This window comes from Phragmites australis, chromosome 14 (genome assembly GCF_958298935.1).
Source record: "Phragmites australis chromosome 14, lpPhrAust1.1, whole genome shotgun sequence".
NCBI lineage: Eukaryota > Viridiplantae > Streptophyta > Magnoliopsida > Poales > Poaceae > Phragmites > Phragmites australis.
The window spans coordinates 27388843-27457500 of NC_084934.1; the positions used below are offsets into that span (position 1 = coordinate 27388843).

Sequence of the window (68658 nt, forward strand, 5' to 3'; positions counted from 1 at the left end):
AGGAGAGCGAGCGATAGATTACGTATAGCTAGGTGCATTATACTCGTTTGCTACGAGTCCCTGACCGATCTCAAAGCAACCGGAGTTGGGGCGGCAGAGATGGATACCCACCGGCCGGAAGAGCTGATGCTGCTGTGCCTTCGCTGCCGGAGATCGTGCTGTTACATGTTTGTCGATACGGCACATGCCTAGTGCTTCTGTGCTATTTGAACGAGCTATGGCATTAAAAGTGGCTGCTAACTTAACAATTGTCGTGCACTTCACAGAGGTTTGGTCTTTTGGAACAATAAGATTGGAAGTGTTTCCCTGTAAGGAAGGAAGAGAGAATTTGGTACTGTAAGCACATGCAAGTTTGGCATGTGATTAACATAACACACACACATATGTACCGGCATATATATACTGACTTCCAGCTACAGCTTCCATCCAATTTGTAGGCATGCAAGGTGCAACGATATAAAGATTGAGCAACCTATATCTGATTGTGACCTGGAGACTGGAGTGCGGCCGCGGTGAGCTAGCTGAAGGAATTCAAAGTGCGTGCACGCTTCTATGGCATAATACTAGTAATTATACAAACCTGCTACGAGCCAGGCGTCGGTGCCATGTCCATCTGGCATTGGCAAGGCCGAGTCCTACGTAACGCAACGACACGGGCAAAGCCACGCGCCACGCGCCGAAAGCCGGAGCAGTGCCACGGCTGGGATCGGCGGCGAGGCAAACCGAAAGGATTTGCTGGCACATTGCAACGCGAGGGCGAGTGGGCACTGGACAGACGACGGTCACGGCGACGCTCGCTCCCGTGCCGTTGCGCGGAGGGCGGAGAAGGGGCAGGAAAGGAGCGCGCGCAGGCACCGCTGTCCGCTGGTTTGGACTCTGGAGGATGCTGCGAGGGGCCGTGGCACTGGCACAGCTGCACAGGAGGCCGGAGACGCACGGCATGCGGGCTGGGCGGGATAATTGCTCAGTTAACACTCTAAAGAAATGATAATTACTGCTGAAGATAATATACGAGACACTCTAAATCTATACATGTAGAATAAAGTGGTAAATGAGCGATTGTTATTTACTCGGAGTGGCAAAAGAAAATGCCTGCGGTTTCATCGGGCCAACGAGCCGTCTGCCTATGCAAGTAGCCCAGGCCTGCCTTTGAGATTACCAGGCTGAGCCCAACAAGGCCAAGCAAGCCGAGCGACGATCTTCCGGAAACTGTTCTTTCGGAAATGGCGCCGGTAAAGGATAAAGGATGTGCACGATCTGATGGACGCATCCATGCTCCGCGGCCACCGAATTTGATTAGGATGTGCAGGTTTGGTTAGTTCGACTGACATCAGTATGGTTCAGTAGAGATTAGCTCAGTGGCCGGTAAATAAGAAAGTATGCTTTGCACAGAGCACAGTAGTCGCACCATTTCGTCTTGATTAGATCTGTGAGGCAGAATAGAGCTTTCAGGCTTCGACATATCCTAAGTTGGACCCAGCACTGTGGCTTGTTCCTCTTCAGTGATAACTAAATCTATCTTGAACTGGACTAAAATAACCACACAAGGACGCACTTCGACATGACATTGTAAGCTAGAGAAAAGGGAAGCGGTTGCAGCGGCACCGACATGTGAAGGTAGGAGATTTCCCATAAGATGCAGCTGCTGAACTTCCGTACTTTTCATATCGATATGAGCAGGTGCAGATCACTGCGCTCGAAACAGACGCCATGGATTATGAGACCTCTGGCCAGCTCTGCTTCTGCTCGCCTACGGGCGCACGCAGGGGGCGCATCGGCGTCCAGGCCCCGCGCTCCGCCGGAGGCCGAGCTGGGGAGTGGCATTTCCACAAACACATGTCCGGTCGCACCGCCGTCGCTGGCACTCTTCGCCGACCAGCGAGCCATCCTCCACTTATTCCGTCTCGGTGAAACACCATCTGAGGCTGACGAGGAAGACGATGCGCCTAACTTGGGTCGCACAGGCCCGATCGGAGAGCTGGCAGGTATTTGAAATCTTGCCGCCATGCTCAGGTCATCCCCTGCGTCCCAAAAGGAGATCTCTGGTGTAAAATCACGGCGACGTGCTCGCTGATATGTAAGCTATTTTTTAGTGAGCCTTACGTGTTAGCGACGACTTCGGAAAGCAAGGCTTTGTCTCCGGCCTTCCTGCTCCCTCTGTGTCCATGCAGAGCACCATGAAGCTCAGAGCACAAGCGATAGTGCTAGTGGCGGTAGCCCATGTTCTGCTGGCGCTGCCGATGGCGCAATACTACTGGCTCAACCCGGAGATCTACGACTCCGGCGGGCTGAGCCGGGGCACGTTCCCGGAGGGTTTCGTGTTCGGGACGGCCGCGTCGGCGTACCGTGCAAGGCATTCTGAAGTTCTGAATCATCGTGGCCATGAAATCACAGTTTAGAAGGACATGCAGTGGAACAATAATCAGAAGAAGAGGTGGTGATTAAGGATGTGGAATAGGCCTACTTGATCGAGCTACTTTCACGCATTTGCAGGTGTGATCGGATTCTTTTATCCCTAGCAGCCCAACAGTTCCAGCTCGCTCAATGCATATTCCTTCATCCATGGCTCAATATTGCAGCGGCCGCGCGCGATGGAAGGCTCCGTGGTGTGCCGGACGCCGTGGCCAGCGGAAGCCGGACGCCTGGCATATCGGCCAAGGGCCATGCATCTGTAGTTTTGTACCTGTTGAAGATGCAAGAACGATGGCTGACGTCGCAGGCACCAATGACGTACAAACCAAGTCGCAAAAGGTGGGTTGCCACACAAAATTTTAGTTTCAATAATTTGCTACTAGAAACGGTGTCATCTTTGATTATTTTCCATTTTACCAAAAATAACTGATTTTGATTTCCATTTATCTATTCAGACAGTATCAAATGACTCTTGTACCCTTATTTCACATTTGTCCGCCGATTCACCGGAGATTGACCGAGACTCACGACGCTCATCTCCTAGACTGAGACTCACCATGAAGGGGCGAGGGAGGACAGGAGTGCAAGGGAGCTCGAGGGAGGACAGGGGCGCGGCAGAGGACATGGACTTTGGGCTAGCAGGAGCGTGAGGGAGCCGCAACGTCGAGGACCGGGTTTCCCCGTGAGTTGGCGCTCGCCGAGGGGAGCCAACAGTGGAAGCGGGCGATTCCGGGGGCTGTCTCAATCGGAGGCTGATGATGAGCGCTAGCCACCCCCGCCACCGTTGATGCTGAACGCCGGCCACCCCTGCCACCATCTTTGGCAACCTGCACCCTCGCCGTCGCTTTAGAGCTCGGTGTACAACTCGGATGTGGTCAAATTGAAGATAAAGAAGGAGATTTTAGTGACTTGTGTTTCGTGTGTAGATGGTTTTGATAGGATGCAGCAGTCATCTTTTGTTGATGAGCCTTCTTCGGTTTCCACTAATGTACAATGTTCCCTTTTCTTAAAGAATTCAGTTTGCAGCGTCGATTTTGGTTTGAAAAAACAGAAAATGTTCATGTGGAGGTTATCAAAAGATCACATGAACAAAAGATGGGAATGTGGAGGTTATCATACAGAATTGAGTTTGCAGCATCGATATTCTTTGCAGAACAAATTTTCCTGACATCACTGGAGTACTTATACACACCTTTGAACTTATATTGTCAGTATCTTTATAAAAGATGCCATGCAAAAGTGAAGACAACCGCCGGAATCGCCCGCTTCCACAGTTGGCTCCCCTCTGGCGAGCGCTAAATCGTAGGAAAACCCGCTCCCTCAACTCTGGCTAGCTTGAAGCTCCGGGGCTTCCCTCGCGCCCCGTCCTCCCTCACCCTCTCCTGGTGAGTCTCGGTCGGTCTCTGTGAATCGGTGGCCAAATGTGGATAAGGGTACAATAGTTATTTAACAAGGTCTGAATAGATAAATGAAAATCAAAACTAATTATTTTGAGTAAAATAGCAAAGAATCAAAGATGATATAGTTTTTAGTGATAAATGGTTGAAGCTAAAATTTTAAGTGGTGACTAATCGAAGCCCACTTTTGCGATTTCAATTTATCAATTCTCTCCGATCCAGGGGTGGACGGTATCTACTATCTAGAATGCCGGCAGCGCAACCGGCGGCAGGGTGGCACAGCAGCATCTCCTCCTTGGCTCCTTGTCCTCGCATCGTTTGCCGATGGGCGTGGAACCGGCGCAGCCAACCCCCTCCGCGGCCGCGGTCACCGCAGAGCAGGCTTAGGATCTCATCGACGTAAGGCCCAAACCCCAAACCACCACCTCCGCCTCCGCCTCATCGCGGGATTCTATTTTCCTTGCTCGTACGCTATGCTCTGAAGTGAGGTGGATCCTTCTCCCCCTTAAGGGCTTGTTTGGATGCCAGGGAGCAAAAACCACATGGAATTAAACCCCGAAGGGGATTTTGCTTGTGCCAATGACACCCCCCTCCCAGCAAGGGATAAAAAACCCCGCTTGGGAAAAGTTCCTGGTCGTTGTTTGGGAGACACATGGATAAAAATCCCGGCCAATAAAAAAAATTCAAAAAAATCAGAAAAAAACAAAGATTTCCATGACACATGGGTCCCTTCCAAGCTTTCTGAGCTGCATTCCATCAAAAAGAAATGCGCTATAAGCACAAATATAATATCTCGCAATTCAATTATGCTAGATAGGGTCACTAAAATCAAACAAGATGAAACAAGCAATCAGAAAATAAAACAAGCAATCACAAATGAGCTCAAGTCAATTATGCTAGATAGGGTCACCAAAATCACAAGATGACAAGGTTCAGACTGATGGAACAAGCAATCCATATCCCTAACTTAACCCTCCCATTAGAACAAAGTCCCCTCTCATCAGAGTGCTACACTGACAAGGTTCTCTTCTCACAATACTAGTATCCAGATACAAAACAGAATGATGAAGCAATGGTGGTATCCGCAGATTTTCCATAGGTGTCATTATGATCCTTCCTCGCATTACGAAAATCTTCTATAGGTGTGGCAGGAAGAAGCTTAACCCTAGGCAGTAGATTGACAAGTCATTAGAAAATACAGCAAAATAAGATATGATGTAACTATATCTTTGCAAATTAATGAATGATGGCGCAAAAAAAAAAACTGCAGCAAAATTGTTGTTAAGCTACAGTATCAGGCAAAAAAAAACAATAGCATTGATGTTTACTTCCGGTATCAGGCAAACAAAAAATGCAAAGTGCATACCTTGGGAGCAATTTCACCTTTAACCCACAGTAGACGAACTTTTGGGTTCTTGAAATTGATGAAAATTTCTCTATTCAGCTCACACTTGAAGATACTTGTTGCCATTGCCTTTTTCTCATCTGAAAGTTCTTCAATTGATTCTAGAAGAGCAAGACAATTCTTGATGGAATAGTCATCTTTCGGCTTTGTTGTTTCATTAAGTTCATCCATAAATTTTTTAGTTTGCTTCTTCCTAAAGTTGACATAGTCTTGTAGAACACCGGCAACTTGACTTTGCTTTCTGTTTTTTCCATGATCATCTCCTTTCTGTCCAGAATAAGATGAAGTGGTATTTTCTACTTCATCATCCATGGTATCACTTGATGCCCTTTGCACATCCAAATTTGCAAAGAAAGGGTTCAAGCCAACATTAGGATCATCTAGGTTGACATGTTCTGTTGGTGGCGGCGGCTGCTGCTCAGTTGGCTCAGTTGATGTGAAATTTAGATCACCTATAGCAATGCTCCCTGTTTCATAGTGGATAAATGCACCTAAATTAACTGAGATACAACATTAGAGAACATTACTTATATGCCACTAAATAACAGTCAATATTAGATATTTTCAGAATAGCACTGAAAAGATCGTCTGAAAGAGATCTGAGTCTGAACTCTGAAGGCAGGAAAGGGTTGCCTGAGTAGTTCTCAAGAGCTGATAGGTTTGAAAAGTCAATAACAACCACAGTTAAGCATTAAACTATGACAATACTGAAACCAACTTGATTCAGCTGAGTGGTAATCAGTTCTTTTTCGGAGACAATATAATTACCCCTAGAAAATACTAATTTGACATAATAGTTTGTTGACGAAAATATTGAACGGTTTATTTCAGTCTAAAACCACCCTAGCAGAAGCGTGAACATGTCATGGAGAACAGCACGTTTTTCCAAGAGTAAAACTCCTTTATTTTTTTCCTATGGGGAAAACATAAAACTATATCTGAACCTTGCTCTTCTGCAATTAGGATCTGAATAGATGATCTAAATCAGGTGATTTTATATGTACTGTAGCTGTATCTACTTGAATGTACCTTGCTAACTTCCAGCATAAATCCCAAATGCTATTGTACGAAAAAGAAATATTGCGCATTATATATGTCATACCTCCAAATCTAATGAATCAATGTTTCTAATGTATCTGGAAGAACTTATTAGAGATGGAAATGCTATGCATGATAAGATGTCCAAATATAGAACAATACCTCCCAAATTTGTCAAATCTACTGACAGATCGGAAAGACTAAAATCCTAGATCTGCTGTGCTGGCCTAGTACACCACAGCAGATCGTCTGAAAGAGTTGCTTTAGACTGCAAGAATTCAAAGTAACACCATTTTCCCTTTTCACCTTTTAGTTTTATACTATACATATGCATCATAATTTGATTTCTTTTCTATCCATCTATTTTCCTTGGAAATCCTACTAGAGTGCTCGTTTTGTGTTGCCCAGTGAACAACTACTCTCCTCAAACTTGATGTAGAAACAAGAAACAGAGAAAAGGTAGCTTTCATACAAAGGGAAGGGAATGTACTTCAGTACAAAGCAAAAAACACAGACCAGCAGAGAGGATAAATTACCTTCATACAATTGTGCCAAACTTTCATACAAAGGGAAGGTTTTTGTACGAAATTTCCTCACCTTTGGAAAGTCCTATTGAATGCAAAAAGAAAATTGTTAGTAAGATCAAATCAAACCAGCAATAATACTATTAACAGAGGCAAAGGGGATGGTCTTACAACAATAAATTTATCCCAGATGTATGGTTCAGCATTGATCATGCACATAGAAGCATTCCAACCTGTACCACTTTGCTTCCGCGCATCACGAATTGCCTTGTAGCTTCCTTTGAGTTCCTTCTCCTTTTCTTGTATCTGGCTTTTTGTAAACCCAGTTGATGGAAACTTTTCGTTGAACTTCTTGACAATGCTTCTCCAACCTTCTGTTACCCAACCATTTTGGCCCCTGAACTTTTCATGATTGTGCTCATGGAGTAGATCAGCAAGCCCTTTCTCATAAGTGAAGTTCCAGGAAGCTCTTGACCCTTCTTTAGACATGGCTATACTTAAGAAAAACATTAAAATGAACTAATTGTATAAGAATGAAGCATGTACCAGAACTAGAAATACATAACTAATACAACTTCTACAGCAGTGCATGAAAGTAATTATTAGATAAAGCAGTAAATTACATCCATTAGCTTTAATTAATACAACTTCTACAGCAAACAAGTTTCTTATGCATACTAATATTGCTTGTCATGCCCAGTTTTGATTGTATTGGTCCCACATCTGCATAGCAATTTGATCTCGAAGAACAGTCCCATCATCAATTTGTAAGCTCACTGACTCCACATCATTTTGATAGTTGTCATCTCCCTCTGGCAGATCAACATAATCAATTTGTGGGATATAAGTAGGTTGGTGATCCAACCAATCCTCATCTCCATTTAGGTCTCTAATTATGTTATGAAATACTGCAGCTGCAGCTGGAATCTTTATCTGAGATTCTATGGGATGATGTGTACCCACTTTCAGAATTTGAAACTGCTTCTTTAGAACCCCAATAGCCCTCTCAATATGGTTTCTGAGAATTGCATGGCGGTGGTTGAATAGCTCCTTGTGATCTGCATATTCCCTTCTTCGAGATGAGCGCCGCCTTCTAAACTCACTGAGGTGGTACCGAACTCCACGATAAGGCGCGAGGAATGATGGTGTGTTTGCATACCCACCATCTATAAGATAGAATTTGCCCTCTGGCACGTGAAACCCCTTTGTAATAGCTGACCTAAGGACTCCAGCATCTGATGCAGACCCTTCCCACCCGCATGAGATAAATGTGAAGTTTAAATTGAAGTCGCACACTACCATCACATTCTGCGATAGTGTGCCTTTCCTATTCCTATAGGGGGGGGGGGCTTTATCTTCTGCAATAGTGATTGGGACATGCGTGCCGTCGATGGCACCAATGCAATTCTACATAAACAATACAAACTTAAGACAAAGAAAAGGTTGGGGAAATTGATGGATCTAATGTATATGGCTCACCTTAAAGAATGACCAAAATCGAGGGTCCGATGCAATCTTGGGGTGAGTTTGGTTGGAACTAGGAAGCTTCAGGAATTTGTAGGTGAGAGTAGGAATTATATCAAAAAACGCCTTTATGTGCCTGTGGATCGTTTCACCACTATGTTGAAATGCCTTTTGCATCCTTTCATTGCTAGCATTGTGCAAGATCATGAACATAAACATTCCCAATTGCTCCTCAACTCTAACACCGCGTGTGTCACGAAGTAGACCCTCCCGCCTAAGATAATTTGATGTAGCCTTAAATATCTCTGGCTCCATGCGGAACTCTGACCTACACCAACTCTCATGCCCCTCAAGAATTTCTTTCATCTTTTTAGCACCAGTATATTGTGAAGTAAGTACTGGCCTTTTTTCATCATTTAGACCTTGAAGTATGGCAGGAACAATTACAAAAAACAGTTCGTCATCCTCTTCTTCCATCTGCATGAATTTCCCAATTCTCTCCTTCCTATATTCCATAATCTCATTCCTAGAGCCCATTATCTAGCAGATAGGATAAGACTTAGATATATTATCAATTATTTGTTGGTCCAGATAAGACTTAGATAATAAAATAATATTTACATGAAACTGCGTGTAAAATGACATGAAACTGCGTGTAAAATGACATGAAAATGCATGTAAAATGACATGAAACTGCGTGTAAAGACCAGCAAACTTAGCATATAATCTTGAAAAGTAGCTTTTTTATAGAAGAACTAGAGTGCTACTTGCTTCACAGTCGACAATGAGGTAAGAAAATGCTGGCATAACCATACTGCGACCTAAAATAGGCCAAGCATCCTAGAAGCTAGAGCTTTGTGCAAAGGAGACCAGAAATTTAACGGTGCCGTCAACAATTCAGCACAAGCAACCAAAGGAATAAGAACAATGCATATGTAATTATCTGCAGAGTAAGGCCAGTTCTACAGCATGTAAATTTGAAATATCACTTCACTTGCAATCTACAACAGCTTTAAGTTTACATATCAATAAGGGAAGTAATGAATGACAATGACATCCGGTTGTAAAAAAAAAAAACGGTTAGATTTGATATATACTACTCTCCACCTATATGAGTAGTATATGGCACTCTAACTGTGAATTGGACTAATAATGAAGATCATAACTGTGAATTGGACTAATAATGAAGATCATAACAGTGAATTGGAGTAATAATGAAGATCATAACAGTGAATTGGACTAATAATGAAGATCATAACAGTGAATTGGACTAATAATGAAGATCATAACTGTGAATTGGACTAATAATCATCCTGTTTTTCAAATGACCATATTTTTCAAACTTTGAAATTGGGTCAAATTAGTGGTAAATACCTCCATAATGGGACTAAGCTTATTCTCCAAAATATTTTGTCTCCAACCCCAACCAACTTCACTGCAAGCTACATCCAGGCTACATCCAGGCTACAATATTATATGCTAAGTTCGCTGCAGACATGCGCCTATGAAGAACTCTAGACACTGCAGGAGATTATCTCAAAAAAATGCTACGCCTAGGGCAAAAGAAGACCACGAACGAACAAAATCTTGGGGTGGTGGATGGATTCGGAGGAATCAAAATGGAAACGAGAGAACCGGTGCAAAGGGGCGCTCACCTTGGCTCTCACCCGTGAGGTCGACGTGGAGGCGAGGTTGGCGTGGGGAGGCACGGGCGTGGGGAGGTCCGGTGCAGAGGAGACCTTGGGGGTAGTCCGGTTCACCGCCGCCGTGGGGAGGTAAGGGGCGTGGGAGGTCCGGCGGAGTGGAGATCTTGGGGACCATCTGGTTCTTCGCCGGTGTGGGGAGGTGAGGGGCGTCTGCGGCGGAGGGGGGGGGGACTCGGGTGCGCCGGCAGTGGAGGACACGGCCACCGTCGCCCGAAACCCTAGCACCTGGTGGTCATCGAGTCAAGCGAGCAGAGGGGCGACGGGGAGAGGAAGTCACGAGTCGGGAGATGTATTTTTCTCTCCCCGTGGATCGACGTGGATTGGGCTGGAATGGCCCGTGGAAATTTCGGCTTGCTCGACATCCAAAAGGCCTCCAAGGTTTGACAGGGGACTAAAATCATGGGCCGAATTGCCCCCAGGGATTGGACCGGGATCCCGACGGGGTTTGGGGCACCCAAAGGAGCCCTAATTGTGTGTGCCGTGCTCGTTTGCCAGGCTGCTAGGTACGATGACCTGGAGGACGTCGTCGCCCTGTTCTTCGCTGGTGTTTCACTGGACTCCACTGATTCGCAAGGCCGCACAGGTTGATTCGCTTATTCGAATTCTTCTACCGCCTGCACCACTCTCACTTTGCTGTTCAGATTTTACTTTTGGTGCTGCCATTGTCAGTATGATGTATGGGGCAGTTATGAACGTTGTGCCATACTTGCATAGAACTGACCATGTAGCATGGGTATGTGTTTGGTGTATAGACTCTTTGAGAAGGTAGTAATAAACTTGCCACGATGTTTTTACTCGAGGTGCAATTGCTCCGTAGATTTCCTCAATGTACTGTGTGTCAATGAGCCTTTTTGCCTCATTTTGTAGTCATGTTCAGTGTCTTATTCTCATCAAGCTAATAAAATCAAGCTGCAAATCACCAATCAACCGCCTAGCCTCTTTAACTGACTGAAAGCTGGGTAGTTTCGAGTCTGTCCCAAGCCCACTAACTGACTCGATGATTGTTCTTTTAAACAGTATTGCGGACTACTAATTCTATAGGCGGAGGCATTCCCTATTACTGTCAGCTCTTCATATGGCTGCTGCCAATGGACATCTTGCTGTGGTGGAATACTTGATTCAAAATGGAGCGGTAAGAGAGCTACTTGGTACAATTTTTTACGGTGTCCAACCAGATAAAATGTCATGTTTCATGTTTTCAACTGAAGCTAAGCCCATTTGTAGTCTGAACTCTAAAGTTGCAGTCATGAGTTTTACCCACTTGATTATTGGATAATATGATCGTATGCTCCGTTTGGACCATGGCTGCTCTGACTAGTTGTTTGGGCCTCTGTGAAGGAAAGCACACAGTCAGAGAGCCCACTTCGTCCAGCTGAGATGATCTGCATAGATCCAATCTCTCATCTTGTCCGATACAGATGATGCCTACTGGTGCATGATCCTTTCCGCCGTGACAACCAACCCAACCATTCCCACGGACAGGTCTGGTGGCCCCAGCGATGCACCATTCACCAGGTCAAATGTTTAGCTCGCTCTCATAATTCTGCTCAATGACCCGGCATCCATCAGTCCGTCATGGTGCACTCGAGTTCACCTGCGTCTTGGCCATCGTCAAGGGTCTCTCCTGCTCAAAATGCACTCAAATTCACGCTTCTATTGCTCTTCAAACGAGACAGTTTCGCGTGCTTCAGGACGGAGACGGCGAGCTTGGTCTCCAACGAGGGCCGTGCCGAGATTGGTGGCGCAATCGTCTGTGTGCCCCGGCGGGCACGAGCTCGGCTGTTCGGCGTTTTGGCCCAACGAAACCCAACTCGAGCCCAAGTGAATGCTACCGGAATTCTGAAACTTGGGCCATTTTGAACAGAGGATTGCTGTACTAGTGTAGCAGTGGTGAGTGACTGGTCATACAGGCCTATTGGGCACAGTTTCAGCTTGAGATCCAAGCTGGATTTGTAATTTATATATTAAAATAAAATGATTTAAATATTTATTATTTGTCTCAAATAAAAAATCAGATGACTTAATCAAATACCCTCAATCCATCTACAGTCCATATTCTGGATTTTTTGGAGTTGGATATGACCAGCTCAAAAAATCTTGGATTCGAATCTATACCAAATAGACCCATACTAGGGTGACAGTAGGTTGATGTCAAGTGGATCAAGAACGCACCGACTTGAAACCCAAGACATCAAACCTTACTCTGCCCAACATTTTTATTAGGTGCAAAACCAAGGTTTTGCCCCGAGAAGGGACCCGAAACCTGGGGAGGAGTGGCCTAGATCTGTCTTTCCCGATCTCGCCTTGTCGCAGCGCACCCAGCGGTGGTTCGTCTTCCCACGTCGACGAAGTGTGGCCTACGGCGATGACACAGCAATAGTATGTGGTGATCTACTGTTTTAGATGAGTCGATAGGTACCTATATGTATACAAACTGCTACATTCCAAACTCATCTAAAATCAGGCTCTGATCTGATGACCCCGCGGGTCCAATTTTAATTAATTAGATCCGACCTACTGTCACCCTTATGACATACACCGTGCGTCACTTCCACCTCTGGATCAACTGATCCTTCATTGGCTTAAAAAAAAGAAGTGATCCTTCACTTTCTACGTAAAAAGAACGAGCACGAGTGTGCTTTGGCACGCATGCGGGAAAGCCTCAAACGTCTACGGGCACATGGTAGCTTGGTGCCCTCGTGGTGGCTGCTTTCGCCATGCGTTAGTTAATCCTCTGTGCACTTCTCTAGGAGCTTCAAGAATCCTATACATGACTCCTGCATTGCTCGGCTTTATTGGGAATGACAGTAACATTTTTGCAAAGTCCGCAATTCATCATCCATCTACTGTTCAATATCTAGTGCAATAAGCTTTTTTTTAGTGAAATTGCACAATCGATCCATATCAGCCGTACAATCACAATTTGATGGCCCATATGTAGAAGCCAAAAACCCTTCAAATTGTATGCAATTTTAGTTACCGGAAAATCCCCTCCTTAGTCAAGGCAATTTAGTTCTCAATTGTGTCATTTTTTTTTAAGTTTATGCTATGGAAAATGGAACAAAATTCAGAGGGCATTGTAAGCATTGATATTTGTATTGTATGATTTATCAACCACAAAGAATCACCATATACCTCACTCTCGGTTGTGCATGCCGTCCACAACCTTGGATTCTAGTGCTTCTTTAGTGATGCCAAGTTATTTTTATATGTAGAGAAAGAAAGAAACTTAATCACATCGTCACATCGACTTATACATACACTGGTAGAAAAAAGTTTTTTTATTTTGTTTCCATCCATAATCATTTTTTTCTAAGATGTGATATGTCAAAATGATAATCAAGATATAAACTTAACATGCATCAAAAAATTCTGATAAGTTATACATTTAAAGAAGACTAACACGCCGCAAGGTTTTATAACTGCCACGGAGTATTTACTTGTACCAGCTGTCCATGTGTGGACAGGTGGTGGGGGGACGAAGCAAATAGCCACGCTAAACCCACTGTGCAGATTATTGCCTAATCATTTCGCTCACTCCACCCTTAAAATCACACACCGCTATAAAACACCCAAAGCTCCTTCCCCTTCCCTTCCCAGGAGGAGATCCTTTCTCTCTCTCTCATCTTGCCTTCCCCTTCGCCATTTTCCAAGACACACGCCTAGAGGAGGGAGAGAGACTCTCTGTATCTTGCCACAGGAGCCAAGAAGACCAGTTCTTGCGGTACCAAAATACTACCACTGCTTGAATAGGAGGAGGAATAGCAGCAAGGGGGGCAAAGGAGGCCACCGTTCCCTGCGTTCTTGAGATGGGTATCCTGTGCTTCGGCGCTTCCTCCACCCTGCTATGCGGGGAGGACAGGAACAGCGTCCTCGGCCTGGGCGGCTGTGACGGCGGCGAGGAGTTGGTGGAGGTGGGGAGTGGCCTCGATCACTCGGACGCCGCCGGCGCCGTGTTCCCGGTGGACACCGATGAGGCCGTGAGGGCGCTGGTGGAGAAGGAGACGGATCACCTGCCTCAGGAGGGCTATGCGGAGAGGTTGGAGCACGGAGGATTGGAGTCCTCTTGGAGGAAAGATGCCATGGACTGGATTTGCAAGGTGAAGAAAAGGAGACAAAAAAATCTCTAGGATTTATTAGTTCTTGCATTTCATTCCTTTTCTTTGATGAGCAGGTTGAGTGATTTTAGGTAGTTTGTTGCATGCTTGCATTATCTCTTTGACTTTGTGTGAACCCAATTGTGGCTGTGTGTATGTGTCTTGCATCATGTGGCTTATTGCCGATTCGGCAACCACGAGATAGCAATGAGCCTGACACCATCCTTGCCTTTTTATCTGTACAAATTTGTATTAAGTAGAAACTGACGAGGTGCTGAATGTGTCTTCTGATCTTCTCTCATGTGGTCTGCAGGTCCATTCGTACTACAACTTTGGGCCACTCAGTCTTTACCTTGCTGTGAATTACTTGGATAGATTTCTCTCCTCATATGATCCTCCAGTAAGAATCTGAACATGTACATGGTTGCTTACTGTGTCCAGTTAATCTTATACTGATCGATGCATTTTATTTTTGTTCTTGTTGTTGTAGCATGACAAGCCTTGGATGCAACAGTTGATGTCAGTTGCTTGCCTATCTCTTGCCGTCAAGATGGAGGAGACCGTGGTCCCTCTTCCTGTGGACCTCCAGGTGAAGGAGAACTTAAGGCGTTGTGATATCAAATGATTGTTCAATGATCGCTTAATGAATTTGCTAAAATGTGATCGATGTATGATAGGTCTGCGATGCGAAGTTTCTGTTTGAAGCAAGGACTATTGGCAGGATGGAGCTACTTGTGCTGACCACCTTGAAATGGAGAATGCAGGCTGTGACCCCGTTCGCTTTCATCGCCTACTTCCTGGACAAGTTCAATGAAGGGAAGCCACCGAGTTTTGCACTGGCCTCACGGTGCTCCGAGATCATAGTTGGCACTCTGAAAGGTTCGATTGACCTTTGACCATGTTGCTTGGTGATCCGATCGATAGACTTACCTGCATTGCCAATGGCAGCATGTTTTGGTGTACCGAGTCTACTGACTAGAACATCTGTGTTCAATGAATGGATTTACAGGCTCTACGTTCTTGTCATTCAGACCATCAGAGATTGCTGCCACGGTGGCGCTAGCAGTGGTTTCTGAGAATCAGGTTGTTGGCTTTGGGAGTGTTCTTGAAGCATCTGAAATCGCTGTAAATAAGGTGAGTGTCGTTTGGTCTGTGCCGAAGGTTGATCAATGCACCATTGCTATCTACACTATCTCCCAAAATCTGAAACATGCAATTTGCAGGAGATGATTGTGAGATGCTATGAGCTGATGCAAGAGCGGGCGTTAGTGAAGAAGAGAGGGCACAGCAATGGAAGCCCTTCAATGCCACGGAGTCCGATCGGCGTGCTGGACGCAGCATGCTTCAGCTTTAGGAGCGATGATGCAACACTAGGATCGTCACAGTCAAACAACAACATTCAGGCCTCTACTCTAGCTTCCAAGAGGAGACGGCTAAGCATGTCACCAATCTGATTAGAGCATATACCGTACATATATCAGTCGGCAGTGGCATTGCGCTTGTTTATGCAGTGATTATCTTAACCTCAGAGTTCATCAGGGATAACAAACAGTGGTACAAAAGGATCCAGTGAAGCATTGCAACAAGCAGAGGAGAGCGGCAGAAATAAGTTAGTACCGGCTTCTTGAACTCTGAGAAGAAAGAGGAGAGGAGGAAGGCTTCTTCCTCTAGAAATTTTGTAATTCCCTTCCTCACCTTCATCTTTGTTTTATTCCTTTCTTTTTTTCCCTATCCGAAGGCATCTGCGGGAAGATCTTTGCGGATATGAGATTGGAGATGTGAGCATGAGAGAGAGAGAAATCAACAAAAAAAGATTTTCAGTTTTGTTCCATTGTTCTTTGGCAATATAAGAGAAAAAACTTGTGAGAAATCCTGCTGTTGTTTCGATTGATTTTTCTTCACTACTCTGAAAAAAGAATATGTGCTGATTCATCAATGCATTACCTTTTACTGCTTGACTGCTTGTCTGTGGTACTTGTCCATGCCTTGTATTTTTATGAAGAGAACCAATCATAAGTACAGATCTTGGTATGGCTTTGCACATAGAAAGACAAGATGCTGTTTGTTAGTGAAATGGAGAACGGACAAGCAAATGCCTTTCCCCTCCACAGGAAAAGAAGCCATTAGTAGGCATGGCTATTTTTTAAGATGAATGAAGCTTTATTCCAATAGTCATGGCTATGAAGCGCAATGTGATTTAAACCCCAAAACAAATAATCAAACTATGCCCAACCATGTCTGTCAATGTTTTGGTCCTTGTTTGAGTTCTTTGTCCCTTTTCACTGATCAACATTGCAAACAGACAACCAGAAGGGAAGCATTGCCATCTAATGACCTTTCAGGATTACACCTGGAGTCTTACCATAAACAGTCTCAAATGAAAGAGTAAAAATCATTTCAGTCATGTCATCCTCAAGAACAAAAAAAAATGCTAAAGGGATCACTCTCATCTTATATATGTGATCCATCTCCATATGAAACTCAAACATCATTGTTTGGGCTGGGACACCGATGTTCAGGAACAAACCAGTAGGATTTGTTAGTAAGAATGTTTCTTATATTGTTATTACATTTGCTAATGAAAGTGATGAGGGTTGATTGATTCAATGAATTCACCTAGAAAGGCTGGTGAAAAGCCTGCATCGAAAATTTATTGGAGCCTGCAGCTCTTTTTTCATGTAGGGAGGACAGCGTCTGAGAGCGAGCTGTTCAAGGAAATGAATGGGTCAAGTAGAGCTGGTTGTTAAGGAGGCCGCTGTGGGCAGGGCAGGGCAGGGCAGAGGCTGCACTGCACTGCAGCCATGACAACCTCCAGCTTTTACATGCAATGGTTCTGCTGGGCCTCAACCTTATACTACTACCTGCTATGGTCTCTGTGCTGTGGGCCCATGATTAACATGGCTGCACGTTTCTCATGAAGGTCCTGACACAGGTCAGAGTACCAACTGAAACCAATAGAATTGAATATAAGACCTGAAATTTGCTACAAGTACCTAACAATTTCCCTTTTTAGTTATTGACTACTCATCAGATAAAAACTTCGCTATGAGACCAGAAATACATATGCCAAGAGGTTCATGAAAAGAGCCCCTCGCTTTGTAAGTACATTTCATACAAATGTTTGAACATATAGCCATCTTCAACTGGCATTTTAATATGTGATTAATCAGTTGACAACCTGACAAGTTAAGTGACATTAGACATTAGTGCAATATTTTTTTTGTCTCTCTAATTAGTATGGCTGTACTTATACTCTCATGACATTTTCATACAAATGTTTGAACATATAGTCAACTTCAACTAGCATTTTAATATGTGATTAATCAGTTGACAACCTGACAAGTTAAGTGACATTAGACATTAGTGCAATATTTTTTTTTGTCTCTTTAATTAGTATGGCTGTACTTATACTCTCATGACATTTTCACATGGTTTCTCTTTTTCTCTTTTTTGTTTCCTTACACCAGAAAGGAAACATACCCCTGGTGGTATATTTACGCTTTGTTGTCAACATACTCCTGGTGATATATTCATGGCAACATCGATCAATACACTAGGTTAAAACCTTACACCGAACTGTGTTCGGCAGTTTGTACGCACTGCATACATACATTAGCATGTGATTATCAAATGGGTTTGTACCTACGTTTGCTTGCAAATTTTTTTTTACACATTATCTTGTCAGGTGATCGGGATTGATGCATCCAGGATTAAAATAAAACTAATCGAACTACTATCACACAACAGCATTGATTACTCTGATATTTGCAGATATAGTAAGTCTAATATATTGTACTACTAGTTATACATTATTATGCACAGTACATTACGCTGTTACTGATCAAAATAGACTCAAAATGTGATTGGCAAATGCTTATGAACCTATCTTAACTTATGGTTCTTAATCCATCTGGTCAGCAAGTGATGTGACTCAATAATGGAGCTGTATATTGTTATTGCAAGGCGGCAGCCCGTTAGATTGACTTGAGCCAAATGAATGAATGCACGAACGAATAGAAAAGGCATCACGATTCTTCAAATCTCACGCCAAATTAAACCATCTGTTAGCAGTAAGTAACCTGCTTACTAAATCGATCGGACCGTAGGATTCCTCTCCATCTATAGACAGAACAGGGAAGAAGGAACAAGCCCTGTGCATATCCTCTTGACCTTTTCCTGCGCACGGGTGGTCCGAATCCGATCCTCTAGATAGCTCCAAGCTGCCAGATTCACAAGTATTTCTTATCTGAGGTAGCTCGATTGATGTTGCTTTCAAGGAGCAGTCGTGCATACGTCCTTACCGTTACCATTAACGTCAAAGCAAAACCTGGTGGCAATGCATCTCAAAAGCAACGCAAAAAAGCTCATCGACGGATCTATATGGCCCGCTCATTTACATCCTGTTGAATACTTAGAAAGAATGGAACCGACGAATGCATCTCAAAAGCAACGTCAAAAACTCAAGGCAACCACACAAGATCACAAATCTTACGATAGATGATACCAATCTTAGACGTCTTGCTTTAGGTCTATAAGAGGGGTAATATTTGGGTTTGTTGTACTTCTAGACCCCTCAATCGGTCAGCGGATGGGTTGTAACCGGCTACTTTATTTTTCTTTCTTGTACATACTGTAAACATTCTATTTTTTCTTAGTAATTAAGACGGAACTCCCGCAAAGAAAAGGTAAAAAAAAATCTTATCCATTCTCTCCCAAGAAATGCTAGACATCTCCCAAATTTTTTTTGACATGTAACGCATTCTGAAACCTCTAGGGACTTGTTTGGATGGGCGAGGAGGTTTGAATTATAAAGAAAAATAGAATAATTTTTTACCAATCCGAGCGAAGTTAATCCAATTCCCCGCTCATCCAAACAAGCCATGAAAATTTTCATGCTCCAGTAAATTCAGATACCACTGCCGCATGCGGCAACGATTCGATGTGTCGAGATCAGAAACGAGCAGTGAGGCCGGCACCGCACGGTGGCTCTGGCTCGCCGGGCGGAAAAGACGCAAGGACAAGAGCGGCTCGGGTGCCCCCGGTTCGTCGTTTGCGCTGGTCTGGTCCGTCTCGGCGATGGAGATCGGCAAAGACCCCGTTTGGCTCCACTCGCTCGCTGCCACTGCAACGCGCAGGTGGGGAACGTGTCACGTGTCCAGGGCACAGGCCAGCGCACAAGCCTCCAACCCGAAAAAGCCTGCGCCTGTGCTCCTGGCATCATACCCCTACCGAGTATAATTCCTAATGCCTCTGTTACGGCGCCACCTCGTAGCTCAGACTCTTCGTAAACCGTAACGGACAAAAGTCGCATGTTACACTCGAGTGTAAACTACGCGATGACACTAGTTGCGAGACGGGGTTGCTTTTTAATCAGGATAATTGCTCAGTTGCTGTTGAGAATGATGGAGTATATATCATGAGTTTATATATATATAAAATATGATGATAATTGGGATGTCACTCGAGAGTCACGAATGACAAAAAAGCAAATACCCTCTTTGTAATCCTGCCTCGGGCGCTGGAGAACGCCTCGTAATTTTTGACGGGGCCGAAAGGATCCAAAGAGATGGCCGAGGCATACGGTGGCAGTGACGGGTAGTTTTCGGCGCCCTTCTTTCCTCGTCGCCTTTTGATGCGGAGCAGCAGCAGAGGTGGCAGCCCAGCCAAGCGCATGCTCCGCGCTCTGCACGAGAGGAAACGACGTGGAAATGATAGTGGCCGCGCGCGTATGGGCGGCAGGGAGCCGGAGCGTCACGCCGACGCACGCGGCCGGCGTTATTGCTCGTGAGGAGCTTCAAGCGATGCGACCACCAACCTTGGTTGGTTTTAGCCAACCGCGTGGGATCGAGTGGCTGCTGGTCCAGTGACGAATCGAGCTGGTTGAGTCCTCGTCCATTGGACTTTAGAGTTGCGTGGGAAGGGAAGTCCGGGGCGGATCGAACTTTGATTTCAGCACGGTGAAGTTTGCTGAAGTCATGAATGGCAGTGAAATGCGAGAGGATTAACAGTACTGTAGATTCAAACACTGTAGCAAAATATATCGTAACATGTTACTGTAACTGAGAATATTGTATCATCAGTGTTGTACGGTACTGTAGCATCAGATCTAATACGTCCGCTCAAATTCAACGGTTTACGTCAATTTAAAGTCACCCAACTACTGTTATGAAGATTTTTGTCAGGTATGAGTGGATATATGCTCATATATTTTGTGCTTAAGTTTGATTGTCATTAAATTTACTTTTAAAAGTTTAGACTATTTGTTGATCACTTATCTATAGTTATGGCTAAGCTTTGTAATAGTATATGGTTGAATGCATAACTTATGTACAGGTCAGAATAAAAACATTTCTTTTTAAAAAATATCATATGTGCTTCAAGTTGCAAGGAGCTGAGCCAGCGGTGGGAATTATGGCTCGTGAGGAGCGTAAAACCAACCTTGTGGCACGTGCCATGCAGATTATTTGTGTTTGACCTTCTTAACTATTTGCTTCGATGCAATATAAGGGTTCACTCATCTAATAGCCAGGTGAAGGTGAACGTAGGGATATATTACCGTCTACAAAGTATGCTGGCATTTGCCAGACCTGTATGACAGATCTTTGGCCGCCGGACAAGGGCTTTTGAATGTGTTGTTCATGTGAATTTTGTACCACAGGATTTGAACCAGTGACTCACGAGTTCATGACTTGGAAGCCTTAACATGGCTTTCACGCCGGACAGCTCGCAAGGCAACATTGGTCCTTCCAGTACGTGTAGTTGGAGTAGAACCTGCAGCGACTCGTGACGAGAGTAACGTGATGTAGCTACCAGTGCGGTTGGATGGGCTCGACTTCCGCATTGATTCATGCTTGAGCACATGACACATGAACATGCATATCCGTACATTCATGCAATACCGAACCTGCAAAGAGAGGTTGGCGGCCAAAAAAAGAACACGCAGAAGCAAGGGAAAAAAATTCCGACATACATATTTTTTTTCCAAATAAAGAGTGCGGTTTATTAATTATTTAAAATTGGATTAAATCCTAAGTAATGGTCATGTCAGATTACACTATCACATACAACTATTACTTTTCATGAGCAACACACTTCAGTAATCTGTACCCAAACCCCTGTGCGACAGCAGAGTATGTGTCAAGATACTAGTATAGGATAGCTAGATTTACTCTCCTTCACTTGTCTCTGTAACGGCCGGCCACTCTCCACCTCTCCTTCTTTGTAGGATCTTAGGTGCTGCATGTATCATGGGTGGCCAGGCCTATATGTAATCCTCCGATGAGTGTAATACAGTGCGGTTCATTCTTTCCAAATCACTCTCTTACATGGTATCAGTCGACCATTAACTTTCCTTCTCTCCTTCCGCTGCCCTCCGGCCATGTCGAGCCCCAACGGTTCCATCTCTTCCAATCCCTTCGCCATGGCCGGCGAACCTGCTCCTCCCCCGGCCTCGACACTTGTTCTCTTGAACATCCACAGCCATGTCCCGGTCATCCTCAACGCTGACGACGGCAATTTCCGTCAGTGGCGCTCCTTCTTTGAGCTGACCATCAAGAAGTTTGGGCTCCTCAGTCACATCGACGGCACGGTGGACGCCGCCGCCATGACTGATGAACCTGAATGGCTGCAAGTCGACGCCTGCATTGTCTCGTGGCTGTACTCCACGGTGTCCAAGGACATCTGGAACGACGTCTTCAAGCCGCGTCACACCGCCCACGCCGCCTGGACCGCCATCCTCGGCCAGTTCCTCGACAATAGTCTGCAGCGAGCCATCTACGCGCAACAAGAATTCCACAGCCTCTTCCAGGGAGATCTGACGATCGGCAAGTACTGCGGCCGCCTCAAACGCCTTGCCGACACCCTCTACGATTGCGGCGCCGCCGTCTCCGATCAAGCACTGGTCATCAACACGCTTCGCGGACTGAATAATAAATTCAGTCAGGCGATCGCGGTGCTGACCACCATGTCGCCGTCGCCGACGTTCCAGTACACCAAGTCGTATCTTCTGCAAGAAGAGACTCGCATCAAGTACTCTCTCCAGATGGAGGCCCAAACGGCGCTCCTTGCTGCTCGTGATGCACCACCGCCTGCTACTGTCTCCAAGCTTGCGACGTCTTCCACAACACCCGTGTCTGCCGCGCCGTCTGGTGGCAGTGGTGACCGCCGGAAGAAGCGCAAAGCCGGCAACCTCCCACACACTTCCCCGGCGCCTACCTCCTCCACCACCACCTCTTCAGCACCTGCTCCGCAGTGGGCCACGTCTTACAACCCCTGGCAAGGGGTGGTTCAAGCGTGGCCTCTCAACGCCTGGCGCCCGGGCATTCTCTCGCCGCGCCCAGGTGTCTCTCCACCGACTGCCATGGCGGCGTTCACCGGGCCGCCCGCGTCCAACGCCATTCCACCGGGTCTGTACACGGCGCTCAACGGCATGTCGCTGAACACTCCAACTGGTGGTGGCAGTGACTGGTTCCTTGATACCGGCGCAACATCGCACATGGCATCGCACCCCGGTATTCTTTCATCTCTTTCCCAGTCTACTGTTCCCCATCATGTTATTGTCGGCAACGGCAGTCATATGTCTACTTCCTGCACCGGCTCTTCTATTATTCCTACATCTTCTTCTCCTTTACAACTTCGCAATATTTTGATCGCTCCTCAGTTGGTTAAAAACCTTGTTTCTGTCCGTGCACTAACTCGTGACAATTCCGTGTCTGTCGAATTTGATCCCTGGGGCTTCACAATCAAGGATCTTCGAACCCGGATGGCCATTCTCCGATGTGACTCGTCTGGAGACCTCTACCCTGTTCGTGGTTCTCCAGCCTCGTCATCTTCGTCGGGTTTAGCACAGGCACTGCTCTCCTCGGCTGCTGCAGACCTCTGGCATTCTCGGCTTGGGCACCCCGGCCGGAACGCACTTCAGCTCCTTTCTAGTTCCATTGGGTTTACCTGTTCCAAATCAAGCCCACATACTTGTCATGCCTGTAAGCTTGGTAAGCATGTGCGTTTGCCTTTTACTGAGTCCAGCAATGTTTCCAATTTCCCCTTTCAGCTGTTACATTGTGATGTTTGGACATCACCGATAATAAGCAACTCAGGCTACAAGTACTACCTTGTGATACTTGATGATTTTTCTCATTTCGTTTGGACCTTCCCTTTACGTCACAAATCAGATGTTCTTCCTACCATTATGTCGTTTCATGCCTTTGTACACACTCAGTTTCAACAGCCGATTGTGTGCCTTCAAACTGACAATGGTCGGGAATTTGATAACACTGCTGCTCGTGCGTTCTATGCCAAGCATGGCATTGTTTTGCGTCTCACCTGTCCTTACACGTCGCAGCAAAACGGCCGCGCCGAACGGGTTCTGCGCACCATCAACGATGGTGTTCGCGCTCTCTTGTTCCAGGCCGCCATGCCACCTGCGTTCTGGCCAGACGCCCTTGCGACATCTACTTATCTCCTCAATCGGCGACCATGCCACCCTCGCGGCAACAACACGCCCTATGAGCTTCTGTTCGGGGTTCCACCTGAATATTCTCACCTGCGCACCTTCGGGTGCCTTTGCTATCCGAACACCGCGGCTACAGCTCCACACAAGTTAGCGCCGCGCTCTACTCGCCGTGTTTTCCTGGGCTATCCCAATGATCAGCGAGGATACAAGTGTTACAACCTTGACACCAAGCGCGTGCTAATCTCTCGTCATGTCCACTTCGACGAGACATGTTTTCCCTTTGCGCAGATTGCTGATCGCGAACCCGGTGCAACACCTCGGTGCACACCGTGCGCCCCAGACGTGCTCCAGCTGCCTGCAGTCCGACGTCCGCGGTCTCAGCGCCGCGCGAGCGCGCCGCACTCCTCGACGTCGCCCACGGCCACGACTCCGCCCGCGACGCAATCATCGCCTGTGGATCGTGCCAACGGATCGGTGTTGGGATCTCAACCAACAACGATTCCGCCCGCCAACGATCTGCCGCCATCCTCGGAAGCTGGACCCGGTCTGGCGTCGCCACGTTCTACGCCCGACGTCCACGACGCTGCACCTCCGCCTGCGGATCCACCACGGCATCACATGATCACGCGCGGGCACGACGGGATTCGACTCCCGAACCCGAAGTACGCGACCGTTGCCACAACGTCTTCACCGACAACTCCGCCGACGTCCGTCCGCGCCGCTCTACGTGATCCGGCATGGGTCGCGGCCATGCAGGAGGAATTCAACGCGCTCCAGGCCAATGGGACGTGGACGCTTGTTCCCCGACCAAGCCACGCCAACATCATCTCCGGCAAATGGATCTTCAAAAACAAACTCCATCCTGATGGCTCATTGGAGAGGCGCAAAGATCGGTGGGTTGTTCGTGGGTTCTCTCAACGCCCGGGAGTCGACTTCCATCAGACTTTTTCGCCAGTTGTCAAGCCGGCCACCGTTCGGACTGTTCTTCACCTTGCTGCAACTCGACAGTGGCCAGTACACCAACTCGATGTCAAAAACGCCTTCCTCCACGGCGACTTGGCTGAGAGGGTATACTGCCATCAACCAGCCGGGTTTGTCGACGAGCTACATCCGAATCACGTCTGTCTTCTGGTGAAGTCGCTATATGGACTGAAACAGGCGCCAAGGGCATGGTTTCAGAGACTGGGCAATTACCTTCGCTCCATTGGCTTCGTCTCCACGGGTTCAGACAACTCTTTGTTTGTCTACAAACAAGGTACTGCCATGGCCTACCTACTGGTGTATGTCGATGACATTATCCTGACTGCATCCTCTACATCACTTCTCCAACATATCATCCGTCAACTGTGTCGCGAGTTTGCAATCAAGGACCTTGGTTCTCTGCGCTTCTTTCTTGGTGTTCAGGTTCAACGAGATGCCAGTGGCTTTGCCCTCTCACAAGCGCAATACACTGAAGACATTCTCGATCGGGCAGGAATGGCCAATTGCAAGCCAGCTTCAACACCAGTGGACGTCCAGCAGAAGTTGTCTTCGGACGCGGGAGAACCAGCAGCTGATGGCGCGTTCTACCGAAGCATTACAGGAGCACTGCAATATCTAACGCTTACGCGACCCGACATTGCTTATGCCGTCAATCAGGCTTGCCTACACATGCATGCTCCCTGTGCTGCTCACTGGTCCCTTGTCAAACGGATTCTCAGATATCTTCGTGGCACCATCAGTGATGGGCTGTTCCTCTCTGCCTCCCCATCAACAGAGCTGACGGCGTTCTCCGATGCCGACTGGGCTGGGTGCCCGGACATGAGACGATCAACCTCTGGCTACTGTGTGTTCCTTGGGGACTCCCTTGTCTCATGGTCGTCGAAGCGGCAACCAACGGTGTCTCGATCAAGTGCGGAAGCTGAATATCGGGCAGTCGCTAACGCCGCTGCTGAGTGTTGCTGGCTCCGCAACTTACTTCAGGAGCTCCATGTTGATGTCCAGAAGGCCACTGTCATCTATTGTGACAACATATCCGCTGTATATCTATCTCAAAACCCGGTTCACCATCGACGAACGAAGCACGTCGAACTGGACATACATTTTGTCAGAGAGCGCGTTGCACTTGGTCAGTTCAGAGTTCTTCAGGTTCCGACTCGCCAGCAGCTTGCTGATATTATGACCAAAGGGCTTCCAACGCCTTTGTTTACAGAGTTCAAGTCCAGTTTATGCATTCGGCATGCCGATGCTGCAACTGCGGGGGGTGTCAAGATACTAGTATAGGATAGCTAGATTTACTCTCCTTCACTTGTCTCTGTAACGGCCGGTCACTCTCCACCTCTCCTTCTTTGTAGGATCTTAGGTGCTGCATGTATCATGGGTGGCCAGGCCTATATGTAATCCTCCGATGAGTGTAATACAGTGCGGTTCATTCTTCCCAAATCACTCTCTTACAGTATGTATATGCACGTAGCGCGTAGGAGGAAAGGGCCGGAACGGGGTCACATTTAGTACTCGTGACGGGTATAATGCGGTGCAGCAACCGATCGATCGAGCTGGTTGGATTTGACGCGAGTACTTGCCTTGCGACCCCCTGGCCTGGGGCAGCACAGCGGCATGCTGACCTAGTGATCGGTGTGATTGTGTCGGGTTCGTGTACGTCAACATGTTCCGGTCCCCCTGCACCAAGCAAGCGGATGAACTGTAGAAATTAACGCCGCTCCCTCCAGCAGTGAGCGAGCCCCCTCTGCACGTGAGCTGCAGCGTCCGCAACAGCGCCATGCAAGCTGATCGTTTGCGCCGAATTTAACCATCACGGGCAGGCAGGGTTTACAAATTCGTTTGAGGGTTAAAAACAGGGACCGGTGATTTTTCGCAAATTCGTGATTATCGTGAAACATACTTAAAATTTGGTCAAATTCACTCGATCAAATTCGTAAATCGAAGGCAAAAATCCGGTCAAATCGACATTTGGTAACCCCCCGAATACAACCAAAAACTGACTGTATTTTACGTATTTCATTTGTGGTTAAAAACCACTAGGTTTTCTTAAATTTCAGTGAAATTTAAGAAAAACCAAAAATAGCTTAACCTTGTAAAATCGATAACTAATTCATCTTAATTTCAAATCAATTGAAACGAATTTTGTTAGTTTACTTGTAACATGATTTACATGATAAAAGTATTTATACTCATAAAAAGTTGTATATTTTATGTGAGAAAATATATTTTCTAAACCTAGTTAAATGCATAGTTAATTCTTTGCTAATCCAAAAACTATGAAACCAATTTTATTAGTATTCTTACATGATCCCATGTATTTTAAAAATACATGAACTCATGAAATAATTATTGTAACATGCATGATTGTGTAAATGTGTTGTAACTAGATTAATTCATAACTCACCCATCACACTCCAAAATTAGTGAAACCACTTTTATTAGTTTACTTATACTATGCTTTATGTAAGAAAAATAATAGTAGATATGAAAAAGTTAATTACAATTTTTTTCTTAACATGTTCACTTTATGCTTGTGAACTTTGTAAAAATTATGGGAAAATTAATAAAACTCTAAATGAAGTAAAACAATTTTAAATATTCTCTTAAGATATGCCTACATAAAAAATGTGTTTGTATGTTAATATTTTCTTTAACGTGATGAGTCAAATCATCCTATTCAAACGACTCGTTTTAGCATTTTTTTCAAACTTCCCCTCCATAAAATATGATGCAAATAACATTTGTTTTTGATATTTTTTTCATAAAAGGTCTTAGAATTGTCTCTAGTATTTTAAGATTTTTTTGTGATTTTTTAATTTTTGAACATTCAAAAACCAGTCGAATTCAAAATACGGTGCGAACTGAATTGACTGTTTTTTCTGAATATCCAGAGGTTTTTAACGGTTTTTGAAACCCTGATCACGGGCCGGCCGCTCTCTCAATGAATTTTTTATTTTTGGATTTCTTAAATTCGAAAATTATATATATATGTGTGTGCGACCAGTCGTGCATCAACGTCGGCCGACCCATGCGCAACCGGCAAACCGAAATGGCCCAGGCGCGTTGAGGAAGGCCGAAGCGCCGGCCCGTTCGTCATTTTTCGCACGCTCAACCATAAGCTTGCCGAGCGGCCCACGCGCACAGCCGAGGCCGAGGCCACCGCGTGCCGCGCCCGACGCAACCCAAGGCCTGGAACGGCCAGGCCTTCCCGTTCCCATTCCAGAGCCCATCCAGACCGAGAGGCGGCAGGCGCTCGCACCACGGAACGAACCTGCGCCGGCAACCGGCAGAGCCCATCGTCCGTTCCGTTGGCGCGTTGAGGAAGGCCGCGGTTCTTCAGGCGACGGCGGGCGACTCCGCTGCCCGCACCGCCGACTCGCCAATCCCCGCAGACCGGGCATCTTAGCGCTCGCGCCGCGTCGGTTTTTTTTTTCCCGATTTCGTGAGGGAAACACGGCAGAAAACGAAAAAAAAACTCGTGAAAACCCCAACCGGCGCCGTGCTCCTCCTCCCAACGTCCCTGCCGCTATGAGAAAGCGTCCGGAACCCCGTCTCGTTCGCATCCTCGCCACCACCATTGTCTCCACCTCACCCACCGCTCCCGTCCCGACCCCGCTCCCGGCCTCGAAGCCCCCTTGCCCCTCCGCGGCCACACCGATGCCGCGGCGCTCCTCAACCGCCACCTTCGCCTCGCGCCCTGCCCGGAGGCCTACTCCCTTCTCTCCGCGATCCCACTGTCCGCGACGCCGTCTCCTACAACATCGTCCTCACCGCCCTCTGTCGCCGCGGGGACCTGCACCGGGCCCTCTCCACGACATGTGGCAGGAGCCCCACTCTGGCTCCCGCCTCAGTACCGTCTCCTACACCACGGTCATGCGCGGGCTCTGCGCCGAAGGTCGCACGGACGAAGCGGTGGGCATGCTTCGGTCCATGCTGTGGCCCGCGGCGTACGGACTGACATCGACACGTATGGCACGCTCATCCGCGGGCTGTGCGACGCCGCGGAAGTCGATGGGATCGTGGAGCTGTTGAATGAGATGTGCGAGAGTGGCGTTGAGCCCAATGTGGTTGTGTACAGTTGTTTGCTACGCGGGTACTGCAAGTTCGGACGGTGAAAGGACGTAGGCAAGGTGTTTGAAGAAAGGTAAAATTAGATATATTGTAAGGCCATCTCCAACAGAAACTCTAAAAATTCACACTCTATAACACTATTACAGCATCCCTTAACACTATTACAGTATCATTTATTTTTTCCATCTTCAACAGACACTATATTTTCTACATTTTATTACTCTACTCCTCCCTCTGGACCCACGTGCATACTCAATGCACAGTGACAATGCATGCTATAGTAGGTAGCAAATTTACCGGCTACTCCATCCCGGCCGTATTACTGTAGCAGCAGAAAAGTTGATTTGAAGCACCTATTGGAGAGAGATACAGTGTGGAGGGAGATGCATTTTACTGTAGCACGAAGAAAAAGTACAGATACTATCTCTGTTAGAGTTGGCCTAAAAATATTTATATTGAAAAATACTATCGGTTGTTAGTATAATATATAAGTCTAAAGTTCACATGTGATTTCCAACTTTTATAGAAATATTGTTCGGCATGCTTTCCATGGCACTCCATCATGTCATCTTGGATACTGATGTGTCAAAATGTATTTAGGGCACAGCTCAACCTGGTAATCTCATGCATTTTTGGTTTTTTGCTGATGTTTGGGATGCTAAATGAAACTTTTGGGGGTGTTTCGATCCCATTCCCATCATGTCGGTAGGAAGGGAAATGTAAGTGTCAGGTTAATTCTACTTCTGAGCTCCTGTTGCCGTGTGTGGCCTGGACGTTGTAACTTTGCAACATTGCATCTGATGTTTAAACGAAGTTGGTTCATCTTGCTCGAATGTCTGATTGCTTCACCTTCTTAGTTCCTTGCGCAAACTCGTCACGAGAGCGACCCTACCATCTGTGATCCGTGTGAGAGCAGAGCAGTTGCAGCCTCGCGGCAGCGGGCAGGTTGAGCCGTGATGCCACAGGTACTCAGGTAAACCACTTGCAGTGGTCGGCGCTGGCAGTCGAGCAGAGTGCTCGGAGCCGGACGGCCAAGCGCCACGGGGTCGACACGGCGGGCGCGTCGGCACTGTGCAAACCCCGTCGGCGCGCAGCTATTTCAGCAGAGCTCACACTGGATCGCGCACCGCAAGTAAAGTCGGACGTCCACATATACACTACATACATCTACACAACTCTACGTAAATTAGATTAAAGACAGATCTCATATAACGTGAATACACCATTTAACTATTTAACACTTATGTGCTATTATTCTCTTAGACTAAATTCTAAGAAAATATAAACACATCTTATCTTATATTTACTAATTAGAGATTCTTTTTTTCTTCCACGTTAATCCTAGTAAAATCTTAGAAATTCTCATAAAAAAGTAAAGCATCTAACCATCGAATTAATTGATTGACTAACTGTAATTATAGATCAATAACTAGACGAAACAACGTAGAAGATTAAAAAATAAATTATAGAGTTCAGTTCTAAGACTTCTTTTTGCCTTACTTTTCCTTCCTTTTTTGTTGTAGATGCTATTTGTCCAACAAGATTACGTTAGCAAACTCTAACTTAGTTACGTTAGTAATTAACACACTTTTCCAAATCAATTATAACCAAACATTACAAAATTAAAATAACAGAACGCAAACATATTACGGATTATCACACAAAAATAATATCAAAGAATTTATAATGTATTCCAAAAAAATAATATGAGATACGGTGACGACATTAATAATAATAATAATTTCAAAAAATCAAGAAACAAATAAAAATCAATTTGCATAACACATAAAATAAAAATTATAAATTAGATCTATTCACAAATGATAAACACGATTCCAATATTATGAAAAAAATATTTATATTTTACATTCTAATTTAAATATAAATAGTTGATGTATCTTAACATACAACTATTATTAACACAAATATCTATAATTCAACAGTAAATTAAATTTCTAACCTGTGCAGTCGCACGAGTTAATACGCTACGATACCAGAGTTTGGTTCCACCACAGATTCCTAAACCAATCCAAAGCTATACTCAGTTCGCAATGTGTCGCCTTGTTGGCTGGCTGGCTTCCTCCCCAGAGCGCGCGCTTCTGAGTCAACTGGGCGTTTCAGTGAGATCTGAGCGGCCGGTTCCGCCACTTGGACGGCCCGATGGGCTCTCTCTCTCACGCTCCCAGTGTTCTCACGTGTCGCGCCGGCGTCCCCCGAACTGTCTACTAACTCCCCACCTCGCCCCAGCCTGGCAGTCTCCTCTCCGTCTCCTCCCCACCTCCAACTGATCCCGATCGCCCATGGATTCCAAGGCCCCCGGCGCCCACTCGGACGCGGCCTCGGCGCCGCCGGAGCACGCGGCGTACCCGCGCCTGTCCCCGGAGGACGTCGCGCCGCCGCCACCTCCCATCGTGCCGCCCGCCGGCACGAACCCCTACGTGCTCTCTGCCCCGTCGCCCAACCCGCCCGCCAAGAGTGAGTCGGCACCCGCCCCTCGCCTCACGCTCTTCAGTTTTTACTGCTCCGGTTCTCTGGTGATCGGTTTGGTAACTTTGGTTGCTTCGGTCGGGGCCTGATCGGTGTGGTTTTGGTTTTGGTTTGGGGCATTTGGGGATTGCCTGCTGCAGGCGCTATGGAGAATTTGAGGGAGATGTTCGACATGGTGGGGAACAAGTTCAACGAGGCCGCGCGCAAGACCGAGGGCATTGCTGGCGACGTCTGGCAGCACCGTGAGTGTCCCTATTCCTCGGCACGAGATCAAATCGAGTACTAGATAATGATCCATAGCATCCATTCAATTAATCTCAGAGCCACACTTCTAATAGTCATAATTTTAGTGCTAGTTAGGCACTTCTAAGGCATAATAGGCACATGGCGACACATATCGAGTGTGCTATGTTCAGGAATGCTCCAAATTCCATGCTAATATATGTTTCACAGTGCTATTGGCAATGCAAATAATAACCAATTGTGTGGCTGTGTGCCTTCCATGCATGTGTATTTATGCAGTGAAAACTGGACCTAGCATTACTAATGCTGCAGTGGGGAGGATTGCACAGGTATCAAAGGTTATATCTGAGGGTGGTTACGACAAGATATTTCAGCAGACATTTGATTGCTTGCCTGATGAGAAGCTCAAGAAGGCATATGTGTGCTACCTATCGACATCACACGGCCCGATCATGGGTGTCCTGTACCTCTCGACTGCGAAGATTGCGTTTGGTAGTGACAGCCCTGTGACATATGTGACTGAGGATAATAAAACCGCGTCATCCTTTTATAAGGTATGGAATCGGCTTTTTTCTATACAGCATGTGCAAAAGTACTTCATTTTCATTGAGTTTAGTCTGAATGAATATTCTTCATCATTTTTTGGTACTCCAGTGTTGTGCTTTAGACTTTGCGTGAATTATTAGAGTACACGAGCTGTAATGGGTTGCTAATTTGCATGTGCTTAATTTGATAGTATTTATCTGCAGTTTTAAGTACAGAGCTTGATATGTATACTAGCAGGGATGGATCTAGAAAAGAACTATGAGGGGGACCAACCAGTAAAGTTATATCTTAAAGGGGGACAAATGACACTTTTCTTCTATTTTTGTCTAATCAACTGATAGACATTTGCAGCATTAGTGATGGGGGTGCCATGGCCCCTACCAGCACCTCCCTAGCCCCGTCCCTACTAGAAAAATTATAGTTCATCCTTGATGGAAGTTATTCGCTGTGACAAAAGCATGTGAACATGGATTTGCTCTTGTTCATATGTTTCCTGCTTTGTTTGAGTTCCTCGGAATCATGGTCGTTGAAAGATACACTTGTGCTTCCTAGTTCCTACTGCGCCTGATGATTTCTCTACCTGTTAACAGGTAGTTTTACCCCTTCCTCACTTGAGATCAGTCACTCCCACGGCAAGCCAACAAAACCCTGCAGAGAGGTACATTCAGGTCGTTTCGGTTGACAACCATGAGTTCTGGTTCATGGGTTTTGTGAACTACGACAGCGCTGTAAAGCATCTTCAGGAGGCTGTCCGTGGTGCCTAGAGACTCTGTGTATTCATCCTCATCTCAGTGTGATATGCCCGTGTAAATGTGTGTGTGCATGGTGCTTGTATATTGTTTTTTTAAATCAAAATTTCTACCATGGAACACCGGTAAGCAGCGCATTCATGTATCCATAGCAGGCTGATATTTTCGGACAAGTGTGTAAATATCGAATGAAGTTTATCGAAGCCACTGTTGTTTGTGATAGCTGCGTCAGTGTCACCCTTCTGCTGCGGAATTTCTATTGCGAGTGATTTCAGTGAAGAATTATACTTGCTGCCGCGGTGGTTTCAGTTGTATCCTATTATTAGCTGTAGCCATTCCATTTGTGATGGGTTAGAAGGGAGACGGATGCATCTGCCGTACGCATTGACAAATCCAGGTAACTAACCTAGCGTGTCGTCCGGATCTCACCTGAGCGCCATGGCGTCTACCTCGCCCTGCCTGCCATGGCACGCGCGATGTTCATCGCTGGGAGGCCCGGCACAAGACTCGGACGCACCAACAAGGATGCGTGCTTCCGAGAGGGAGAATGGCGGAAATCAGGCCGCCAGCGGTGCGAAATGGAAGCTTCAGCTACCTACAGGGGTGGTCGGTATTTTTTCCTCTCATCAGCTGGCAGCATACATGCGAGAAATTTCCAGAAAATTTGTGGAAGATGGGGAATGGGTCGCGGAAGCATCCCTCAAACTTCAGCGAAGTACGACCTGTCGAGGGAGGAATAGACAGATGAAATTTTGGTTTAGTTGAGCCGTGCGTGCCCTCCTGTAAGCAACGCATCGTCACGGCGGTCGCCGGCTGCCGGCTGCGTGCTTCTGAGCGGGAAAAAATGTCGGAAATCTGGTAACGGTGCCTTATTGGGAAACGCAGAAGTGATCAATAGCAAGGTGGAAGTAACCTCATATCCAAAACGGTCTTGCTATTTGATTTTCTTTTCTTGTCTGTCAGACACTAAAGGGAACCTACGTTTTCCAATATCAACGAAGTTCACTTCGTTGCGAGCCGTTGCAATAAACGGCGTGGTAATAGCATGTTGCAACAATTTTTAGATTGTTGTGTCAAATAGGCATACTGCAACAATTTTAAGCTATTAATGCTATGACTATCAATGTTGCACAAAGTTTTTATAGTAACGCTATTTTTCATAGCAATATATTATTGCAATGATTAAAATTTTGTGGCAATACCATATTGCAATAAGATTTTTCCGTTGAAATAGCATATTGCAACGCCATTTTCCTTATGGCAACCTCCAGTTGCAACAAGCAATATTTGTTGCAATAGTCTAATGCAACTATCATATTTTGTGGTAATATCACATTGCAACAACTCATTTTTTTGGTAACACACTATTGCGACCGTTAAATTATCATGGCAACAACACATTGCAACACCGTTCCTTTGTTGTAATATGCTATCGCAATAAAAAAAATTATGGCAACAACATTTTCCATCAAGACTTCGAATGTTGCAATATCATGTTACAACGATATTTTCTTTGTGGTAGTAGCTTATGAGAATAATTTATTATTGTTATAATAGTTTAATACAATAGCCGAATTTTCATGGTGATAGTCTTTTGCCACAAAAGAAAATAGTACTAATATTTATAATATGCATACATTCAACTTCCAACGTTACTATACACTAAATATTCTCATTGCACATCATACAATACTTCAAGCAATTCACATATTGCTTATGTCCAAACTCCAAATTAACCCTTTCTTTAATCAAACAATGTTGAAAGCAAATACTCAGAAGTACATATTGGTCAATGCGTGCATGAAAGGTCAAAAAAGAACATTCATATTCATAGGTTTCATGAAACAAACATCTACGGGAAAAAGCAAATTTAACTTCAACTAGATGTGATTGAGAATCCTCCTGCGGTACGCGTAGATTGGCATCCCCTCCTTGAGCCTCCTGCACCTGCACTCACGCAGCATCATGTGCACCCTCACAAAGTCCAACTCCCCGCCTTCCAAAATCCCGAACACGTCCACCCCCTCCTCCTCGTCCTTCATCTAACGCAACATGGCGCACCGTATCGACCTCATCGCTGCCTCGTACTTGGCAATTTTGGCGTCTACCAAGTCCCTCGCAGCCTCAAGTGTTTCCTTCTGGAGACGGAGTTGATCGAAGTCGCGGAAGCGATTCCGCAAGCCCAGTCGCCGCTTCACATCCTGGATGGACGCCACAAGTTCAGAGGAGCGTGCGGCCGAGAGGGACACGAGGCCGGAATCGAGGAGGCGGGAGGCGTGGTTCGCAAAGAGGGAGGCGATGAGCGGGAAGGCGTGTGAGGCGAAGGCGGGCCCGGGTAGGTGCGGGGTGAGTAGGTGAAGCCCCTCAAGGCGGAGTGCCTAGAGCTCGCGTACGGCGGCTGCGGTGGCCGCGGTGGAGCGGAAGATGAGGCGCGCGGTGGCGCGGCCGGAGGAGCGGACAGAGAGGCTGGCCGGGGCTGGGGACGGGAGGCCCGCGACGAGGGCCTCCACCTCAATGGCGGTCGGCACGGAGAAGTTAGGGGCCCGCGCGGAGGTGGATCTCGGTGAACTGCAGTGAGGGCGGCTGCGCAGGGCGGTAGCGTTGGGGCTAGGGCTGGTAGTGGTGGTGGTCGCGGTGGTGGGGAAGATTATGTGGGCCCCAGTCCGACGGGCGGAAGGGGCGGCGGTCCTGGAATCGGTGCATGGCAGCAAGGGCGGGGGCGTGGGTTCCAAGGGTTTGGGGAGGTTTTGGAGATGTGAACGGGACGGCGGTTAGATATCTCCGATCATATTTATTTAATTTTTTGATTTTTCTCACTATTTTTATTCTCTTTATTTTCTCTTATCTCTAACAGCTTCTCTTCGAAGGGATTCATGAAGGAAACGGAGAGATAATCCAGTCATAAAGGGAATGACCTTGTGAATCCCTTCGTGACATGAACCGTAAAGATAAACCGTTGAAGCGCTGAAGGTAACGAAAATCCTTTTGTGAAGGGATTCTAGACACTGACAGAAAACCGTTGGATCTTAGAGTCGAGGGGAGGAGGGAAAGGTCGGAGACAAAGCAGGTTTTGCGCGCAAGTATTTTTGGCTTTCCTTTTCTGCGTTTTAACCCCCACCGTACAGTTGTGTTTTTCGTCCTCAAGTGTATCTATCTCCTGGAGCGTATGGCTTTGGTTCATATTATTACTAAATTTAGCTAGAAGTTTGCAATATTTTTTGTTCTCCATTTTTCAGTGGTTCACTATGCTTATCAGTTTTGGGTGCCAACTAATTTCAGTTGAAAGCTCACCCTATTTTGCAACGACATGTCTTACATTTGTATGATGCCTTATTGGAGTGATTCTACAAATTCTTTTCAAACACGACAATTGTATGACCTACTTATGGTACTTTGTTTCTCATTTCCATTTTAACTGAACAATAAAATACAGATTTCTTGGTTGATTGTCAGGTTGCTTGGAGCAACTGAGAGACAATATAAGGAGTATACATACAAGTCCGATTTAAAATATTTATTCTTGTGTGCTTCATTGCAAGAGTCCACCATCCCAACGAAGCACCACTTTGGATCGCTTGATTCATGTGTTCCGAGTCGCGTCTTGTGTCAGGAGGATATTTTTCTTTGAGCTATTTTGGGATTTTCTTTAGGTGTTAATCCAAGCCATTTCGGAAAACATTTTCCTTATTGATTTGTAAATATATTGGCAGACAAATATTAGGATAATTTTCGCCCACGGTTATGCGCCTCCTTCGGTCCTTCCTCCTTGCCACCTCCCTCCAGGACACAGCCACAGCACGATACTTCTTCATCTCCCCTCCTTTGCTTTGCTCTGCTCTGCTGGTTGCCTGATTGTGCTTGTATATGCTCTGCTCTGCTGCTTGTATATGCTCTGCTCTGCTGCTTGCTTGGTTAGCTGCTTGTGCTGGTTAGCTGCTGTTAATTGGGTTTGTGAGGGTTTTTCTTTTGGTTCTAGGAGATCTATGCTGAGTTGATAATTTGGTATCATGTGGTGGTTAAGTGGTTTTGGAGCAAAGAGATGAAGGGCATCCCGTGTCTTCTCTTTCTATTGATCAACCGTTGCAGATTCTGATGGCATGTTGGAGGATCAATCTTGCTTGATATCACAGTCACTGCCGAGCTCCTGCAAGCAGGAATCCAGATTAGCTTACATGACTCACCACCTCCTCGAGATCACGAGTAAGCGTCCACCTGGGGCCCTGTCTATTGAGCACGACAGAATTGCTGCAGTGGTAGCATTGACAAAACGGATCGAATTGGCTAAGAACAAGAAGGGTGAACCACTGGATTGTCAAGGCAATAATGATCAGGGCTACTCAGATTCAAGCACCCTGATAAGTTCCATTGGCTGTGATAATTCAATTAGAGAACCTTTACAGTACACCATGATACTAGATGATGGAGAGTATCATTGTTATGATCCAACTGTCTATTTTAGTAGTTATTATTGTAATTATCTTGATACCTTTAGGGGTAATTATGTCATTGACTGATCGGACTTCGGACATTCGCCACCCATCATCGACCGACCGACAGAGGATGGAAACCCTAATAAATGAAATGAACAGAATAAGTGAAAGCTTATCCGAAGAATAAACTAACATTTTGATCTTCCCTAATTAAACATATAATTTACAAATTTATCATAGTTTTTTTTCCAATCCTACCCTTATGATACCCATGATACTTTTTAATGATACACATGATACTGATAGACGATAGAGTATCATTAGACTAATTTAAGCCACCGAATAAAAAAAATGGACAGTATACACTTATTTAGGTATACTGTAAAAGTCCTCTTCAATTAATTGCCTTGCCCGTTGCTCTCTTTCCGTTTATGGTTCTATCGCATCACTCAAATGGAGCTTCCGTTCGCTTGTTTGCAGTGGTGATCTGTACAAGGAACACTGACAGCTGGGGATTGCAGAACACTGGGTCTACTTCTCCTGCAATGTGCAGGAGTTGGAGGCGTATGACCCCTACCGTTCACGGTGGATGACGCTTCCAAGGATGTCCCACAACGATTGTTTCATGTGCTCTGACAAGGAGTCATTAGTTGTGGTCACTGAAGTTCTATTGTTCGGCAAGGAGATTCCGAGCTATATCATTTATGTTGTGAAATATCAGATTTTCTATGAGGATGGCTAATCAAGATGCAAAACACTTGTTAAATTGCTAGTATGGTTGTGGAGCTTAGCAGTTGCCACTCCGGAGCCGGGCTCTCCATTAAGATTACAACCTTCGAAGGCTGTAAGGACTCATTAGGTCGCTCCTTCTCCAGCAGGGGAGACAGCTAGCCTTCGGAGGAAATATTAACAAAGAAAGGACAACTCCTGCAGTCATCTGACACGTAGTGACCAGCAGTTAATGCCAGTGTAAGTGGAGGCTATCCTGACATCCGGGACTATGCGGCGCTGTGCTGCAATTGATGATCTGCTCAGCATCGCACCCTTACGGTTGCTTGCACCACTGTATTTACCATAATAGATAATATCTTCTAGGTAAGGGTAAAAGTATTTTTACCTCGGCTCGAACTATATAAGTTTGACCGGTCTCGGGCCCTGCAGTATGGCGGTAACTTGTACCGTTATTTCTATATGAGCATACTTATACGTTTATACCCTAAATAATACTATAAATACAGATATGTAGCCACCAGACCAGAGGAGACAAAAAAAAAATCCTTTAACGATCAATACACAAGGTGTTCCTTCTTCTCAACTTCTTTTCCAAATTTGAGCTATTCGTGTGAATATGCTCTCGCTGTACTTGTTCGTGAAAAATATTTTTTTCCTCCAACAACTTCCTCCCCTAAGGTGTTTTTTATTGGGTGGTGTTGTGTGTGGTCTTTTTCTCCCCTTCGGGGTGATGTATTATCCGTATAGATTTAACTTATTTTTAATATAATAGACAATTCTTGTGTTGTTAAAATTGATCTTGAATGTAGGATCACATAGGATTTGTATGATTGTAACTAGGATCATGATCTCTACGATAAATATTGTCATAATTTAGAATTTGATATTACCTATCATTAATTTGGGTTCTATCAATTTAATTTGCCATACTTTTATTATTCGCGAGTAACTCTATTAGATAATACTATAAATTCACCTAGGGGCCTTTGAACGATCGGATTATACAAAAATTGAATTAATAATGTTTAATGCATTCAAATTTAGATATATCAAAATCAACACTATAGACCTTCATTTTTAAAAAAAAAATCAATCACATACATATTTTTGCACATATGATATTCTGTGATCCGTATAGAGCCTTTTAGAACATCGGTCTTGTTGTCATAAACACCGCTCGAGTGCTACTCACGAACGAGAGGGTGAAGCGGAGGAACAAGGAGGAAAAGATTGTTTTTTTAACTGAAATGTTAGGTGTTAACTACGTGGGTGTTTGATTATTTGTATGTGTTTTTTAAGCTGCAACGTATATCTTAAACGAGTAGAAATAGACTGAACAGATACATTAACTTTAAAAAGAAGAGTGTTTGATTGTCTGCATGTGCAGATGTAATAGCTATGTGAAGGTGTTTGGTTGACTGCATGTGTGAATGTAGTGACCTTACAAATAGGATTAATGAGTGGACTTATTATAGCACTGTAGCAGATGCAATGTATCTATTAGATCAGACTCTATAGAGAAATTTGAGTCGAACGTATCCACCAGATCAAACTCTAATCATATAATTACATCCACAAATATAAAAATAATAGTGTATACAAACAACCAACAACTTTCTCGATAAAAATATACGTATGAGCAGAGCCAAAATACTTCTGTAAACAACCAAGCACTCTCGCCACCCACTTCTCTACCTGTCATACCACACTTGCGGGAGCCTTTTTAGCCAATCCAGTGAAAGCACATTGTTGTGCGGCGGAGTGTGCAAAGGCTACAAGCACCGATTGGTCCGATCGATTCACAAGCAATTCAACTTTACTCCTTTATAAAGTGAGGGTGGAGGTGGAGCCTTCAAAGTTCAAGCCCCTGTTGTCTAGTGATGGATACGTGATCGCTGATGCAGAAGAAGGTAAGCAATGCGCAATTGCGCATATGCGTTTGGCATTACGGGGCCATCAGCCCATCACCAACCGAAGCCACTGGAACCGGTGGAACTCCGATGCTGTTTCGGTCCAGGCGTCCAGCACCACCCTTTGTCCCTTCTCCCTTTTCTTGGCTCGACCGGCGTTGCACTGGATGGGATCGGCGCCACCCCTGCCCTGGATCACTCCCGTGAACCTGCGCCTGCGCCTGCCTCGGCACGGCAGCCGTCCAGTGTGGCAGTGTCCACCGAGAACCGCCGAGGCTGCGACGCTGACTAGCTGAGCCTGACTGCACAGCACACAGTGTCGGAGACTCGGAGTGGGAGGCTGGGAGTCTCTCGAGCCTGCCCGGCCTGTGTTCTCAAGCAAAGTTTATAAAAAATTGTCTCAAAAGATTCTTATAATATCTTATCTATACTATTCATATGTGATCTAACGATTGAATTGAAGAGGAGAGATAGATCTTATTTGTACCATTCATTCTGTGATCTAATAATTAGACTGAAAAAGAAAAATATAAGATAGACAGTGTTACAGGAGAGATGATCTTTTCTATACAATTTACTTCCTCTATCCTTCATTCTCGTTATCTAAGATCATCTCCAACTATATTTCTTTCATTTCGTTCACTTTCTGATTCTTTTCTATGTTTCTATTCTTTTATTTTTTTCTCATCTTCAACAGTTTCACTTCGAGAGGAATCGCAAAGGGAAAGAAGAAAGAATACCGTCCTGAAGAAAATGACTTTAAGAATCCCTTTGTGACGAAAATCATAAAGTGAAACCGTTGAAACGCTAAAAGAAATGAAAATCCTTTCTCGATAAGATTTTCGTTCCTCGGGTATAATCTAAGCCGCGCAACCGAGGTAGCCTGACACGGCACCCTTGTTACGTTCGAACTGACGGGTGGCATTGGCACCGCGCAACCGAGCACTTTCTCCTCGATGGCAGGCAGGCAGGCAGGCAAGGCATTTATGCGAAGCGCACCGAGACGGGAGAGTGGAAGCCAAGGAACCGGAATATGTTGCGTGCTGGCGAAGCGCCGCTCGGGCCGACAGTTCCAGTCTTCGCGCCGAGTGCACGCTGTCCCCTCCGACCAGCGTGCCGAGCCGAGGTCCTCTTGATCGCCGCTCCACCTCCAACGTCAGCGGGGCCGCGGCGGATGTGAACTGCCGTGCCGCCTGGCGGTGGCGGAGCAACAGCCCTCTGGTTGAACGGGATCAACGAAAAAGCGCAACGAACTGTATCATGTATGAACTGCGTAGACTGTTCACCTGTTCAAGTATTATGGCGTATACCTTAACTTACCAATGTTATGAAAGCAGGATGCGATGAAAGATTACACTGCAAGAGCTAGGAACACATTTGTCCCAAACGGTGTCAAACTTTGCCGTGCAATACGACCAACAAGATCATCTCCAACCGTGTTCAGTGGTACAGCAAAACTGGGTAAATTCCATGGAGAGTACTGACCAGTCCAGTGAATCTTTAAGGATTCAGAAGCACTTCTACTTAGAACGAGCCAAAACTTTTATTTGTGAAGAGCTCTCGAAAATGAAAATGTTCTTCTGATAACCTTGTGCAGTTATCGAGGAAGGCAGTCTAGGATGGCAGGTGTAGTTCTTTCTTTGAGCAACACTACAAGGGTCCAGGGAATGTGCCATTTTCACGTTGCTCGTTCCAACGTTCAATCTGCATAAATCGCAGCCATGTCATCAAGTTGAGCATGGGAGAGTTTTAAGAGTGGGTACAACACTGTTATAAGGGTCAGATATGCTATAGTGACAAACGAAATAGCAGGCGCTCAACAGCAAGAAACAAATCAAGTTCAAATGTTCAATACAGACCACCTACCCCCAACAGTTAACCAAAGACAATAAAAGCAACAGTTTAAGCAAGCAATGTAGAAAACTTTCCACGTAATATATCATCTTAAGACCATACCCACACAGATAATTTATTATGGTAGCAATATTAGCTAAATGACCGAATCAACGAAGTATGATAAATTTTTATTTTCGATAGGCTTTCTGAAATGCCAGACAAAAAGCATAAAACATAGCAGAAACGCGGGTCAACATGGAACAGGGCAATCTGAATCATCCAGTACATCCAACACAATGCTACCCCAAAGCCCAGTCCTCCTTCGGAGCACACGAAAACCAACCCATGCAACTCAATTAATCAATTCCATCAGGTGACCCAAGGAGTTTGCTCTAATCACAGGAATGCTTTGGCTTACTCAAAGATGCATGGCTAAAGCACGATATCAGATAATAATCTTGAAACCCCAGAATTTCGGGCTATCAAAAGGTAACAATTATACATTATAAAACAGGCAGATTTCATCGTCTAATGGAACTCTTCAGATCATACATGGCTAGTAGGAAGATCAGTGCGGACGAGTAACTCAGGCCCATATGCCATAGAAATGACTGCCTTACTATCGCATAACAAACTGAAGCAGCAGCAGCAGCAGCAATAAATAAATGAAAAATAGAGACTGGAGCAAGAATGCATACCCATTCACTTGGGCAGAGTGATCTGTAGTACTTAGCAAATTTTTCACACTCAGGAGCACCCTCCCCTTTTGCAGCTACACACCTGCTACAGAATTATAGTTAGTCACTATCAATGGTTAAAATAACACCAATAATTTCTGAAAAAGTGTGGCCATACCTATGATATTCAATATAGCGTGTGAAGCAATGCCTTGTTTGATTTGTTGTTGGGAAACGAAAATCTGCTGGAGCTGTCTCGATCTGTATATGACAAATGTTGAATACCAATTTCCAGAATGTAATTATTCATCAATAGTTAGAAATATCATACCTTAATTTCTGGTTTTTCGTCAGCTGCTTCCTCAGCAGGATCACTGCTTTCTTCAGCAGCAGGGCTGTCCTCAGCTTCAGGCTGCTCAGAGGATTCTTTCATCTCAGGAGTTTCACTTGTCTCCTCAACAGAAGCCGTGGTCTCATCAGCTGGTGGAGTTTCAGCATTTGTCTCAGGGGCAGCTTCAGCCGTAGCGCTAATAGCAGAATTCTCCTCAGCTGAACTTTTTACTGGGACCTCCTGGGGTGGGAGTGAATATTCCTGCGGATAGGTGGATTTCAAAAATGGTTCTGGACCATGGCCGATAAATTTGAAAAAATCAGAATTAACAACATGCAACAGAAGTATTAGTTGGGTTCAGGAATACAAGGTATACAATAATACATGTGTCAACATCCTCCAGGCATCCAACCTTAAGGATAACAAAGTTTTAGGCTTAATATAGCAATAACATAATCCACGACAGCAATCTATGCCTAACATCTCAGCACGCAAATATTCAATAAAAAACAGCAGAAACAGGACCTGGGCTTCAAACAACATATTGTATTTGACATGAATTGACTAAACCTGATTTCAGTAGAGCACCATAACCCACATTATACATCATTCAACTGGTCCTGGAGCAAGGGATACATGCAAGCACGTCTAACTTTACTTGTAAGTGCTTTCTCTCAGGTTCAGCTGTTCACATTCTACACAGCTATACAATTTAAAGTAAACAAATTGATTTAGCTGCTGAATGCTACTGCCAGAATACCACTTGTCGTAGCCACCATATTCCAAAAGGCAAGACAACATATGCCTATGAAGTTATGATTAGACAAATGATGTCATGGAAGCAAAAAAGAACAAGTATCTCACAATGACCCTCAGTTCAAATTCACCACGTATCATGTCAAATAATGTTAGCAGCCAAAAATACCATCAACCCGACTCTAGAGCCTAATATATATTATTGCACTGCTAGCAAAATCAATTTCTCCACTTTAAACCTACGAAACCCCAATAGATGAAGCAGTTGGAGAGTCCAATTTTGATCCTTAATTCCTTCCAAATCCAAGCGCGAAGCAGCAACCAACTGTTTCGCTCAAATCAAACATGACGCCTTGACACCTAAACCTACGAGCACGAAACCTAACTCCATCTCATCCTCCTATACCCGGTCATTGACGTGCTGCCAGATCTGGGCGCGCCGCCGGCCGCCGCACCTCCGGGGAGCCGCGTAATTCGTAATCACATCGAGAAGCTGTAGCTAACAAGAGAGCAAGGTACGAAATAAAGAGCTTCCCCTACCTTGGCGAGCGACGGAGCCTTGCCTTCCGTCGCCATGGGCGCCCTGCGAGAGCTTCTGGAAGCTCGGCGGCTGCGACCTCGCTCGTGGAAGGGAGAAGCGACCAGAGAGTCTGGACTCTGGAGTGGGCACGGGCGGCGTCGTGGTAGAGTGGGCACGGGATGAGTTGTTTTCAGCCTTATTACGAATGGGTCGACTGCCACCTCATTAAAAAAAGCTTATAAAACTATATATATTTTAATAAAATTATTATAAATCGTAAAACTATAGATTTAAACACAAAACTATAAATTTAACGTCAATTTTATTATAAAAAATATATATTCTATCGCAGATTTGTTAATCTGACAAATAGGTTCCGCTTACAGTCACATGAACTTTCAGATAGTCTGTTTCATAAGCTAGCAGCTATCGTGAGACTGCAAGCGGAAGTTGGTCATCATGGTAACGGGAATGAGAAAAACTTCTCTAAAATCTGTAGTTTTGCGATAAAATCGATACAAAATCTATAGTTTTGTGATAAAATCAACATTAAATTTGTAGTTTTGTGAAATTATTATTTAAATCTATAATTTTATGATAATTTTAACAAATTATACGTGGTTTTACAATAAAATTAACAATAAATCTATAGTTTTATAAAATTATTGTTTAAATATATATACGAAACTTACTCTTATTTTTTTAAGGAGATCTGGGATATGACTAAACTGAGGCAAGAAGAGTTGTTAGGCTCTGCCAAGAATAAATAGAGGCCCAGTGTCCGTGCATGGGAAATCTCCGTAAGGGCATGCGGAAGTGATACTTATTAAGATTATTTATTTGTGTTAAAATGATATGTGAATAAAATTATAAGTATGAGAGAATCAATAAATGAATATGTATTAAATGAGATAGGTGGATAGTCAAGATAGATCATATATTCATATGACGAAGTTGTATTTTTCTGGTACTAGCATTTGTATCCTTGGGCTCAAAATTTTGTTCGAGGGATTAAGGCTTGATTTGAGACTAAGTATCCTAAGGGGTTCTATTATTTTTCCACTTCTCTTTTGCACCCGCTTTTTTTTTTCGGGGGCTTTTATAACCGGGTTTTGTAATGTAGCTTGCACCTGTACAAACTTGAAACAATTTTAAGAACCAACACAAGGCTGGGATAGTTAGTGAAGTTGGTTGTATCTCTTATATATCAAGGACTAAATCTTAGTTTTACTCTTTGTGTATCTCGTTGAGACGGAATTTTCTTTCAATAGTAGACGACATACTTATCAACAGCAAAGTGCATGTGATCACATCTCCAGTCTTCGTTAGATATTGTGTGAATACGTACGTATCGTGATGTGAGTGTGTACATATATCTACAAATTATACGTGTGTTTCTAGAGAACAAAGACTTGCAACAAATTTTATCACCACTTGTGACTGCATGGAGTAGCTAATTAGAGCATCTTAAGAGATTTACTAAATGACTCCTTATAGCTAAATATAGAGATTTTGACCTAAAACATATCTCTAATAGTTTCTCAATACCGCTCATAATATTTACCAACCCTAAAATCACCCATCTCGTATCCATTTGTAAGGAGCATCCCTCGCTCCTAAAAAGCTCGAGCGCCTCGAGCCCACCCCTCTCCAAAGCACCTCATCGTTGTCCTCCCGGCTGCAGTCACGATTCGGAGATCCACGGAGGTGCCCAACGGCTCAGGGATGGCGCACACATGGCGGCGACGGCAGCCGCGCGGCTCGGGAAGAGTGAGCTCGACCACCTCCCCTCTAACCTCCCCGAAGTGCTCAACCTACCTCCGCCTCCCCTCCGACTGCCTCTACCTGCCATTCCTCGGTGCCCTCGAAGCACACGTTGGTTGCGCGGGCCGCAACACTCATGATGTCGCATCGCAAAAGCACGTCGCGAAGCCGCATGCTGCATCACACGGAGGTGGAGCTGCCACCTACCGCACCCTGGCTCCGCTGCTACCGTGCTCCCAACGCCGCCAACCCGTGTCACGCTCGACCTCACCGTGCTTGGACGAGCTCTCCGTGTGAGGCCATGGCGAGCCTCGCTGCCTTCCCTGACCACGACCGCTCTCCATCGGCCTCCCCACTGAGCCGCCTTCCAACGGGGCCGACGGCGGGCAGAGCGAGGAGAGCTTGGAGACGGCAGACGTCACGAAGCTGATTTGGGCGGTGTTGGCTTTAATAGGACGGGCATGAGGTCCTCGTTGTCCTGAATGTCGAACGGTAGGTTGCGCTCTTGTGTGCTGAATAGAGGAAAGAGATAAAGTGGAAAGGGATATAGCAGGTGGGATCTATATATCAGTGAGATAGTAAAAGGAGTTGTTAGAATATAGTGAGTAAAATTCATGAAATCTGTTAGAGAGTGAAACAATATAGGGAGTAAATTTATTAAGAAAACTCTTTATATGAGAATAGGAGAGTGGGTTTTAAGGAGGCTCTTAGATATGCTCTGAGAGGCTCGATAAATCCAGAGCGAATCAATGACACCTGCTTCCATGCGCACGGATCACCTCATCTTACGTCCAAATCAATAAATAATATAACAAGACTAAACCCAAGGGAGGTGATGACATGGGAACCGGTTCTGCCGCGTGGGCCCAGACACGGTGGGGTTCATGCGTCAGTGACCACTGTCCTCTGCCCTTTGCAGTTACTGCTGGCGAGTCCTATCGGATGACATGTCCCGCTCAACATTTCCCACGACAAGAGAAAAAACTTTCTTTATATGTATTCACAGTAATCATGAGTATTGAGTAGTAAATTATATTTGGCATCACCTAATATCTTAAATGTGTTTGAAAAAAGATATATAATATTTGAAATATAAATAACAGATAAAATAAGTTTGTATGCCAAGAAGCTCTTAAATATTTTAGCTTTTATATGTTGCTTATTACATGTAATACATAATGTGGAACTGCATATTTGCATCAATCATAAGGGCCCTGACCGCCCTCTTGTCTCTGCCCCCTGGCGACACGTACCATTTCTTGTGCGTGCGCGACGGCGGCATCACGCGCCGAGACCGTTCTCCTTGGCGCCGTCCATCCAGATGATGCACCGGAGGCTCTTCCCCTGCGCGAGCAGCTCGAACGCTCGGTTTATCTCGTCGAAGCCCATCTGGTGCGTGATGAACTCGTCCAGCGCCAGCTCCTGCAGAGAAGCAACATGAAAAAAAAAAAAAAACACTACCAAACTGCCGCGTTTTGTTCCAGCCATGAACGAAACCTCATCGATCCTGTGGCTGGGGTTACCTTGTCCAGGTACTTCTGCGCCAGCACGGGGATGTCATCCTTGGGCTTGATCCCGCCGAGGAACGAGCCGACGACCGACCTCCCCCTCTTGATGTCGGACGACGATATGCTGATCGGCGTTGCGTTGCCGTCGGCGCCGAGGATGATCGTCTTCCCCCATCCCTGCATCGTGCCGAATAATTGCCGATCAGAGGGTAAAAGAAAGAAGAAAGAACCGTGTCATTGGTTTGGTTGGTCGCTTGGCATTGCACAACACTCCGCAGCTAGCTGCCAGATGCACGTGATGCGCAGGTCCAGTGCTCTGCACGAGCCGGGCGTACCGTCCGAGAGCTTTTGAATGCGTCCGCCATGACTGCAGCTGAGCCGACGCACTCGAAGCAGTAATCAGCGCCGCCGCCGGTCATCTCCGTGATGACCTGGAGATGGGTAGGCACGACAACCAAATGTACGCACATCAATGAACAGGAATGCCGGCAGGATTCGTCGGGCGTGTAAGAAATTGCTGATCGTATCACTGATGGAGATGGATGCGTTGGTTTAGACTCACAACCTCGCTGACGGTCTTCTCTCCGGTATCATTTGGATTGACAAAGTCGGTGATCCCCAATCTCTTACCTGCGAGGAATGAAAAACAACTGAATTGCAACTGTTCTGTTCTGCTCAAGGCAAAGCAGGTTCTTGAAAGAATTGAGGATGCAAGAGCAGCTCTCAAGTGACATACCGATCTCGAACTTGTCCGGATTCAAATCGACCCCGACGATCCTCTTAGCACCACGCATCTTCGACCCTTGCGCTACCTACAGTTAGTTCAGGAGTCGCCGTCATGAACAGAGAGAATCTCGCACGATACGATCATCGCAACAGTATCTTAGAGAGCGACGTCTCGTTACCGCTAGCCCCACAGTGCCTAGCCCAAAGACAGCCACGGTTGAGCCGGCCTCCACCGCCGCAACCTTCCAAGCCGCACCAACCCCTGCACGCAGCACCAGCATCAGCACCTGTCGCCTGCGACAATCCATTCCATGATGCCCATCGTCTAGCTTGGCAGCACGTTTTCGTACCGGTGGACACGCCGCAGCTGAGCAGGCACGCCTTCTCCGGCGGGAGGGCGGGGTCGACCTTGACGACGTGCGCGACGTCGACGACCGTGTACTCGGCGAAGCTGGAGACGGATAAGAAGTTGTGGACGGGCTCGCCCGTGGCCACGAGCGAGAAGCGCGTGGTGCCGTCCCGCGGCATGCCGGTGCCGGCGCGGGCCGGCAGCTTGGAGCAGATGTTGCTGCGGGCGGAGAGGCAGTCGGCGCACTCCCCGCACTGCGCCAGGAACACCGGCACCACCGTGTCCCCCACGGCCACTTCCTGCACATGATCCCCCACGCTCTCCACCACACTAAAACATGGTAATTATCATCTCAATTAGTCACTATTAATCCATTAATTATGCATAAAAAATATTTTTTCCATCTCTATCGGGGCACCCCATTGTTTTGCGTATGCCCAGTATGAATCATTGCCCCCAATGATTCGCAGTTGTGCCTTCTGGTATAACTTCAATCAAGAATCCAAAATTCATAATCAGTGACGGACGCATGATAGAGTGTTAGGAGGGACTCATCTCCTTCTTCCTCCCTAAGCTCCTTCTTTCTTTTCCTCTTTTTCTCCATCATATCTCTCCTTCCTCTCCATAGAACACTAGTGGGGGGGGGGGGGGGGCTTGAGCACCCCATCCCTTGCTGGATCCGCCACTATTCATAATCTTATCTTGCCTTTGCGTTGTATGATTTCAATAGGTTTACACCTCATGCTCATCCATAAGCATTTAGGTCACAACTCTGAATGCTAGCTGCCACAGCGCGCTCCTTCTGGACATTTGATCCAATACCGACACTGAAGGATGCATATGTGCAATTGAGATTTTAATGTACAGCAGAAGGTTCTTTTACCCTACTGCTTCATGCCCCAGGATGGACGGATACAAGGCCGGAAAATCCTGCGAGAAGGAAGAAATGGAGGACACGTTACTATGCAGTCATGCAGACATACATACAGTTTGTACCATGTTTTTGCGTCTGAGGTCGGAACACATCGCGTTCAGCAAAGTGAACCCTGTATCATGCATGCTCATTCTATGCAGAGGTGAAAGTCATGGGAACAGAATCTGATGCTTGTGCTCATGCTTCCTTAAAGTTAAAATGATGGGGCTATTATATGGTTTAGTTTATTAAAGATTGCATTAGGTAGTATATGATACTGAGCCCTCGAGTTCTTTTCATGCAGCTTTAAGCATTGACATTTAATCATACATGGCTTTCTTATCAGATGGGGCAGAGAGCTACCAGCACGCGATTCGAATTGCCATGAAGGCTAGAAGTGAAGAAACCGAGGGCCGGCCTGCCGGCCGGCAGTGCGCGTACCTTCATGCGCCAGAAGGTGATATCCGTGTGGCAGAGCGAGGTGCAGAGGATCCTGATGCGGACCTCGTGCGCCCGCGGCGGCGCCACCTCCACCTCCTCCATCTCTAGCGGCTGCCCCGGCGACTTGCTCACCGCCGCTGCGCGTCGATTACATGCATGGCCGGCGTTCAGACAGGGAAGGAAGGTGGAGACGATCGAAGACACGGATCGAGGCTGGTGACTACACGCAAGTGCGTACCTTTGCATCTGATAGACCTCAGGGTGTTTTGCTCCATCACCACAGCCTCGCTCACAGGTAATCAGAGAGCTCTATCTCCCTCGCTCGCTCGCTCGTGGTGCGATATGATAGGTGTATAGTAGATTGGTATCTGATTGGCATCAATTATATAATTGAGTGATGATGCCAGTGAGGCTGGATCGTTGGATGTATGCGAACCTGTCCAACTTCACTACCAAACGATATTGTACGGAAAATTTCTTCTCCTTTTCAAGTTATTTATACATGTAGTTACTGGTTCGTATTTGATTTGTGCTTCGACAGCTAGAGTCTCTAGAGATGATAGCAGTGGAGTGTACACGATCAGAGCGGTGGTCTTTACCCGCTATGGGTAGAGCTCTAGGCTTCGAATCAGGAACCCCCAACCATAGTTTCTATTGATTCTTTTTTCTTCTACTCTGTTACTGCACTTTAGACTGTGTGCATCCTAACTATGTAGAGCCAAAAATAAATTTTTATATGGCTATATCATCCTCGGATGATGGTCAATAATTATCAAAAACAACAAACAGCAGGCCTATTAATGGGTATTTTTAGCCTGCACGACTTTCAAGCACCATGGGCCAGTTTTCCCCGAAGAGAATCATGGGTCTGCTCTTAATCTTGAGATCTTGATAGCGTTTCAAAATGGGCCTAGACTGGGCTATTCTTTTCAGCATCCACAATGGGAGGCACTCCAGAGTCCAGAACCGGGTGAGTCCTTTAAACGGCCTTTCTTCACCAGTGAAATTTATATTTGTTTTCTTTTTAATGAGAAATATTGGAAATCTTTTTCGACCTGACACAGATATCACCGCTAGATGTGCACATGATGCGGGTATATACATGATCCAATCCTAAATAAGAAAATGCAACCAATCTGCGGCGTTCTGCACGTCCTTATAGCGATGGACGAAGGTGGTAAGCGATGCACTGACCTCACGCCGGGTCCTCTTTTACACCGCGAGCTTGTACTTGCACAAACTTGCAGTAATTTTAATCACCACTTGCTAATTACCTGCACAAGGAGTAGCTAATTAGAGCCACGGTGCATCCAGAGCAAATAAACGGCACATGCTTCCAGCGACGGGCATGCGCACGTATCACTTCGTCTTACAAATCGACAAGACTAAATATTACACAGGGTGGGGTGAAGACATGCCCCGCTAGCTCTACCTTTTCCGTCACACAGGAGAGGAGCTGGGATTAGACGATAGGAGTCGATAAGAAACAAATTTGAATTAGTTCTAGAAACTATTAAATTGATCCATGTAAAAAATAATTTGTTTTTTATATTGGTTAATCTATTTTTAATTGTTTAGAAGCATAAAATATAAGTGTTGCGATGAATTTACGGTTGAGGGAAGAGAAGAAGTTTTATACGAACAAAGTGTGACGAGAGTCTCTTTTAGAGAGGACTCAAGCTTGGAGAAGAGTGGAGAGAAAGGAGAAACAATAATGTACCAATAGTAAAATAGATTCATCATCTGGCCTGATAGCCATAGGTATGTATTTATAGTGTCGTTCAGGGTGTAAATGTGCAAATATGACATTACAGAAATAGCGATACAAACTATCACTATACCACAGGGACCTAGCGCCGATCGAATCACGCAATATGGATCTAGGTAGGATGCATTTACCCCTGATCAGAAGATATTATCTACTATGACAATACAGTGGTGCAAGTGGTCCTAAGGGTATAGTGCTCAGTCAATCGCTTATTGCGATACCGCACTATACAAGGTGTCAGTCCAGCTCCTACTTGCGTTGTGATGCCAGAACAGCTTCCACTTTCATCGGTATTAAATGCTAGTCATTTTCTTGCAGGTAGAGAACGACTGGTAGGCCCCCTTTGTCTTATCTTTCTTCAAGACCTGATGACTCGCCCCATGTACTTCGGGGAGCCTACCCAAGCTACAGAGGACTAAGGCTCCGAAGAGTTTTGGATCCCGGAGATCCACAAGGCCTCCGGGGACCCGTGGTCTACAGACGTAGGCTGACAGGGTCAGGGTGTCGAGGGTCCTTAATGATGACCCCCAATAGTAGCTCCTCGCGAGGGCGGCCAGCGGAGCAACTGGCTTCGTAGTTTTTTTGGAGTAGAGCCTTTGGTGGTTCTTGGCTCCATACCCGATGGTCATTTGTATTGCTTGAATTATTTTGGAAAGTCCAGTCCAATTGGTTTGAACTGACCATCCGACAACACCTGCGAGAGAGGGCATTAAATGTGACCCGTGGTTAGTGACGTGGTTACGCCTTGTGAAACGGTAGTGGAGAATGTGGCGCCTTGCCGTTGGAGGGTCAGGGGGTTCGCTCCTCCATGATCGTAGCCTCATGGGTGATAGGATAGGGCACGTGTGCATTTCCCTAGGAGGAAATAACCCCTCCCTTAGCTTTATAAGGAGAGGGTATCAGCCAAGCGACAATCTTGCTCTGCACCCCTACTCCCATCTGTATCTGCTTCAGTACGCCCACTTTGCTGGCCATAGCACTCCCATCTCCCACCACCATCTAGCGCTTCTCACCGCCTCATAGGGACCCTCATCGCTAGTTCTGGTGCTCAAGTCGGGGCCGACATGTCATCGTCGGGTGGGGCCATTGATGGGCACAGGGCAGCGGTCATTCAGGCAATGTCGATACCTCCATCGCTACCTGGGCCGTCGCCAGGCGTGGATCTCCGTCACGCCAGCTGAAAGCATCCTCGAAAGACCATCATGCTGGGGGAATCCGTTGTCACCAAGATCGAGCTCGGTCGGATGGTCGCGGAGGGGAAGATCCCCTTTAGGTCCGCCGCCCGAGCCCCATGTGGCGAAGTTGTTCCGAAGCCTCTGGGCCACGAGACCGTGGTGTTTGAGGTATTTTTCTATGTAGGTCTTAGCCTTCCAGCCGTGCCGCTCCTCGAAGGGATGCTTCGCTACTTCTATGTGGAGCTCCCGCATCTGTCGACCAACGCCATTGCCCGCCTAGCCATCTTCGAGTGGGCCATGTGGGCAGAGGGATGCGAAGGGAGAGCGGACCTTTTCACCCTCATCCATGAAGCGAGTTGCCAACCGAAGATACGGACGGAGGACGGGGAGAAAAAGACCCTCAGCTTCAGTAACATGAACTTCTAGCTACGGTCAGAGTACAATGATGTGTTTCCAGCTACGGTACATTAGATGGCTAGAGCAGTGGTTTTACAATGATGTTGGCTCCGGATCCCCTCTTTCGGAGGCGAAATCCGACCTTCACAAACTTCTCACGATGCACCACAAGTGAATTGGTGGCTCATGAGTGACTCCTAGCCGTCTAGGAGACCTCAATCTCTAAGAGTAACAAATACGCATGAAGAATGCTTGGAGATGGACCCTAGTGCTCAAAGATTTCAAAGCGTATCACTAGCACTCGAATCTTCCTCTCAAAACTCTCACCAAAGATCAAATCACTTAGAATGGACAGAGGAAAGGTGCAAAGTTTCCCTAGATGTGTTTCACAAGAGAAAGGGAGCAGCCGCTGGCTTGGGAAAGGTGAAGGAGTAGTTATAGAGTACCCCCCAAAACTAGCCGTTATGTGCTTTTCAGCCTACATCGGAACTTCGGATCAGTGCAAAGTAACAGCATCGACCTACTTCACCTAAACCAAATCTGGAATAAAAACACACATCGGAATTTCCAACCTCACAAATCAGAACTTCCGATTAGCAACAAAACTCCATCCTGAGAACATGAGGTTTTGAGAATGTCGGATAGTCCGACTCAGATCGGAACTTCCGATCTCATCATCGGAACTTCCGATTAGGGAAAAAATACTTGTAACTAGAGAACTCAAGACTTGAGGAAACTTGGACATTCAGATCCATATTGGAACTTTTGACCAAAATATCAGAACTTCCGATTAAATCAAAAACAGGAACCCGAGCGCCTTGAGTTTCGAAACAACTAGACATTTTGACTCAGACCGGGACTTCCGATAAAACAATCGGAACATCCAATCAGACCAAAACTTTTTCAACCCAAGAGCCCATGTTGTGAATCATGTCTCTCATTCTAAGGATAAACTTTGAGCACTAAGTTCATAACAAAGCCTTCAACATTGCATCCCTCTTAATAGTACAACATTCATATATTCAATTCAAAATTAAAATGCTATTACCATAGGAGTAACCAAGGGTCGTCTTTTTTCTTCATTTTTGGGGATCGCCAACGTCGTTTAGCTTTCATCGTTGAGACTTTTACCTATTAAAATACTCATTGAACATATTAGTCCCTTAATTGTTTGTTGTCAATTATCAAAACCCATATAGTGGGCCTAGATGCACTTTCAGAAGTGTTAGATGCTTCAAGTGATCTTGTCTTTAGAATCTCGGGCTTTGGAAGAGTTTTTTAAAATTGATTTTGATGGATCGCCTTTTTCTAAGCTTAGATGTCTCATTGCTAATGTTCTCAAAGATTTATTCTTTTAGCATCGTAAACTTGGACATGGGTTTTGATCATCTTACTAATGTTAGTGGCTTAGATCTTATTCGTAGTTTTCCTAAGCTTAAGGGTAATAGCGAGTTAGTGTGCTCTTCTTGTAAACATGGTAAAATGGTTTCAGGTTCACATCCATCTCTTATCATGATTATGACAAATGTGTCGGGTCAACTTCTATACCTTGACATTGTTGGACCTTCTAATGTTGAATCTTTTGAAGGTAAATAGTATGTGATTGTTATTGTTGATGACTACTCTAGGTACTCTTATATTTATTTTATGGCATCTAAAGATGATACTTTTAGTCATTTTAGAAATAGTTCGTAGATTATCTATTGATCACCCAGGAGCACTTAAGGCGATTAGAAGTGATAATTGAACTGAATTTCAAAATTCTTCTTTTGATCACATTTGTGCTAAAGAAGGAATTGATCATAAATTTAATTCACCTAGAGTATCTCAACTAAGTGGTGTAGTTGAAAGGAAAAATAGACCTTTAGTTGAGATGGCTAGAACTATTCTAAATGAATTTCACACACCTAAGAAGTTTTGTGCTAAGGGAGGCTTCCATGCACAAGGGGGAAAATATGGACGCCTTTCTCAGCTCGGGTCATACGCAGGACATGATAGGGCCCTCCCAATTAGATAGTGCACATCTCGTACTGACGCAACTGACACTGGGCAAGTATGCGATGCCTACTCTCAGCAGCCGGTATTCACGGACAATTGTCCCGCCGGACCCGCTCACAAGCTTAGCGGACTACATGAGAGCATGGGACCGTAGAGTACTGATACCTGATGAGCATAAGTTGATCGTTCTGAAGCGGGAACATAGTTAGGGGCTACTTTGTATCATATATTGTGCACATCTTATTCTACTTTGTTTGTATCCTACATCCGATTCATTTTTCCAGGTTCAATCCTCTGTTAGTACTGCAACAGAGGACTCCAAACAACTGTCCCATCCAAATACAAAAATAGATGACTAAAGGATATAAATATCATGCTCGATTTTTTTATTTATTTACATAGACCTTAAATTACTTATAATTCTCATTTAACTACTTTTGTGTAATCGCTTCATTACTTTTTTGTTACTTTATTTATTTACAAATGTTATAAATTATGGTGTTACATCTTACCAGTGTGCCATAGATTTCTGATGGAATGACCCCCTCAGAGTGCCGCACTGGCATGAGCATATGTTGTGCTCGTGTGGTAACCTTGCCTGGATGTCGACATCCTTCAATGTGGAGACCTCTGGTAGGAGGTTCTTAGTGTGTCCCGAAATTGAACTCGTTTTATGGTGTGTTCCTCTTTATCACATGCCTATCCATGTGCATAGGTAATTGCTATGATTTATTTTATCAATCTTCATTAATGCACCATGAATAGTCTAATAACTCGTCTTAGAAGATGTCGCGGAAGGGTACGTCAACAACTACCCTATAGGCGCCTTGTATTGAGTCGTGGACAATGCCTTGTGACAACGCTATGGAGGACATTGTTCATGGGACCAATCGCACTCTGGCGAGGCTTTCGCAGAGTATCTGGCTTGGTTTCTACCTTAGACATGGATCCGGGTCCCGTACACAGTGTCTGAGGTGCTACCTCATGCACGGTGTGTTTAGGATGCATACCCAATGCACAGGGACTAGGCATGGTCATTGATGGTACGTTTCTTCGACACCAACTATAGTTGTACCATAAAATTAGCTTATAAAGCACTTATGTTAACCTATGCAATACTTGTTCGTAGAGGGACCTTGTGGAGCACATACAGGTGGAGGCTGCTACTGGTTGCCAGTGGCTAGGCCATAGGATACATGTCCTTGGACATGAGATGCATGGGTCGTTATATAGGATCTACGAGAAGGTGAGAAAGATCGGATATGTTCTCTTGTACGTCCAGTGCAGATGTTGTTCCTCAACCCCCTCCCCCCGTTGTTTGACCAGCTCACACCCTCTTGATGCCTCCTGTTCGGCCTCCTCACCCCTCCCCGGCGTCGATGGAATCCATGGAGGGGAGTGCGGATGTCACGCTTCCTACCGAACCCTGGTTGGTAAGGCCTTTAAACATTTATATTGGCCTACGACACTCCATGATGCTAGCGTGATGATTAAGAAGTGCAAATGTTGCCTGTTCTATAGCAGATGCATTCACCAACTTGTTCAAGTGTTGCAGACGATACCCTTGTTATGGCCTTCCGCGACTTGGGGGCTGGACATTCTGAGACCCTTCCCAGTAGCATCCAAGGGCTTCAAGCACCTTTTTGTTGCAATTGATACCTTCACCAAGTGGATCGAGGTGGAGCCATTTGTAAATATCACCTCGAAACCCGCCAAGCAGTTCATAATGAAAAGCGTAATGACAAGGTTCGGCATCTTGAGCAGGATAATCACCGACAACGACAACCAGTTTGCAAGCGCGGTGTTCACCAAGTACTACGAGGAGTTAGGCACCAAGATTTGCTTCACCTCGGTCGCTCATCTGCAGAGCAACGGGCATGTGGAACAAGCCAACAGGCTCGTACAATAAGGAATAAAGACCCGCGTCTTTGACCACCTTATCGCCCTCTCCAAGGCTTGGGTCACCAAGTTACTTTCAGTACTCTGGGCACTTAGAACTACAAAGAGTAGGGCGACGGACGGAAACCCTTTTTTCCTAATTTAGGAGTCTGACGCCGTGCTTCCCTGTGAGCTAAAGCTACGTTCTCCCCGAGTCAAACTATTCACCGACAAGGATGAATTACTCAGACGAGAAGACGACCTCAACACCTTGGAGGAAAAGAGAGCTGGGGCGCTATATGAGATTGCGAGATATCAACAATCCCTCTAGCACTATTACGACCAGAACGTCGAAAAATGAAGCCTTCAAGTCAGAGACCTGGTTATATGACTAGTTCAGAGTGAGAGCAATTGTACTAAGCTCTCTCCCAAATAAGAAGGCCCATATACGGTGGTTTAGTGTACTAGAGCTAGGTCTTTTAGGTTAGCAATAGAGGATGACCTAATTCTCAATAATTCTTGAAAAATCGAGCAGCTCCAAAAAATTTAAATACGAATACATTCTTATTAATAAAGTTCATATTTGAATGTCATCATGTATGGTCTCCGGTCTTTTTATGCACCACATTGGAATGTCTTTTACATCTCTTTATGACTGCCTATCTAAGGGGCCCATCTCGGATAGATAGTCGGGGGGTACACGGGTATAAGGTATCGAACGTTAATGGTAACTCGTCACGCATTCACCAAAGCAACTTCCTTCATGCGAGTAACGGTTTCCTGAGTTGACAACCTAGCGGGGTGCCATAAAGTCCCTTATCAAGTATGCGAGTGCTTGGGGATAAGACGTCCTCCACTCAAGGACCTAAGCCTAACTGACTAAGCTTCCCGGGAAGCAATGAAGATGACTACCCTAGCTGAAGGGAAGAGCAGGTTGTGCGTCGAGCTACCGAAATCTGCTTGGTATTCGCTTACACACAAGCATGATAATCCAATATTGATTACTTAGTCAATTGTACGCAAAGGACAAACAATTTTACCCCTACGAGCTAAGCACTAATGGATACTTAAGTGTGTAAATAATTTAATAGATCATGTCAAGTAAATCATGGATGTAAGTTCTTTGGATTATGTCAAGCACAAGTAGGCGAAACTAGAAACAAAGTAAGAACAATTGTAAATCAAATCAAAGGATTATCACGGATACAAATGTCAATATGCCACACACTCTTCCTAAGAAAATATATAGGTTCTAGAATACTTCCAAAATTGTTTTATTTGTAACTCTGTAGTGCTTCCTAGAAAATATCCATGTCCTAACATAAGGAGATATCTAGATATTTGTATTGCCATCTTTCAACAAATATTCGTGTCCTAACATAAGGAGATATCTAGATATTTATATTGCCATCTTTCAACACCCTATAAAATTCAAGACAAACAACACTAGTTGATTATTGATGGTTAAATAAGATGCATGTCAACTAGGTATGAACATCTGATTTGGAAAAGTGTAAGTAAACTCCCAAAGAAGATGGGTATGAAGTATGAATTGAATGAACTAAAATAAATGATTCATTATGCAAAATACTAGTTAATGCCTACTAGTGAGGTTCTACACAAAATAACAATCAACTATCCAAATTTATATTCATATACCTAAATGAACTAGTGTACAATTCAGGCTTGTGGTCAGTATTTTAAATACGACATATATAGATAGATTAATTGGGACTTCTGGAAATTTACATTGTTCTTATGTAAAACATGGTCGCGCTGCTAATAGAAAATGTTTCTAGGCCATTGCAGTGCACCTTAGAGGATGTACAAGTTGTCACACATGACATGAAATTCATGGTGGGGTTCTAGCGTTTCGGCAGACTATTTGGACCTTACAGCACCGCGCCACTAGGATCACCCCCTTTGGAAGTGAACGACGTGCTTGTCACATCTCATGCCAATCCAACGGCCAATATCAGCAGCAACCATATCGTCAGTCTCTTCGACTCACAACCGTCGCCATATGTGGAACATAGATACAAGGTTGATTTGTATTACGTTGCATTTGGTGACAAAGGATCACAACAAAGGAGCTTGAGGCTGGAGCGGTTGGCAAAAGCTAGGGGACATGGTTCTGCTTTGACGATATGGTCTATCCGATTTTCTTTTTGAAAAGGATAGGATTACATAAATTTAAAGCCTCAATCTTTCTCATGTATGTTGCTTTTGTGGTTGAAGAAAAACGTGCCCGGTTTCCTTCATGAGGTCAAGATGGGAATGAAGTTGTCTCATGGTGGTGCGTAAGTCCTTTCTACGTGTTAGGTTCTCTCTTAATTCCATTGTTTATGCTAGCATTTAATGTTGTTGTGTACTAACATGTAGGCGTCATGGAGGTGAGGTCGCTATGGAGAGCTCACTCTACTCCCTGGCTAAGTTCCAGACAACCCATGGTCAAGCATGCGTCATGGACTTGCAAGTGCAGAGAGCTGCCTGGAGTGTCATTGTGACTTGTTGTGAGACACGAAGGCTCCGAAGCTTATGTAACACCCATTTTTAAAGGAATAAAATCAGGTACAACCACATGTATGCCATGATCAAATTTCATACATACGTTACATAATCAGTGTATCATCACAGTGCCATAATTACATTATCGACGTAATTTATTACAAAAGGACCCAAGGGTCTAGAAGAAAAACATAACAGAAAGGTAAACTCCAGCGTCAGAGGGTCTTCCATCTACCATAGACGTCAACCGGGGAAACACCAGCCTAGAAAAGGAGCTCTGAGTCGAAGTAATCTCCATCATATGGTGCAGCTTCATTGTCAGCTTCTAATCAGCAGAAGAATGCAAGAGAGAAAGTAACGGGTATGAGTACATACTCCACAAGTGTAAGAAAGTATAATATGGGGCTTAAGTCAAGAAAAAGTTAGACGCTAATTTACTACACTAAACAATCTTAACCTATTACTCCAAGAAAAAGCATCCTATTTACTATGTGTGAAGACACAACTTAAATAAGAGAAACAACTCATCAAATTCCATTCGACTACCAAAACTCACTAGGCAATTCCATTACCCGGCTACCCGACCATCCATACCAAAACCCTGATCCCAACTAATCAAGAATAAGTCCAAGTCGCTCTTGACCGTGAGCACGGCTGATCGATCAGTTTGATACTCTGTAGAGTTCGCCCATCTTTCCCTACGGGTCATGATTTCATCACCTACATTACTAGGTGACAGTCTCCATAATGCTATGCCGGCCAAGCACTTACACACTTTCTATGGTGTGTCGCCAAGAGATCACTATAAGGCTTTTACAAAGCTCCCGCCGACCCGTAAGCACCCACTGAGGTTTCACCGCTAACAGTGATTCTATCGCTGCAGAAGCCCCCTCTTGTGCCACTCAACCATCCAATGTTGCTCATAGAATCGGAGAGGTGGCTAATTAATTGGTCAATCCGTATCCATATAGGCCCCGTGGATGTTTGCGGTTTAACTTAGTTACGGGCTTCAAGAACCGACCCTTTTGACCCCACACAGGAACAGACACATTCCCGCCATGCAACACAACACATGTGCCTTCTTACACCACCCTCAAACCAACCATCCTATTAGAATCCCTATCCCATGTTGCTACAAAAGATTACCACACCTGATTCATATTGCATAAACATTAGTCAAGTTTAACTTATAACCCAAACCAACCGACGGCAGCCACTAGCGTAACTACCCTTAACCCAAGGACTCATCAACTATGATAAGGAAAAATGATACAAATAATAGTAAACCCTAATCATAGGTTTCCATTTTAGACAAGCATCCATGAAGGAATAAACAACTAGGGAATAAACAACTAGCATCAAATCCTAAAAATAGATACAAAATGTTCAAGGATACTTGCCTTCAGGGAGGGTTGTTCAAAATCTTCAAATTTTAGGTCTTGTAGATTCACGAACTGCTCACCTCCTAAAACGGCATACTGGAAAAGCAAAAAAAAAAGAAACTAGTAAGAACAGTATACCAAATAGTAACAAAACTTGGTAAAACACCTATAAAAAGATTCTATGCGTCGCTATGAGAATTTGAGCGTGAAAAATGTGCAAATCAGAGCTATGAGCAAAAAGTTATTAGGGTTTGAAGTTCTTGGGGCTAAACTACAAAAGGACAGGGACTAAAAACTAATGACTAAAACAAAGCTTGGGGGTTATATTGGAAAAAGATGGGACCTAATATTAAATTTAAAAAGGTTAAGGGTTGATCTACAAAACTACCTAATTTCCTGGAATTACTAGATTTATTCTTCTATTGAAAAACCTATGAGATAAATCCATGGATCCATGGACCACGGCCAGAGGGCTGGTCCATGGTCCACGGTGGACCGATTCATTAAAATATGAAGGGGTATCTAATCGCGATCCTACGGCCACGAAACACGCAGAGGGGCACCGGCTGTCAGAACAGTGTCCGCATGCGACGTCAGCTCCACCCACGATGGCGCGTCACTGACGAAGGTCGGGATTGGCGCCCTAGATGCGAAAGCTCTCCGCGGCATGCCCAAAAGGACAAGGGGCTCCAGCAAAACTCTCCTACACCCTCACAATAGTCGGAGAAGGATAGAGAAAAGCTGGTGACGAGGATGGGCGGTGGAGAGAGAGTAGGCGCGTCGAGGAGGGTGTTCTGGCACTGGATCGATGTTGAGGAGGCTCGGGAACTCACCTCGGGGTACCTGCAAAGCCAGGAAGGTGATTAGTGCGGCAGAAGATGGCGCGAAAGCGGGGATTGGCGGTGGCGGAGCATCTCATTGTCAACGAAGAAGAAGACCTAGGCGATGATGTTTGGGGCACAGGACGAGAGTTTGAGCATATTGCCAGAATAAGAAAGGGGAAGGGGAAAGTTAGCGTCCAATTTTTATAGAGGATTACAGAGGGATTCGAATAGTGGAGGACGCTGAAGATGGTGGCTGGCAATAATGTCGAGCTCTAATCCACGACTTGAATGAGGGGTAACGGGCATTGATTCACATCCAGGGAGAGGGAGGACTGGAGAGGGAAGATGAGTGATGCTTCTGCATGCTCGCGGGAGTGGGGGAGCGAAGGGGACGACATCCCATCACTCACCGGAGTAAAGGAAGGAGCGACGGAAGGGGAAACCATCGGAGGTGGGAAAAGAGCTAGACGGCTCGGTCACTCGGCTCGGCAGTGGACCCATGCAATAGAGAGAGGAGGCGGCTTGAGTGAGCGACTCGACCGGGTGGGCTTCGGCCCAAATAGGAAGAAGTGGGGAGGAAAAAGAAAACGGGCTTCGGCCCAAGGAGAGGTGGGCAGGCCAGCGGAAAAGAAAGAAAAAGAAAAAGGCCCGATTGGAAAAAGAAAGAGGGGAGAGGAGTTTTGGGCTAGGTTTTGAAAGGATTCGGCCCGAGAGGGTTTTGAAATTAGGAAATTGATTTCTTTTTACTTTTAGACTATTTTCATAAAAAGCTTTAAACGAGCGCATTCTAGCGAACTTTTATAAATATTTTTCACACATAAAAACCTAATATAACTAGTACAGCATGAATACATCAAGGATGAATACAACCTATGTCAAATTAAATTTAAAAATTAATTTTCTTCTAAATTTAAACAAAAAAAGAAAAGTGCATGTGTGTACTGTGTTGATTGGCACCGAGGGTGCTGTGGTGCTTGGCCACGTGGTGGTCCAAGGCTAGCTAGTACAGCACATGGTCATGCATGTATGTATTGTGGAGTTTTTTTTTTTTTTCGATTAAAAATTTAAATAAATAGATTCCTCGTGGAAATAATTGCAAAACTAGACGTCTACCGTCCTCTGAGGGAGCAGTAAGGGCTTTGCCGCCTCTGAAAGGACGGTAAGCAATCCCGAAGTCTCTTACCGCCCTCTCAGGGGGTGGGTAGCCTTACAGCCCTCTGAGGGGCGGGTAGCTACAGTATGTGAACAGTAAACCTCAATGAAAAGTACTTCGAAGTTTAATTTTGCTACTATCTTATCTATTCAAAATAGTGATGTTATGTTGCTCCAAAAATCCTAAAACTTTTTGTACGTGTTATATAATACATGTGCAACCCATTTTAATTGAATTCATCCAAAAATCCTGTGTAGAATTTAAAGTAAAATTCTCCAAAAAAGACTACTTTTATAACCTTTAGCAATTGTTAGCGCCTCAAATAAATTTCTAAAAATCTGTTAAAATTCACTAATATTCTTCTTATGTGATGTGATAATTTCTAAAATTATTTTTAGCCTGATTATATGGTAAAAAAGTGGATTCCTTTGTGATGCACCATTTATATGTATTTTTACAATTTCATGTGATATTCTTCTTTTAACTTAATTTGAATTCAAACATATATAAACCTAGAGCTAAAAATAATTTTAGAAATTATCACATCACATAAGAAGAATATTAGTGAATTTTAACAGATTTTTAGAAATTTATTTGAGGCGTTAACAATTGCTAGAGTTTATAAAAGTAGTCTTTTTTGGATAATTTTAGTTTAAATTTTACATAGGATTTTTGGGTGAATTCAATTAAAATGGGTTGCACATGTATTATGTAACACTTAAAAAAATTTAGGATTTTTGGAGCAACAGAACATCACTATTTTGAATAGAGAAGATAATAACAAAATTAAATTTCGAAGTACTGTTCATTGAGGTTTACTGTTCACGTACTGTAGGTACCCGCCCCTCAGTGGGCTGTAAGGCTACCCGCCTACTGAGAGGGCGGTAAGAGACTTCGGGACTGCTTACCGCTCTCTTAGAGGACGGTAGGCGTTTAGTTTTGTAATTATTTTCACGAGGAATCTATTTATTTAAATTTTTAATCGAAAAAATATTAAAAAAAAACTCATGTATTGTGCTTGTCGTGGGTTACTGAGTTGAAGCCCGGGCTGCACAGCAGAGGGAGCAGCCGGCTGGGAAAGCCCAGCATGCGGGTGCTGCTCCTGACGAGACTCAGCCCGAGCGGGAGTCCAGTGGGAGTTAGCCCATGTGGGCTCTAGAGGAGACGTGCACAAGTGGGCGTGTGGCCCAACGGCCAGGAGCTGGCCGATGGTCCAAGTCGGTTTCGGCTGTCGGCCGGCCGAGGTTACTGTGCCGATCGGTTTGGGGGAATAGAACAGACCGACGAGGACCACATGGGCTAACTTTTAGAGTAGCCGAGAGAGAAAATAGGTGATTTGAGAGTTTTATCTAGGGTTCACGAGAAAACTTTTAGAGGTATTGTAGAGACGCATCTTGTAACCTATCTATATAATAAAAATCAAATTATGTAAAAAAAATTCTGTGCTTTTTGTGTTTTTTGTTGCATGGTGATTTTCAGTGCATCCTTTGTTTGTCACAATTTGTATTGGTTTGATCCATTCAAAATTATTATCAAGCATCAAGGTAACTATGTGAGAAATTGGTTGGTCAAAATTTTGTAATTCTTAAGATATTTACGTTTGATCTATTTTCGTCATAATCCATCACGGTTTGTTCTAATTTTATATCTTTAAATTCAGATATCCGATCGACCTGATTCTTATGTGAATAGTTTTGTATGATTGTCTAGTTTCTGCAGGAAAACTTTAAAGGCAATCCAACGGTTGGATCTTTCCATGCATCACTTTTAGTGACATAATAATTGTCTGTCTAGAATGTATATCGCAATAAAATTGTATATTGATCGGAGTGTTTTAAATTTTGAATTTAGCTTTCATTCATCCGCTCTGATTGAGTATTTTTCGAGTATTGGATCCTACATGTTAACAACCGTAAGAACTGATGTAACAGAACCCTTTTTACCGCGATATTGATGCTACCTAATGCTTGCGTCTTTTTGTTGTGCGATGACATTCTCAGTTAATTACTTGTACCAATGTAGCTCCTTACTGTGCAGAAAGTGGAGAAACCCGCCATAAAAACTTTAAACGGTCAATTTGGCAAACAAAATGTTATATGTTTTTCTATAGAGTGAAATGCACCGACAGCCTTTAACTTGTGGGGTTTCACTTAGGTATCTTCAGTCTTGCATAGTAATGCATCATCATATGTAAAAGAATCACGACTCTCAATAGTACAATTACAAATTAGAACCGTGATTCCGACCGGGACTTCTTCTTTATCAATAAGATTGACAGCTCTCCTGCCTAATTTGTTTTTAAAAAAATAGAACCATGATAAAACAATGGAAATAATTGCTATCGACGCCATATACATACATCATGATCACTGTCAGAGGTACACAGAAAAGGAAGACGGGTTGGAAAATGCAAGAATTGGTAGACTTCCGCATGTCATTGCTCTGTTCTTCAGTTTCTTTGTAATCCAACCTTTCAATTCCTAACATTATCAACCATGCAACAAATTTCAGAACCACTTGCATAGAAAAAAACTGCTCAAACACAAAAGATCAAGAAGATTATATACCATTTTTTGCAGGCAGTGACACCATAATATCATCAATACCCTTCTCCATGCCTTCCAATCCATAGATGTAGACACATGAGTTGACAATCTTCAGAAGCTACCACAGGTCCACAGCTCTTGTGCTCAGCCATTCAACACCATGTCAAAGTGCGTTTGGGCACTGCTCGATAAGGAGGTAACAGGTTTCTTTGAAGCCACTACCTTTGCTGACCCAAAGGAATGGATATTTGTTATGACGGAGAGCCTGGAGCACAAGGATTTCATTTACTGTTCATTACATGTGTGGCAACTTGGCACTCGTAGGGAGGCGATTAACGAAGAGGTGTTCTAGAGCCCACTGTCAACTTTTGGCTTCATCGAAGCTATGTTGAACAGCTGGAAATGATCACCCCGAAGAAAAAAAAAACTGTTGTACCAGCCTACCAGGGGTGCGGAGTAGAAGAACACTCCCTTCCTGGTTCTGGCTTCCGGTGATTACTTGAAGATAAATGTTGATGCGGCAGTATCTCTGTGTGGGCAACAAGTTGCGCATCAGTGCTATTTGGGCGGCAAGTGCTATGATATCGAATGAGTAACTAGGCCAGGTAATGGGACGGGTTAGAGTTGGGTGCAGTAAGAACGCATCCGACTTGAAATCTGATTCCACCATGAAACTGCTAATGGATAAAAATTCAACCCTGGTTCTAAACCCAGCGATGACCTGAAACTTGATGGGAGCCCGCGGGTGGGATCTGAGTGTCGAGCGTCGCGGTGGGCACGGGCGGTGGCTCGGCGAACGGGCGGGAGCGGCAGGTGGTGGCAAGCGAGCGGGAGCGACGACGCAGCAGGTGGGCGACGGTGCGGGCTACTAGGCTAGGGTTAGGTGGGGGTGGTTGGGGCGGCGACTATGTGGCCGTTATCAAGCGTTTGCCTACGCCCGTGAGCGAAAAAACTACCCTCACGTCTGACCTGAACACTAATAGGGTCCCTGACCCGTGACCCCTGCAGAGCAAATTTTGCATCCGTCCCCACCCCCACTGGGTCTAAAACCCACGGAGACTCAACCCGCTCCGACCCATTGTCAACCCTATGAGTAACGGATCCAACCCTTGGAGCCATGAGCATGTAATGAAGCTCTTTGCCTTGCGGAAGATTTGTTTGCCCTTAGACTGTGTGGAGGCAGGGAAGAGTTTGAAAGAATGTAGTAGGTGCAAGTTCTCGAAACTGTTTTATGTATTTTTGTTTTTAATACTCTTTTCTTCTTTGGTGGTATGCATCTAGCTGTAAAGAGATTAGAAATGAATTCTTATATAATTGTATCTTTTTTATGTAATGATAAAAGTCAATAAAACTTTTATTATTGAAAATTTTCATAACAATGATTACCGAAAGAGAGGCCCAAGGGTGGGAATTCACAATGAAAGACAATATGCAAATATAGCTGCTCATAAGTTAGCAAATTATGCATGCTCTTGGCCGCCATGTGTGGCTCTTTAATCCTCCATGTATTGTAGAGTGACATGCATGTAATTTCCCCGAATAACGAATAAAACCTCCTGTTTCTCTAAAAAAAGGAGAAACCCAATGCAAATCATGTTTTTTCCTGTCTGAGAATTGAAAATATTGCTGAGCAGACATGCAAAAGCATCTGACAGCACGCGAACTGAGTTCCTTGTCGTTTCCAGCCAGGCCAGAGAAGAAAATCACGTTAGATGATGGGCACGTGCTGCAGTCCGACGATACACTGTTACATATATTAGGGATTTCAATTCCATTTTACGAGTTTTTTACTAACGAAAAGATTGAAATTTTCAATGTTTTATCAAAATTTTAATTATTTTTCATCATTTGCTCTGTACATCTCACATGTCAGTGATTTTTTTTTAAATATTTCTTTTTAACCCGAAGTTTACTAAATGACGGAATTTTAATGGGCCCTTTTACGATACACCCTCTTACCTCAGTGGAGGTAAGAAGTGGTTTGAATCTCAGCCATTAATTGATCAAGGTTAATTTGGGATTAGTATAAATCTAAATATTAAGGAATGCATTAAATACTGGTATTATCCTTCCATACCAAATACTGGTATTAAAAGAGGCGTATCTTGAAATAATAGTGTGAACGGATCTTGGATGTGCATGTAGGAAGTGGCTACTTTGGTTCTCCCAAATTTAATTAGTCCAAATGCTGTTAAACAATAAATTGAAAGGCATTCGTCATGTTGAGACTTGATATATCTATGTTTAGACAAAATTTATCGACAAGTTAAACTAGAGTATCATGTTCATGTTTTGTACAAATAAATCGATATTGACAAAATATTATTTTAAATATAGATTCAAAAGTAATTAGTGTAAGATTCAATGTAAATAGGTTTGATTAAGTTTGTATCTTTTTTTTTTTAATGTAAAATCTACTCACGTTGCAGCTAACCCTGACAAATGCTAATTCTTCTTTTAAGGAAGAATCAATTCTGATTAGTCTGTTTCCGTGTGCACGTTTATTACTTCCGTTTAGAGATACCTATTTAATACAAAAGTATGGCGTGCAAAGACTAAATTAGTTCTTAGAAGATCAATAGTAACATATTACTTCTTGCAAGGTAGAAGATCACCACACCATTAGATCAAATGAAACCAATGTCCTTTATTAAAAGTGATGTAGCGTAAAATTCCCCAATTTTAATACCTTCGTCTCACTGCCTCCCGTCCTGGCTTGTCGTTGTTACCTGTTAAGCCACTCCAGATGATCAATCCTTGTGCAGGGTTCTGCACGACCTTATCCAGCCACCCTCATCAGAACCGAGGGAGGAAGGTGATAAGCCACGGACTGACCGCACGTACGCCGCGTCCTCATCCCAAGTCACCCACGGTCGATGGCGGCTGCGTGCACCTCTCATGAGTTGCAACTCAGAACGTAACTTCAGTCGGATAGCCAGCAAAAAAGCCCGCGAGCCTCGGTCGGAAAGCGACTCGGCACTGGCCGGCGGCTGACCACCAACTCGTGGGCGGCACCGCTCGAGCGGCGCGGGGCAGGGAGCCTTCGCGGCACAGGGGAAAAGAAAGGCAGCATGTACGTGCGTCCAGGGCTCCAGGCCAGCCATCGGCAAGCAGGGCGCCTGATCGCGGATTCGCAGGGCTATGCCCGAACAATAAAATTCCACTAGTACCTGTGAACGTAAGGTTTATCAAAATTATTTATTTGTGTTAAATTATATTAGAGGGATATGTAAACAAAATTATAAAATATGTTAGATCATCTACGTATAGATGAGTGTCAATAAAAAAATTTGATAATTGATATAGACCGTAAGTAAATAAGACATGTGGAATTGTATTTCTAGCTCTATCTTCTTCAATCCAACAAGAGAGAGGTGTGACCGATTCAAGGCGTCTTTCTCGGTATGAGAGAGTTGCGTGTTTTGCTTGATACGACATCGACACGGTAGAGAAACCGTGTCTTGGTATCCGTCAGCGGCAGTTGCTCGGAGTAAGAATATTCTTTTCTGCAGTCAGTAGTGAGTGTATCTGTCACCCTCTATATTTTTAGGACGTGTTTGGTTCAG

General features: G+C 44.9%; 6 protein-coding genes across 9 annotated transcripts; 2 read left to right on the forward strand and 4 right to left on the reverse strand.

Annotated features, from left to right (window-relative positions):
• Positions 1–4501: 4501 nt before the first annotated feature.
• On the reverse strand, positions 4502–7265 carry LOC133890385 (uncharacterized). The gene is made up of 4 exons (XM_062330774.1): positions 6948–7265; positions 6789–6861; positions 5176–5714; positions 4502–4555 (listed from the first exon to the last, which is right to left on the reverse strand). Exons 1-4 carry the CDS (start codon positions 7263–7265, stop codon positions 4502–4504), a joined length of 984 nt encoding a protein of 327 aa, XP_062186758.1.
• Positions 7266–8226: 961 nt separating this feature from the next.
• On the reverse strand, positions 8227–8823 carry LOC133891779 (uncharacterized). Its single transcript, XM_062332526.1, has one exon. It carries the CDS (start codon positions 8775–8777, stop codon positions 8238–8240), a length of 540 nt encoding a protein of 179 aa, XP_062188510.1. The 5' UTR covers positions 8778–8823; the 3' UTR covers positions 8227–8237.
• A 4644-nt stretch (positions 8824–13467) lies between these two features.
• On the forward strand, positions 13468–15913 carry LOC133890067 (cyclin-D2-2-like). Its single transcript, XM_062330507.1, has 6 exons — positions 13468–14046; positions 14357–14443; positions 14534–14632; positions 14721–14922; positions 15053–15177; positions 15267–15913. The coding sequence occupies exons 1-6, from the start codon at positions 13756–13758 to the stop codon at positions 15495–15497; spliced, it is 1035 nt and encodes a 344-aa protein (XP_062186491.1). The 5' UTR covers positions 13468–13755; the 3' UTR covers positions 15498–15913.
• Positions 15914–30753: 14840 nt separating this feature from the next.
• LOC133891673 (GEM-like protein 1) lies at positions 30754–32793 on the forward strand. The gene is made up of 4 exons (XM_062332405.1): positions 30754–31021; positions 31174–31275; positions 31556–31830; positions 32413–32793. The coding sequence occupies exons 1-4, from the start codon at positions 30847–30849 to the stop codon at positions 32584–32586; spliced, it is 726 nt and encodes a 241-aa protein (XP_062188389.1). The 5' UTR covers positions 30754–30846; the 3' UTR covers positions 32587–32793.
• Positions 32794–40948: 8155 nt separating this feature from the next.
• Positions 40949–43958, reverse strand: LOC133891719 (cytochrome c oxidase subunit 6b-1-like). The gene is made up of 5 exons (XM_062332457.1): positions 43784–43958; positions 42488–42748; positions 42335–42417; positions 42178–42259; positions 40949–41347 (listed from the first exon to the last, which is right to left on the reverse strand). The coding sequence occupies exons 1-5, from the start codon at positions 43817–43819 to the stop codon at positions 41294–41296; spliced, it is 516 nt and encodes a 171-aa protein (XP_062188441.1). The 5' UTR covers positions 43820–43958; the 3' UTR covers positions 40949–41293.
• A 2630-nt stretch (positions 43959–46588) lies between these two features.
• On the reverse strand, positions 46589–49964 carry LOC133891369 (alcohol dehydrogenase-like 2). 4 transcript variants are annotated; one of them, XM_062332081.1, is made up of 10 exons: positions 49703–49961; positions 49465–49601; positions 48994–49040; positions 48112–48440; positions 47941–48023; positions 47772–47847; positions 47598–47665; positions 47371–47466; positions 47051–47212; positions 46589–46949 (listed from the first exon to the last, which is right to left on the reverse strand). In XM_062332081.1, the coding sequence occupies exons 1-10, from the start codon at positions 49737–49739 to the stop codon at positions 46809–46811; spliced, it is 1176 nt and encodes a 391-aa protein (XP_062188065.1). In that variant the 5' UTR covers positions 49740–49961; the 3' UTR covers positions 46589–46808. The 4 variants fall into 4 exon arrangements, with proteins under 4 accessions (XP_062188065.1, XP_062188066.1, XP_062188063.1 ...); XM_062332082.1 differs by having other exon boundaries at positions 47601–47665; positions 49703–49959; XM_062332079.1 differs by having other exon boundaries at positions 49465–49964.
• Between the last annotated feature and the right edge of the window lie 18694 nt (positions 49965–68658).

Excerpts from the sequence above, each read along its gene's own strand:
- LOC133890385 (XM_062330774.1), bottom strand. The coding sequence starts at position 7,265 with ATGTCTAAAGAAGGGTCAAGAGCTTCCTGGAACTTCACTTATGAGAAA. Across the intron at positions 5,715-6,788 it reads TTTGGCACAATTGTATGAAG|TTAATTTAGGTGCATTTATC; the intron begins GTAATTTATCCT and ends GTTGTATCTCAG. Across the intron at positions 4,556-5,175 it reads AAGGTGAAATTGCTCCCAAG|CTCAGAAAGCTTGGAAGGGA; the intron begins GTATGCACTTTG and ends GATGGAATGCAG.
- LOC133891779 (XM_062332526.1), bottom strand. The coding sequence starts at position 8,777 with ATGGGCTCTAGGAATGAGATTATGGAATATAGGAAGGAGAGAATTGGG.
- LOC133890067 (XM_062330507.1), top strand. The coding sequence starts at position 13,756 with ATGGGTATCCTGTGCTTCGGCGCTTCCTCCACCCTGCTATGCGGGGAG. Across the intron at positions 14,047-14,356 it reads CCATGGACTGGATTTGCAAG|GTCCATTCGTACTACAACTT; the intron begins GTGAAGAAAAGG and ends TGTGGTCTGCAG. Across the intron at positions 14,633-14,720 it reads CTCTTCCTGTGGACCTCCAG|GTCTGCGATGCGAAGTTTCT; the intron begins GTGAAGGAGAAC and ends GATGTATGATAG.
- LOC133891673 (XM_062332405.1), top strand. The coding sequence starts at position 30,847 with ATGGATTCCAAGGCCCCCGGCGCCCACTCGGACGCGGCCTCGGCGCCG. Across the intron at positions 31,022-31,173 it reads GCCCAACCCGCCCGCCAAGA|GCGCTATGGAGAATTTGAGG; the intron begins GTGAGTCGGCAC and ends TGCCTGCTGCAG. Across the intron at positions 31,276-31,555 it reads TGGCGACGTCTGGCAGCACC|TGAAAACTGGACCTAGCATT; the intron begins GTGAGTGTCCCT and ends GTATTTATGCAG.
- LOC133891719 (XM_062332457.1), bottom strand. The coding sequence starts at position 43,819 with ATGGCGACGGAAGGCAAGGCTCCGTCGCTCGCCAAG. Across the intron at positions 42,749-43,783 it reads AGGCTCCGTCGCTCGCCAAG|GAATATTCACTCCCACCCCA; the intron begins GTAGGGGAAGCT and ends ACCTATCCGCAG. Across the intron at positions 42,418-42,487 it reads ACGAAAAACCAGAAATTAAG|ATCGAGACAGCTCCAGCAGA; the intron begins GTATGATATTTC and ends TGTCATATACAG.
- LOC133891369 (XM_062332079.1), bottom strand. The coding sequence starts at position 49,710 with ATGCAAAGGTACGCACTTGCGTGTAGTCACCAGCCTCGATCCGTGTCT. Across the intron at positions 49,041-49,464 it reads TCACCTTCTGGCGCATGAAG|GATTTTCCGGCCTTGTATCC; the intron begins GTACGCGCACTG and ends TCCTTCTCGCAG. Across the intron at positions 47,467-47,597 it reads AGAAGACCGTCAGCGAGGTT|GTCATCACGGAGATGACCGG; the intron begins GTGAGTCTAAAC and ends ACCCATCTCCAG.